At 42.4% G+C, this 56,589-nt stretch overlaps 2 protein-coding genes and 1 non-coding gene across 6 annotated transcripts in view; 2 read left to right on the top strand and 1 right to left on the bottom strand.

Annotated features, from left to right (window-relative positions):
* The first annotated feature begins 1,553 nt into the window (after positions 1 to 1,553).
* LOC127230814 (U6 spliceosomal RNA) lies at positions 1,554 to 1,655 on the top strand. The gene has a single exon (XR_007835215.1). It is a non-coding gene; the product is annotated as a U6 spliceosomal RNA (small nuclear RNA).
* A 601-nt stretch (positions 1,656 to 2,256) lies between these two features.
* Positions 2,257 to 26,895, bottom strand: Ap4s1 (adaptor related protein complex 4 subunit sigma 1). Its single transcript, XM_051195812.1, has 5 exons — positions 26,688 to 26,895; positions 24,508 to 24,594; positions 15,990 to 16,058; positions 10,076 to 10,087; positions 2,257 to 2,564 (listed from the first exon to the last, which is right to left on the bottom strand). Exons 1-5 carry the CDS (start codon positions 26,823 to 26,825, stop codon positions 2,436 to 2,438), a joined length of 435 nt encoding a protein of 144 aa, XP_051051769.1. The 5' UTR covers positions 26,826 to 26,895; the 3' UTR covers positions 2,257 to 2,435.
* A 15,396-nt stretch (positions 26,896 to 42,291) lies between these two features.
* Strn3 (striatin 3) overlaps positions 42,292 to 56,589 on the top strand; it is a 91,173-nt gene continuing 76,875 nt past the window's right edge. For 2 of the 4 annotated variants that reach the window (XM_051195809.1, XM_051195808.1), the window contains exon 1: positions 42,292 to 42,816. In XM_051195809.1, coding sequence (XP_051051766.1) covers positions 42,529 to 42,816 — 288 coding nt within the window. In that variant the 5' untranslated portion in view covers positions 42,292 to 42,528. The remainder of the gene's footprint in view (positions 42,817 to 56,589) is intronic. The other 2 variants (XM_051195810.1, XM_051195811.1) reach the window with 2 other exon arrangements.

Raw genomic sequence — 56,589 nt, 5'->3', positions numbered from 1 at the left:
TTTTATCTACATGCAGGCCAGAAGGGGGCTCCATATCTTATAACAGGGGCTGTGAACCACCATATGATTGCTAGGAATTGAACTCGGGAACTCTGGAAGAGCAGCCAGTGCTCTTAACCTCTGAGTCATCTCTCTAGCCCTCTAGGGCATCTGACATCCTCACACGGACAACTGGTTTTCTCCTACCATGTAGGTCCTGGGAATCACAGATTACCAGGCTTGGTGACAAGTACTTCTACACACTGACACCACATTTTTAGATGGTTGAAAATAAAAGGAAAAGTAGTATTTGATTAACAGGGTTTCTCTGTGGCTATGGAGGCTGTCCTGGAACTAGTTCTTGTAGACCAGGCTGGTCTCGAACTCACAGAGGTCCTCCTACCTCTGCCTCCGTAGTGCTGGGAATAAAGGCGTGCACCACCACCACCCAGTATTGGTTAACACTCGTTTTCAAGATCTCTGACTTAGGCTAGACTCAAACTCAATGTAGCCAAGACTGATGTTGAACTTCTGACTCCCCTACCTGTCTACCCAGTGTTGGGATTATGGGTATGCAACTCTGGGCCTGCTTTATGGAGTGCTAGTGCTCAAAGCCTGGGCAAACATACTCCTGACACCCCCAGCCCTGAAATGTCGGGTTTTATCAGAAGCCCTATTCTTTCACTTAGGGACCGTGTGTGGTTGCTTTCGCAGTGTGTTGCTCCAGTGGGTTATCTGATGAGTCTTAGAAGATAGGTTTTAAGAGTATTTTCTGAGTCAAAAGTCACAGCAGGCACCTAGCTGAAGTGAGGTGGGCACAGCACGCTACTGAAGCCAAATCATTGCTCACTTTGAGTTGGGTGTTCAGACTCACCAGGGTCTCCACATACAGTTAGGCTTTCCGATGTGTTTTCCTATGGTGTCTACTAAATATTTTTTAAACTTTAGTGTTCTCTAAAGGCACTAGAATCTGTGCCAAGATATAATTTATCTACTATTTTAGTGTGACCCAAAAGTTAATTTTGTTCACTCCCTAGCTACTTCTGATGTACCAGTTTCTGAGTTCCCTCCATATGCTACTGATTATGTGCCTACCAACTAGGACAGTGTTTCCCTGCTGCTTCTTCTCAGCAAGACATCGAAGGTCTTTGATCTAGGTGGGGCTTTCCCCAGGTCCTTAATATATACATTGTGTGCTGTTCCCATGGGCCAGAAGCCTTCCCAGATGAGACCAGAACAACTGTTTTGCTTTTGAAGTCTACCATGACAAGTTTTCAGGTGCTTATAAATTAAAGATTTAAACTTAGCTGTAGCCTTTTAAGGAAGGACCACCTCCTCCCTGGGTCCTGACATGAGAGTGTCACCGTGCTGCGTGATACAAGTGTGAGAGAACTCTTGGAGCATTGCAAAGGGTCCACATCGTTCTGCTTCCTCCAATGCACCTCACCCTCCACACCCGTGTGCCCAGAAATGCTCTCGATAAACCAGTCCCGCATGTTCTGTTGTGGCAAGAGCATTTAAATGGCTTGTTTTGGTGGCAGTGTTTCTCTGTAGTGACTTGGTTGGTTTCTTAGACACTGAAGGTGGAGTTAAGACACTAAAACTGGAATGATGCTGAGATTAGCATGGGCCCTGTGTGAGGATGACACAAAAGTTGTGAAGTCTTACTTTTTTTTTTTTTTTTTTGGATTGAGACGAAGTGTTCTGTCCTTTTAACAAATAGTTAAGTGTGCTAATTTTAAAAGTGAATTTTTTTAATAAGAAGAAGGAAAGTGCTTATTTTGCACCAGCCAGATGAGATTGTTTTGGTTTTATTTCTTAGAACTAAAGTAAATTTTCTTAGGTTACTATGACGCCAGGCACTTTAAAACATGCCATAACCAGATATGTAACATGTAACCCCAGATCTTGGGAGGTGGAGGCAAGAGGATTTGGAGTTCAAGGTCATCCCCAGCTACATAAAAATTTGGGGGCCACTCCTGGTTACACTGAGATTCTGTCTCAACAACCAAAAATAATAATAAAATGAGGCATCAAAATAGCTGTTAGAACTCTTGTAATGCTTAACCATAATTTCACAGTAGGTTCATAAAGTTAATTACATAATGGCATCATGATTGCTAAGTATCCTTAAAATGGATTATCAAAAACTTGCAGAAACTGGCACACTTGCATGCACCCACACAGGACTGAGGAAGGGGATGGGATGCCCAGGATTATCTATGTAGCACAGTGATGAGAAGAGGAGAGAAAACACGATTGAGGCTTTAAGGAGTCAGTCAACTTGAAATTTATTGGCTGATGGACAACTGCCACATGTCTTTTCCACTACAATCCTGCTGTTTTCTCTTTAGGAATGATGGGAAACAGCCACTGACTGTTGTGGAAGGCTGCGTGGTTCTAGATGATATCTTCCTGGACGTCTACACTGTACAGACCTTGTTTGGCAGTCTTCATCAGCTTTCTGACATCTTGTCAAGAATCAGTAAAGGGGCAAGGATTCTTGCTCTGTTAGTTTCCACGATGCAGCCGTTTAACAGCATCTCATCCAAAATGATGTGGACTTTATCCAAATTAAACATTATCTAGGTTATATTAAGGAAATTAGATTGAGAATTTAACAAATATAAATAGTAACATGGCTTAGCCTGGTATTTTCCTGGTAAATAAGCCTAAACACGAGTTTTGTTGTTTTTTAAATCTTTAGTAGAGATTACCTTCATATACATGTACACACCTAGATTCACCTTGGCTAAGCCAGTTCAGTAAGTAGACACTAACATGTAATGGCTCCTTAAATTATCTATTTGTGTATCTGTGTGTGTATGTGTGTTATGCATGAGTATATGTATGTGTGTGTGTGTGTGTGTGTGTGTGTGTGTGTGTATGCATGCATGCATGCATGTATATGTGCTCAGGAGGGAACTCAGGGCCTTGCAACTAGGTAACACTCTAGCACTGAGCAACATCCCAATTCTGAACAGCACATTTTATTAACTAAAGTGAGGGAGAATCTATTAAATGCCAGCGAACACAGCAAGTAGCATTTCATTAAGGAAACCACTTGACCTGAGTAGTGATGCAAGCCTGTAGAATGCTCTCTGTGCTCAAGGCTCTGTGATAATGCATTAGTATATTATCTTGGTCTTCTCGACAATCCTCATTTACTGAGAAGCAAACAGGCCAAAGTCTTTGGCTGTGGTCACAGCACTGGTGAAGCCAGGGCTGTACTGTGCTGACTGCTCTGTTCTCCAGGGTTCTCTTGAGGGGCCCAAGGCTCCAAGTCAACACTGTCCCTCAGCCCCAGGGCTCTCTACCACGATCACCCTTCTCGGCCTGCATCATCAGCTGTATTCTCTGCCAGGCAGAAGAAAAATAGTCTAGAGGAAAAAGGACTACAGGAGGGGAGCCATGCTAGAAACTTCCCCCAAGGATGGAAGTTGTGAGTTTCACAAATGGAGAGTTCCACAACTTTTCGATTATGAAGGCTTCCCTTGGTGGGGCACTTACTGGAAAACTAGTCTCTGAAAGGGAAGAAGAAGCCACTGGGCAGTGAGAAACCAGAAAGAGCCATACTCCCTGAGAATCCATTCATCTGGGTATTAACTAGAGCAAGATGGCTGCAGTGTGTGAATGTTTCTTAATTTTACATTTGAAATCTGAGAGTCTGCTTTTAAAGAGCTGTTTGAAAAGAAAACAGCTGTTTCAAAAAGACAAACTTCATTCATCAAATGGGTGATTCATTAGACGCACCAGCGAGTTTGTAACTATGAATCTTATAAAACCAATCATAACCTGATTTTGTTCAATTCCTGATGTCCAAAGTCTATTGTATTTGTTCAGTGAATGACTTTCCAGTTTCCATTAGTTTCTGCTAACATCTCATTAAGTGCTATGCAAATAGCCAGCCAGCGGAAGAAACTTTTTTCTGGAGCCGATGGGAATTGTCCTTAAGTGACCCAGAAAAAAAAAAAAAAAAAAAAAAAAAAAAAGCCTTGCTCTGATATACCTATTAATAATGTCTTCCAATTATATAGATGATTGCTGTGTCCCAGGTCAAAGTAGGACTGGAATGAATGCTAGGCTCAACCCTGTTCATCAGAACCAGCAGCCAGAGTTTACAAGCTGAGACAAAGTGATAATGCAGTTGGGCCAATAGAAAGAATTGAGGGGCTGGGAGTACAGCTCAGTCAGCTTGCCTAGAAGGCATGAGGTCCCCAGTTCAATCCCAGCACCATATAAACAAAGTGTAGGAATGCATACCGCATACCAGTGATCTCAGCTCTTGGGAGGTGAGGGCAGGAGGGTCAGAAGTTCGAGGTCATTTTTGGCTACATGTCGAGTTAGAGGTCTGCCTGGGATAGTAACAGCCTGTCTCAAAAATAAAAGGATGAAGCAGCACAGGTGGCCGAATGAAAAAGACCCCTGAGCTCTCTGAAGGTACTGACGGTAGAGGGGGCTTCTTTGGGATAGGAGGAAACCTAACTGTATCTCTTTCATTGCTTCACAATAAACAACTATCGTTCAGGTGTTCCTTTGAGCAGCTGCCTGACTGTCTGAAATTCAAATCAGGATTTATTGCTGAATCATATCAACCACTGACACCCCCATATTGCAAGGACAAGGTTTGGCAAGCCTGACCTTCCCAAGCTGGAAACACGAGTTAGTGAGGTCATTCTGTACTGTGCCTGTCTGTGTGTCTGGCTCGAACCCCAATGATCGCCCGGTTCTACATAAGCAAACCAGACCAGATGCTAACGAAAAGCAAAGGCCTGAAAGCTGATGCCCCCAAAACCACATGGCTCCTTTAAAATAAGAATGCAGCTGTTCACATCTGATTTAGTGTATGAGCAACTCTTACACACTGGCACAGCCAAGATTAGTGGTGTGTGGGTCACATGCCAGGGACCAAAGTCTCATAAATGCTCAGCTCGAGTGAGGCAATATAAACCCAGGCAAACACTTTAGCTCTGATGTTTGGAACAGGAGGGAGCAAGAAGGAACTGGATTGTGGGTCTATTAATTCAAGATACTGGGAAGAGGGCTTCCATCAGGCTGGGTTGAACATGACCAGCTCCGAAAACCACAACTTCCCAAGAAGCACATTTACCAAATCCCATTTTCTCATTCCGGAAACCCAAGAACCTTGTAGGATTTCTATGGAAGGCAGACTGGAATGGAACACCAGATGTGTCCTATACAAGACTTTCTGCCTCTGAAAACACGTTTCTCACTTGATGTTTTATTGTATTTTCCTTGTTATGGTAGTTGAAGATGGCCCTGGAACTGCTGACCCTCCCACATCCACCTTCCCAGTGCTGGAATATAGGTGTGAGCCACCAGACCCAGCCCTACATGGTCTTGTGGTGGGTTAATTGTCCTTTAATAAGTGAGAGGAGAGAAAACCACAGTCAAATGGGACTTTCAGAACAAGTATAGGCAGAGCCCAGCCTAGACACAAAAATGGCTAACTCCAGGGAGCTGAAGAGATGGCTCAGCAGTTATGAATACCCACATGGCAGTTGACAACCATCTGTAATTCCAGTTCCAGGAGGCCTGACACCCACTCCTGAACTCCTTGGGCACTTATCATGCAGGTGGCACACAGATAAAGCACCCATACACATAAAATAAATCTAAAAACAATTTTTTAAAGTATGAACATCTGGTTCTGTCTGCAATTTTCTGCTTGCTTTGCAGGGACTGAACTCAGGGTCTTAGGGATGCTAGTTGATGCTATCCCATATCCCAGTGAACCACACAAGGACAAATGAACCCTAACTCCTGTTGCTTCTCATAACTTGCAAGTTTGAAACCGGCCTGGGGTACATAGCAATTTCCAGGCCAGCCTAGGCTGCAGAGCCTGTTGCCCCAAATTAGCTAGTTAACTAACTAACTAACTAACTAACTAACTAACTAATAATTAACTAACCAACCATAAAACAAAGGAGATACATAAGTGTGAAGGCTATAGGAGTCTGGAAGTGGACTTCTGGATTTGTGCCATTCACATCTCTTTCTCAGAGGAATGGTCCTTGGGAATGGTCATACCTGAGAATCTCAGTATTGGCTGAGCTTCTGGGAGCACACACAGAAGGCTTTGGGCCATTGGGAAGTTGAATATTCCCTGCGATGGCAACCCTGAGCAATGCCTACTTTCCTGGCTGCTATCTCCACAGTCCTTGTTTGAGGAAATGCCTTTGCAGTTTCTCATTACATCAGGCTGAGATTAGCGCCTGTGGGGAGCAGTTCTCTGCTGGTTTTTGGACCTACAACGGGCACAAGCTTTTAGGATGTTAGTGAAGAAAGTAGACCTGGGTTCTGGGTCTCAAGTATAGCAAGTCTACGAATCCCAGTGGTGCCAGTCACTGATCAGGGTGGTCTGCAAGCTGTCATCATCTAGGGATGTGCTCTGCTAGGTGGTGGCAGAGTCAGACTGCATACAACACTAATGTCATTCCTTGCGACCCCAGCTCAGTGGTAATAAAAAAAAGTATGAAACAGGTGCCTTTGCAAACTTGCAGCAGCTCTGAAGTGCCAGAGTCAGTGGCTTTGGGGCTTTAAGGGGTTCTAAAATAAAATCATGTTCTACAGAACTGTCAGCTGGGCAGTGATAGTGCATGTCTTTAATCCCAGCCGTCAGGAGGCACAGGCAGGTAGATTTCTGAGTTTGAGGCCAGCCTCGTCTACAGAGCAAGTTCCAGGACAGCCAGGGCTACACAGAGAAAGCCTATTTCGCAAATAGGTAGGTAGGTAGGTAGGTAGGTAGTCTCAGAGATCATGGCCCATTTCATCAGTTATACAACCATCTGACAATAAAAACTGAAACATTCCTAATTATAGTGACGCAGAAGCAGGCAGATCTCTCACGTTTGAGGCCAGTCTGTAGTCTGTTCTACAGAGTGAGTTCCAGGACAACCAGGCCTATATGGACAAATCCTGTCTCAAAAAACAAAAACTGTTATGTTTTTGGTTGTGAGCCTAGCCCTTAATAGCTGAGCCATCTCTCCAGCCCATCAAAGATGGGCTAGAATATACATCTTTAAAATTTAAAAAACAAAACAAAAAAAACCAAACCAAAAACTGTCTATCTGTCCATCCACCCCTATGTAGTTCAAGCTGGCTCTGGACTTCATCTTTCCAAGACCAGGATAAGTGTGTCCTCATGTTTCGACCCCCAAAGAGGGTTCTAAATCAAACCTTTGGGGTTCTGAGCTATCTCACATTTGTGTGGGAGGGAGCATAAGAGGACACGTGTGTAAAGACACCAGGAAGGTACTGGCTTTCTTCCTGTGTATGCAGATACACAGCACAGTTACTCTCCTAATATCTGTTGGCTGCCCCTGCTTCCAGACCTGGGAGGGGATGAGTGAAGAAGGAGCCCCCAAGAGTTCAGCAGCAGACTCTGGGTCATTTGGCTACCCAGGATACTAGAAGGCAATTAAGCAGCAAATGTTGGCCATATGTGGTGATATAGGCTGCTAATCAAGCATGCTGGAGGCTAAGGCAGTAGCAGGGATAGGAGTTTGGGGCCAGCTATATATTGAGTTTGAGGACAGCCTGTACTACATGAGACTTCGCCTCAAAAACAAACAAATGAGGAACTGGGCTATCAGATGGCTAAGTGCATAAGGTGCTTGCCATGAGCCTGACATCAAGTTCCATCTCTGGAGCCCACATGAAGCTGGAAGGAGAACCAAGTCTACAAAGTGGTCCTCTGCCTTCTGTATGTCCAGCATGATGCACACACACAGCAGATGGCTATGAGTTCCAGGTGAGCATCCTCTCCTCCAGAGGGGATGCTGCTCAAAGTCAGAATGGGGTCCTCAAAAGTGAAGGGCCCTGAAGGGAGCCCTTAATCACCCAGGGCAGAGAAAGTGCTGCTGTGTCCCATTCTTGCCACAGCAACGCCAGTTGTTGGGAGCTGGGAATCAAGCCCAAGGCCCTGTGTTGCCAGGTGAGTGCTCTGCCATTACTCTATACCTGCAGCCCTGTCTAAGGACCAGGCACCATGATGACAGTTGAGGTTGTCTATACCTCTATGTGCATAGCAGGTGCATGCTAGATTGAGGAGTTGGCACCTGTTCACATGGTGCTAGTCACCAGTGTCATCGCCTGACTGCTTAGCAGGCAGGGCTGGAGACAGGTCCTTTGAATTCTGAAGAGTTCAGGGCTGGTCATGTTTTATGAAACCCATTAATTGGTGTTTTAAAACAAAACAAACAAACAAACAAAAAAAAAAACAATCTTAGCCAGGCAGTGGTGGTGCATGCGTTTAGTCCCAGCACTCGGGAGGCAGAGGCAGGCCGATCTCTGTGAGTTCGAGACCAGCCTGGTCTACAAGAGCTAGTTCCAAGACAGCCTCCAAAACCATGGAGAAACCCTGTCTTGAAAAACAAACAAACGAAAAACAAAAGCAAAAAACAAAAACAAAAAATCTTCATGAAACTTGAAGTCTTAAGTAAACCCAGCAAGCTATTTGAAGTAAAATCTCTATGGAAATAGGCCCTTGCAGCAGCAGCCTAGTTTGGGAGATTAGGAAGCTGCAAGGACCCCCATCGGGGTGCTTAGATCACTTAGGTGCTCAGTCTAGATGGACAGTTTGCACCCCAGGCACCCCTACACCAAGGGGTTCCACATATTGGAATGAAGGGTTTCAACAAGCCAGAATTCCTGAACTGCTTTCACCTGCTTGGGTCATTTCTGTTTAAATTCCATCTGTCTTGCTCTAAGTCTCAGCTGGGAGTAGAATAGTAGCCTGTACTAGAGGGAAACACCATGATCTGAGCTGGCTTTGCAAGGGGCTTCTTGAGAACTTCCCGAGGCGCTGACCCCTCTTATGTTATGTTAGCACATGCAGACCCTAACTCATGGCAACTCGGTGGGGACATACCGGAAAAGCTTGCTTGCTTGCTTCCTTCCTTTCTTTTTCTTTGCGGTTTTGTTTTGTTTGTTTTGCTTTTTGGTTTTTCAAGACAGGGTTTCTCTGTGTAGCCCTTGCTGTCCTTTATGTGTATGTACATGGGTGGGTTTATTTATTTTTTAATGTTTTTCAGTGTTTCACCATGTAGCACTGCCTGGCCTAAAGCTCACTCTGTAGACCAGGCTGGCCTGAAACTCACAGAGACCTGCCTGTCTCTGTCTCCTGAGTGCTGCAATTAAAGGCATGTGCCACCATGTCTAGCCTGTCATGACAGGTTCAAGCAAGAGCACTTTCTCCAGCCCCAAAGCAGGCAGGCTTTTGAAGAAAAAAAAAAATTGTAGAAGTCAACATATTATACTTCTAAAAGTCTGGTGAGTGCCTGCCCATATCTGAGGTCCCAGGCATGCTATTTTTGTAAGGTGCTGAGACAGAGTGCAGGGTCAAACACAAGGTAGGCAGGTGTTCTGCCACAAGGCCTGCATCCCTCATCCTAGAGACAGTTTTGATTTAAAGAGAGAAAGAAAAGAACTTTTTCTGCTGATTGTAAATGGACATAAGCCAGGCGCTGTCTTTAACCCTCCAGGTCACCCCCCTCCCAGAATGCCACCTTCCATTCATGAGGGGATTCTGGGGATTTACCCAGAAAGCTCAGTCTCTCTGAGAAAGCTCAACACATGTTTTGAACAAACTCATCTGATATGTGGAAGTTAAACCAATATATAACAGTTACTTTTAAAATACAGAATTTATTTTTATTTTATGTGCACTGATGTTTTGCCTGCATGCATGTCTGATCAACTGGAACTGGAGTTACAGACAGATACGAGCTGCCATGTGTGTGCTGGAAATTGAACCTGGGACTTCTGGGAGAGCGGCCAGTGTGCCTACCACTGAGCCATCTCTCCAGGCCCATTTAATAATTGTTTTTGAATGCTGCCACCTCATTGCTCTGTTTGGAGAAAAAGAAAAAGCGATCTTATAAAACATTGTCTTCGAAAGGAGAGGCTGGGGGAAGGGGTGGTGCCTGAAAATCATGGCAGGGTCACAGGTGATTAGCATCCTGGACTCTGTCAAATCAACCCCCCCCCCCCCCGCTGTGTAATGGCACTTACCTGATTATACCTAGAGTATGCTTTGCCACATACCATGGAAAAATGTTTTGAAAAAGGATACATCTAGTTCACTCTGAAAAAGAAAACAAAAATGCACAGTCAGAAGATGACCCCAGACAATAATGCCACCTGAGCAGACAGGGATTGCTCTGCCTCCAAGCCAGGAAGCAGCAAGTGCGGCTCCTATATATACCTGGCTGGAGTGGGAGCCTGGAACCGGAACGTGGGATAAAAGGGGCAAAGGAAAAGAAAACTGCAGGTTACAGGAATTTTCGAGGTCAGAAAGTAGAGGGAGAGCTGGGCTTGGTGGCTCATGAGTGTAATCCTGGGAAGCTGAGGCAGGAGGATTGTCAGAAACCCAAGCCTGTCTGGGCTAATCGAGTAAGATCCTGTCTCAAAACACCAAGGCAAACAGAAAACAAACAAAAAGTAAGTATTGGGAAATAATAAACTAATTCAACCTTTGTAGCTGGTGGGTAATCTAATACACTTATCAGAAGCCTCAGTCATATGCCTTCTCGTAGTACCCACTGATTGACTTCCAGAAGTTTATCTTTAGGAGCAGGGAACAGTGACAGAATAGAGTTATCAACAGCAAACTACTGACAACAATCCAAGAACCTATCAAGAGGAATTAGTTAAGTAGATGATAGCCATCAACAAATGGTGATGTAGATGTCTAACTAATGCTAGGCAAGCTTGCAGGTGTATCTCAGAGACACAGCACACACCTGCCATTTTTAATGCCCTAGGGTTGATCTCTACACCACAAAAAGTAAATAATAATGTCATAGGGTTGATCTCTACACCACAAAAAGTAAATAATAATGTCAGGTGGTGGTGGTGCACATCTTCGATCCCAGCACAGGGGAGGCAGAGGCAGATGGATGTCAGTGAGTTCGAGGCCAGTCTGTTCTACAGAGTAAGTTCCAGGACAGCCAGAGTTGTTAAACAGAGAAACCCTGTCTCAAAAAACTAATCAACAATAATAATAAATGTTAAAAAGTGGCATGTAGTTAGTTCTATGTATGCATGGATTCCGTATGCATTAATTCAACCAAGTACTCTGTGAGATACTTGGAACAAACTGCTTGTACTCAACATACACACTTTTTCCCTCTGCCATGATTTCTTAGGTGCAAGTACTCATAGAGCATTTACTGTGTGCTAGGCGCCATCAATAACTGAGATGAGTTAGCATTATGCAGGTGTGTATATAGGCTATATGCAAATACCAACCACTGCACATAAGGACTTAAACTTGTAGGGATCTGGTACCCACAAGGGTGTGGTAGGGCCTAGGAACCATCTCCCTGCACTGTCAGGGTTGTCTTATAGACAGATGTACATGGAGATGTCCAGTTCCAAAGTTACAGGTGGGTGTGTTAAGTCTAAAGGGAAGATGTCCCTAATTGATGGGGTGATAGACGATCTTCCACCCATTTTGAAAACACCCTATTTGAACAGCACTTTCAGGTTCACAGTAAAATTTCGGTGATGGTATAGAAATATCTCATATGCATAGCCTGCCTGCTTCTCAATATCCAGTCTCAGAGAGGATCTTTGTTCACAGAGAGGGGCTCTTTGTTACTTTTCTTGTTACAGGTCACTCAGAGTCCACATGAGGTTTCACTCAGGCGGTGTGCCATCTGAGGCCCATCCTCTTTTCTCTCTGCTATCTGTACTTATTGTTGTCAATGAAATAGTCCTGCAGAGGAAACAGGAAGTGGAAATGAGATCATACGTGATGTGATAGGGCTTCTGTGTGTCAAGGGCAGGACAGGAAACCTGGTTGCCTCTTTTCCCTGGGAACCTCCAGAAACTAACTCGTTTGGCTTTTGTTTTGGGAAATCCGATGCTGCTAAGCTTTTCTCGGTGCATCAGCATGAAATGCATTTCCAAGTTTAAGATGTTGAAACTCTGTAGGATAAAAATAGCTTAGAAAGACTGCTTAAAACTTACACATCTAAAAAGGAATCTTGGCTGACAGGGCACCCCTTACGAGGATTGGGCCCTCTTCTTCCCCATGGTCTTTCTTCCCTTCCACTGTCAGTCTTTTTGCTCTGGTTTAATCCTAAACAGGGTCACCGCCGGTCCAGCACAAGCCCTGCATTGTCACCTGGCTTAAGTTAAATTTAAATCTTGAATTCTGTGGTTTATGCAGTCACAGACTCTCTCCCTAAAATTACAGCTATAATTTGGCATGAGGTGTTTATTTTCAGTAACTGGATATAATCATAACTTAAGCATCTTGCAGCAACGGCATCTGGACCTTTTGTTCTTCCTGCTTTAAGACATTTTGGAAATGTCTTAGGTGAGTGTCACCTAAAAGTGGATTCCTGGGCCATCACAGACCCTGCCTTGCAACCAGGCTACTGTAACGCCAGAGTGGTCTCCTTGAGGAGCAGATGCCAAAGCTGTGCTGGTAATATGGCTACCACCAGCTAAATGTGGGATTTACATTGAGACTCCTTATAATGCAATAATGTCTCAATTTCTTAGTCACTCCAAGCACAGTGCACATGCTCAGAGCTGCCCACAGCAGTTGGCAGGCTGACAGCATTTCAAGTACTACAGAAAGGTTATGGATATTGCTTACCTATGACGCTTTATCTACACAATCAATATAGATGTAGATTTAAGGCTAGGCTCCTGTCCTCTATCCCTGAATGTCCAGGCTTTGAAATCATCTGATCTCTTCTCCATTCTCAGCCCTGGAGGACACCCATCACTTGGAGACAGACGACCTGTCATATCACGGATCAGCAGGCATCTTCTAAGCTCTGACTCTTGAAGTAGGAAATTGCTGACCACAGTATCACGCATTAAGAAAGCAGCTCCCAAACTTCAACATGTGTCACAGTCACTGGAAGGCTTGGTAAAACACACTGAGGGGACACAGGTCAAAATTTCTAACCCCTGGCATGGGGCAGGGCACAGAGCCTGAGTGTCTAGAAGGTTCCCAGTTTATACTGCTGGTCAAGGTACCAGACTCTGGGAACACTGCATTGAGGCAATGAGAACGGGCTGGTTCCCCATGAGGCACTTCTAAAATTCATCTTAGGCCACAGAAATTATATGAAAGACACAATTTTGTTTTGCTGTTTTTGAGACAAGATCATGTGTGGTTTAGGCTGCCTTTTTAACTGCCCATGAATCAAGAAAGACCTTGAACTCCTAACCCTCTTTTCTTTTTCTACCAATCACATGTTGGGTACTACAGCACTACCATATCTCAGAATATACAGAGTTTTGCCTTCTTGGTATTAGCATACCTCGTACACTGATTATGGAGCAATATCCACTCACTGTCTCAGGAAGCAGCATGGAACAGTTCCTTCCTAATATTTTTATATAAAATTAGAATGAAATAAATCAACTTGAAAAACAGTAAGTTAGGGATGTAGCCTTGCTGGTAGAGTGTTTACTCAGCATGCACAAAGCCCTGGCTCAACCCTCAGTGCTGTATGAACTGAGAGGAGCAGCACTTGTTAAGTCCCAGCACTAGGGAGGCAGAGGCAAGAAGATCAGATCCCAAGTTCAGTGAGGATACCTGGGGCACGTGAGGCACTGTAGTTGGTGCTGGTAATCATATACCGTTTTCACTGATGTCTTTTTAAAAGACTGCAGTGATTCCAATTTACTACAGAGCTACATTAATAAGGGTAGTGTGGTACTAGCAATGCTATGCTCTGTGGAATAGAAATGAGAGTCCTGAAATAAACTTTTGCATTCTATTTAGAAAGAATTTTTTTTTTTTTTTTTTTTGTTTGTTTGCTGAGATGGGGCCTCATGTAACCCTAGCTGGCCTTGAACTTGCTATGTAGCTAAAAGCCTTGACTCCTGGTCTTCCTGCCTCCATCCTACACGTGCACCACTGTGAGTTGAAGGCCAGCCTTGTTTGCATAGTAAGATCCTATCGCAGAACATGGGGGAAAAAGAAAGGAAGAACGAAAGAAAGGTAAGATTTGGTGAGGCTAGAGAGAAATTGGAACACTCATACTGATGTTAGGAATTTAAACAATGCAGATATTGGAAAACAGCTTGCCAGTTAATAAAAATATTAAATATGAAAGTATCAGTCTACCAATTAATTTTTCTTTCAGGCCTATGTATGACCAAGAGAATTTCATTTAATTAATTTATTTACTTCGAAACAAGGTCTCAGTATGTGGCTCTGGCTGGCTAGAAACTTAGGTGCAGACCAGGCTGGGTCTCAAACTCATAGGGGTCCATCTGCCCCTGCCTCTGCCTCCTGAGTACTAGGATTAAAGGTGTGTGCCACCATGCCAAGATTTTTTTTTTCTTTTAGAATTAAAAAAGAGGATCTGATCTGTTAAAAATGTGACAAAAACTATGGCACTATTCATAAAAGTCCCCAAGTGAAAATAAGCTTCACGGCTATGAGTGACAAGTAGACTGAAAAGTGTGACAGAGTATTATTTACTAATAAAGATGAAAGGAATGCTGACAATGCTGTGCCATTGATGGATCATGGAAACATCATGCTAAGGGACAAAACTGCAGAAGCATAGAAAACAGGCCAGTCCTAGAGACAGAGATTAGTGGTTACTAAGGCCTGGAGTAGGTTGAAGGAGCTCATGGGGGAAATGTCGATGAGTAAATATGCTTATCTTTCATGGGATGCATTTTCCTTACAATGACAGTGGTATGTTATATGAATTATAGCTACAACATTTCTAAAAAAAGGATGGTGGAAAGCATATTCCTAAAATGACTTTTGACCAATAAAGCAAAGGTTTGGATGGAAGTGATTCTCCTTCTTCTATTTTATGTGTTATAGATGTTTTGTCTGCATGTATGTCTACATGTGTGTCTAGTGCCCATAGAGGCCAGAAGAGGGCATCAGATCCCCTGGGACTGGAGTTATGGATGACTGTGGCCTCCATGTAGTTGTTGGGAACCAACCATGTCTTTTGCTCGAACAAGTGCTCTTAACCTCTGAGCCATCACCCCAGTGTTCCTCCCACCCTGCTTCTTTCTACTCTACTGTAGATAGGTTGGTCTTGAACTTGCTATGTAATCAAGGATAACCTTGAACTCTTGATCCTTGTGTCCCACATCCTAAGTGCTGGTTGTCCAGGTGTGTACTGTTACGCCCTGCTTGAAAATGATTTGTTTTGTTTGATTTTGTTTTATGAGATGGGGTTTTTATTTGTATAGCCCTGGCCATTCTGGAACTCACTCTGTAGACCAGGCTGTCCTGGAACTCACAGAGATCTGCCTGCCTCTGCTCCCAAGTGCTGGGATTAAAGTTGTGCACCACCACTTTCTGATTGGAAATGACTCTTAAAGTAAAAAGGGTTCTGTTCTCTTAGGAAGGAAAGCAGAGGAACTATAAAACCAGCAAGTTAGAGGGAAAATGTCCTGATGGACAGTAAAATGCACGGAGGGACTTGGTTTTCTAAGACTTGCTTTGTAATGCTTAGGTTTTTGTTAACTTGACATAAGCTAGAATTATCTGGAAAGAGGAACTTTAACAGAAAATGCTTCCATTTTCAGCAAGCCTTTGGTACGTTTTCTTGATGATGTGGGAGTGCCAAGCTCAGAGGTGTGTGTATGTGTGTGTATGTGTGTGTATGTGTGTGTGTGTAAGTACAAGTGTACACCACCCTTGTGGTTCTGCGAACTATAAGAAGGCAGGTTGGGCAAGCTAAGGGGAGCAAGCCAGTTAGCAGCATTCCTCCATGGCTTCATATTTTAGGCTTCTGCCCTGAGTTCCTGTTCTGGTTTCCCTAAGCCATGTACTATGACCTGGGCATTGTAAGCTCCCCAAGTTGTTTTGTGTTTACTACAGCAATAGAAGCAAACTAAAATACTAATGCAATATGGGTTTGTAATACCTAATGATGAGCAAGAAGAAATGGTAATCCAGTACCATTCATTTCAGCTTTTACACATTAATTATGTGAACACATAATACAGGCTCATTTTTTTTTAGCCATTAGACTTACCACTCGGCTGAAGTACTCATCTAAAACTTCCACAAAATTGTGTATAAATTCATAAACAGCCATCTCATTCTGAAATAAAAAGGGGTATAATTAATTTCATCATGCCCTCAGTTTAAAAAAAAAAGCTCCCGTGGGTTCCAAGGTCTTAGAGCCCATGGCTCAGTGCAGATGTGTGAGCAAATCAGCATGCTCATCACTGATATACAGAGGGCCTGAGACTGCTCATGTGACGGCATCACTGTGGCTCAGTAGAGTCCTTGTCTAGGATGCTGCCTTGCATGCTTGAAGCCCTGGGTTTAGCCCCCAGCACCATATGATCTGGGTGTAGTTGCATGCCTGAAATTCCAGCAGCTTGGTCTACAGGAGACACTGTCTTAAAACAGGGAAGAAAGGAAAGGAAAAGACACTAAAGTAAAGGTGCTAATCAGTGAAGGAAATACAGGAACCCTTAACCACTAAGACTTTTGTAGTGAGGATGAATCTGGCCACACTAAAACTTCAGAGCACAGATTAGAGGTGTGAGCTCCACTCATGGCCTTAAACACTGGCTGGAGCAATCTTCCAGGCCAAACTGGGAAGACTGCTTGAGCCTACAGGTAAGACACCAGCCTAGGGGAACATAACCAGAGGCTGCTGCAACAAAACAAAATAAAGCAAAACAAAAGGGAACAAAACTCGCACACAATAAAAGGACAAGCAAGAAGGCTCGGTGGGGAAAGGCAAGTCAGCAAGTCTGATGACCTGACTTTGCTCCCCTGGGACCATGTGGTGAAAGGAGAGGATCCATTTCTGCAGGTGGTCCTCTGACATCCACATGTATATTGTGGCACAAATAAATAAAATATAGTGGTGACACATGCCTTTAATTCCATCACTCTGAGTTTGAGGCAGTCTGCTCTTCATAAAGTTGTAGGTTATCCAAGGCTCACAGTGAAACTGACTTTAAATAAATGAATAAATAGCAACAAAATAAAAAACACAAACAAACAAAACAAAAAAAAACCCCAAAAAACAACAAAAAAACCCTACACATGAAAAGGAAATCCGGGCCCCTGCCAAAGAACGAGGTCTCAGCTGGAGAGCACCAGTTTCCAGTGAGATCCCACTACCCTGCAAAACCTTCTCAAGTTCCAGCCCAGCCCTCATCCTCTTCTGCCAGCTATTGGCCAGAGGTGAGTCTGGGCCCAATCGGGGCTGCCTGTCCCCTTCAACCTCTTTTCCCCCCTCCCCCCGCCTGAACTCCCTGGATTGGCCCCTGATCCTGCTGCTCCTGTCTCCGGTCCCCTTTGAGAGCACCCTTGGAGCTCTGATAAACCCCCACCCATCCCAACCTCCAGCCTACCCCCCCCCCCTGTGCCCTACCCCACCTACGGTCCTGCCCCTCTGGTTGAGCACTGGGACAGAGGGTGGAGCCAACAGTCCACCCTACTTCGGAGACCTCTTGGAGCAACTCCTAACAAAGGAGACCTGACTATCCACGCGGGACCACCTTTTTTTTCCCCCCCCCCCCCCCCCCCCCCCCCCCCCCCCCCCCCCCCCCCCCCCCCCCCCCCCCCCCCCCCCCCCCCCCCCCCCCCGCCCCCCCCCCGGCCCCCACCCCCCGCCCCCCACACCCACCCCCCCCCCCCCCCCCCCAACCAGCCCCCCCCCGCCCCGCCCCCGCCCCCCCCCCCCCCCCCCCCCCCCCCCCCCCCCCCACCCCCCCCCCCCCCCCCCCCCCCCCCCCCCCCCCCCCCCCCGGCCCGCAGCGAGCCCCCCCCAAGGCCCCACACACCACAAAAAAGACATCAAATCTTCTCCCCACACCACCCCCCCAGGAGGGGCCCACAAAAGGGGGGGGGGGGCCCCCCCCCACCCCACAAGGAGAAAACATAGGGAAGAAGGCCAAACAAGAGAACACCTAACAACAGAAAGACAAACATGACACCACCAGAATCTAGGGAATCTACACCAACTAGAATGGAACACAACAACAAAGCAGAGGAAGCAGAAGGGTACGACTTAAAAATCACCATCATAAAAATGATAGAGGCCCTCAAAGAAGATATGAGAAAATCCCTTAAAGAAATAGAGGAAAAAACAAACAAAAAAGTGGAAGAAATGAACAAATTCCTTAAGGAAAGTACAGAAAGCCAAGAAAAAACAATTAACCAGGTGAAGGAAACGGTTCAAGATTTGAAAACCGAAATTGAGAAAATAAAGGCAACACAAATGGAAGGAAAGCTGGAAATTGAAAAGCTGGGCAAAAAATCGGAAACCACGGACACAAGCATAACCAATAGAATTCAAGAGATGGAAGAGAGAATCTCAGGCGCAGAAGATAAACTAGAAGAAATAGATTCATCGACCAAAGAAAACCATAAATCCAACAAATCCTTAACACACAATATCCAGGAAATGTGGGACACCATGAAAAGGCCAAACCTAAGAATAATAGGCATAGAGGAAGGTGAGGAAGCCCAGCTCAAAGGTGCTGAAAACATATTCAACAAAATCATCGAGGAAAACTTTCCAAATCTGAAGAAGGACATGCCCATGAAAGTACAAGAAGCATACCGAATCCCAAATAGGCTGGACCAAAGAAAAAAGACCCCTCGACATATAATAATCAAAACACCTAGCATACAGAATAAAGAAAAAATATTAAGAGCAGCGAAGGAAAAAGGACAGGTAACATATAAAGGCAGACCTATCAAAATTACACCTGACTTCTCCATGGAAACCCTCAAGGCCAGAAGGTCCTGGATAGATGTTCTAAAAGTATTAAGAGAACACGGATGCCAGCCTAGGCTACTATATCCAGCAAAACTCTCAGTCAATATAGATGGAGAGAACAAGATATTCAATGACAAAACCAGATTTTCCCAATATGTATCTACAAATCCAGCCCTACAGAAAGTATTGGAAGGAAAATTCCAACCCAAGGAAGGTAACTACGCCTACAAAAATGTAGGCAACAGATAATCCAACTACACCAGAAACCTAGGGTGAAGCAGAACAAATATATTCACAATACCACTGCCAACAACAAACCTAAATCAAACAACCATCAACAATCAATGGTCCTTACTCACCCTCAACATTAATGGTCTTAACTCACCTATAAAAAGACACAGATTAACAGAATGGATACGAAGACAGAACCCATCCTTCTGCTGCATACAAGAAACACATCTTAGCTCCAAAGATAGACATTACCTCAGGGTAAAGGGTTGGGAAAAGATTTTCCAATCAAATGGAAATAAGAAGCAAGCAGGCGTAGCTATCCTAATATCTAACAAGCTAGACTTCAAACCAAAACTAGTCAAAAGAGATGAAGAAGGTCATTTCATATTCATCTCAGGAGAAATCCATCAACACAAAGTCTCAATTCTGAACATCTATGCCCCTAATACAAAGCCACCCACATTCGTAAAAGAAACACTACTAAAACTCAAAGCTCATATAAAACCTCACACACTTATAGTGGGAGACTTCAATACACCACTCTCAACACTAGACAGGACCACAAATCAGAAACTCAACAAAGAAACAAAAGAATTAACAGAAGTTATGTCTCAACTGGGGCTAACAGACATCTATAGAACATTCCATCCAAAGACAAAAGAATATACCTTCTTCTCTGCTCCACATGGAACCTTCTCTAAAATCGACCACATACTAGGAGACATAACAAACCTCAACAGATACAAGAGAATAGGAATAGTCCCCTGTATCTTATCGGACCACCATGCTTTAAAATTGGAATTCAACAACAATACAAATAGCAGAAAACCTGCAAACTCATGGAAACTTAACAATGTGCAATTGCACCACTCCTGGGTCAAAGAAGAAATAAAGAAAGAAATTAAAGACTTTCTAATATTCAACGAGAATGAGGATACAACATACCCGAACTTATGGGACACCTTGAAAGCAGTGCTACGAGGGAAGTTCATTGCACTAAGTGCCCATATGAAGAAAACAGAGGATAGTCACATAAATGAATTAACAGCGCAACTGAAAACCTTAGAACAGAGAGAAGCGAATTCACCCCGCAGGAGCAGACGCCAGGAAATAATCAACTTGAGGGCTAAAATCAACAAAATAGAAACCAGGAAAACAATACAAAAAATCAATGCAACAAAGAGTTGGTTTTTTGAGAAAATCAACAAGATTGATAAACCTTTATCCAAATTAACGAAAAAGCAGAGACAGAACATGCAAATTAACAAAATCAGAAACGAAATGGGGAACATAACAACAGACACAGAGGAAATCCAGACAATTTTCAGGTCATACTTCGAAAATCTGTATTCCACAAAAATTGAAAATTCAAAGGAAATGGACAAGTTTCTGGATAACTATCACTTACCAAAATTAAATCAAGAACAGACAAACAACTTAAATAGACCTATAACCCGAAATGAAATAGAAGCAGTCATCGAAAGCCTTCCAACGAAAAAAAGTCCAGGGCCAGATGGATTCAGTGCAGAATTCTACCAGACATTCAAGGAAGAACTAATACCACTACTCCTCAAACTGTTCCACAAGATAGAAACAGAAGGTTTATTGCCAATCTCTTTTTATGAGGCCACAATAACTTTGGTACCCAAACCTCACAAAGACACAACTAAGAAAGAAAACTACAGACCAATATCCCTGATGAACATCGATGCAAAAATACTCAATAAAATAATGGCAAACCGAATTCAAAAATACATCAGAGAAATCATCCACCATGATCAAGTAGGCTTCATACCTGGATTGCAGGGATGGTTTAACATACGAAAATCTATCAACGTGATCCACCATATAAACAAACTGAAAAAGAAAAACCATATGATTATCTCCCTAGATGCAGAAAAAGCCTTCGATAAAATTCAACACCCTTTCATGATAAAGGTATTAGAGAGGTCAGGGATAACAGGAACATACCTAAACATAATAAGAGCAATATACAGCAAACCAACTGCCAACATCAAACTGAATGGAGAGAAACTTAAGCCAATTCCTCTAAAATCAGGAACAAGACAAGGCTGTCCTCTCTCTCCATATCTCTTCAATATCGTACTAGAAGTTCTAGCTAATGCTATAAGACAACAAAAGGAGATCAAGGGCATCCAAATTGGAAAGGAAGAAGTCAAACTGTCTCTATTTGCAGATGATATGATAGTTTACATAAGCGACCCAATAAACTCTACCAGGGAACTCCTACAGCTGATAAACACCTTCAGCAAACTAGCAGGATACAAGATAAACTCAAAAAAATCAGTAGCCCTATTTTTTTCAGACGACAAAGAGGCAGAGAAAGAAATCAGAGAAACATCACCCTTTACAATAGCCACAAGCAACATAAAGTATCTTGGTGTAACGCTTACCAAACAAGTAAAAGATCTATATAATAAGAACTTTGTGACTCTAAAGAAAGAAATTAAAGAAGATACCAGAAAATGGAAAGACCTCCCATGCTCTTGGATAGGTAGGATAAACATAGTAAAAATGGCAATCTTACCAAAAGCAATCTACAGATTCAATGCAATCCCCATTAAAATCCCACCACAATTCTTCACCGACCTTGAAAGGATAATAATCAACTTTATATGGAAAAACAAAAGACCCAGGATAGCCAAAACAACCCTATACAATAAAAGAACATCAGGAGGCATCACCATTCCTGACTTTAAGCTCTACTATAGAGCTATAGTTCTGAAAACAGCCTGGTATTGGCATAAAAATAGACAGGTAGACCAATGGAATCGAATTGAAAATCCTGATATTAATCCACGCACCTATGAACACCTGATTTTCGACAAAACAGCTAAAATTATACAATGGGGCAAAGACAGCATCTTCAACAAATGGTGCTGGCACAATTGGATGAGGGTGTGTAGAAGACTGCAGATAGACCCATGTCTGTTGCCATGCACAAAACTCAAGTCCAAATGGATCAAAGACCTCAACATCAATCCAGCCACATTGAACCTCTTAGAAGAGAAAGTAGGAGGTACCCTTGAACAAATTGGTATAGGAGACCGCTTCTTGAACATAACTCCAGGGGCACAGACACTGAAAGAAACAATTAATAAATGGGACCTCTTCAAACTTAGAAGCTTCTGTAAGGCAAAGGACACAGTTGACAAGACCAAATGGCAGCCCACTGACTGGGAAAAGATTTTCACTAATCCTATATCCGACAAAGGGCTGATCTCCAAAATATACAAAGAACTCAAGAAACTAGTCAACAAAACACCAAATAACCCTATTAAAAAATGGGGTACAGAACTGAAGAAAGAATTCTCAATGGAGGAAATCAAAAAGGCTGAAAGACACTTAAGAAAATGCTCCACATCCTTAGCTATCAGGGAAATGCAAATCAAAACAACTTTGAGATACCATCTTACCCCTGCCAGAATGGCTAAAATTAGAAACACCAGTGATGACTTATGTTGGAGAGGATGTGGAGAAAGTGGAACACTCCTCCACTGCTGGTGGGAGTGCAAACTCATACAGCCACTTTGGAGATCAGTATGGCGGTTCCTCAGGAAAATGGGAATTAGTTTACCACAGGACCCGGCAATCCCCCTCTTAGGCATATACCCAAAGGATTCACATCAATGCAACAAAGACATCTGTTCAACTATGTTCATAGCAGCACTATTTGTAATAGCAAGAACCTGGAAGCAACCTAGATGCCCTTCAATTGAAGAATGGTTAATGAAGATGTGGCACATCTACACAATGGAATACTACTCTGCAGAAAAAAATAATGGTATCTTGAAATTCGCAGGCAAGTGGATGGCACTTGAAGAAACCATCCTGAATGAGGTAACCCAGTCACAAAAAGAGGAACACAGTATGTACTCACTCATATATGGATTTTAGACCTAGATCAAATGATCACCAGCCTATAATTCACATCACCAGAGGAGGAATAAGAAAAGAAATATTTTCTAAAAGATTAAAAAAAAAGCCCCCACAAAACCGGGGAGGGGCCAAGCCCCCAGACCTCAGGTATAGTGGGGGAGGACAGCTAATGGAGAGAGAAGTAGGAGAAAATGAGAGGGAGGAGAGGAAGGCATGTGCGACCAGGAGGATTGAGCCTGGTTAGGAATGGAAAATAGGAAAGAGAGAGAGAGACAGAGACAGAGAGAGAGAACATAAAAGAGGGAGCCAATATTGGTTTGAAGATAAAGTTGAACACAAAGAAAGGTCGAGGGAACTACAAGACTGCTCCCAACTAACAATCTCAGCTTCCGTGGAAAGGCTATCATAAATGCCCTTCCCAGAGAGTGAGATCAACAACTAACTTCTCCATGGAGTCCTCAACTAATGCCTGTTGAAAACAGGAGCAAACACCCATACATAAACACTGAGTCAAACTAGAACCCAGAAGCAGATGGAGAGGACAAGACCATGCGGTAGAAGTACATAGAGACAGCTTACCTGAACAAGGAGGAGCTAAGGGCCACTAGACTGATAGCTGGGAAGCCAACAGGGGTCTGACTCGGACCCCCCTGAATATGGGTCTCAGCCAGAAGGTCTGAGCAGTCTAAGAGACCTCAGACAGTGGAGCCAGGATGTATCCCTGGTGCACAAAAGGACTTTGCAAACATATCCCCCAAGGAGGGATAACTGCCTTATTCTAGAGATAGGAGAGAAGCCCTAGTCCCTACTTCACAGGACCTGTCAGATCTACATGACCCCAACTGGATGGCATTCCCCTACATATGGAATTGTGGTGGGGGGATGGGAGGGGAGGGTGTTTAGAGTGCATGTGAGAGGGCAGAGAGGGCAAAAGGGAGGGAAGGAGGGAGGGAGGGCTTGGGGGGAGGGAGGGAGGGAGAGGGAACTGGGATCGACATGTAAAATAAAAAAAAAAAAAAAAAAAAAAAAAACAAAAACGCTTTGACTCCAAAATTTAAGTTGAAGAACAAGTTACTGGGGAAAAGTATTTCTATTTTTGTTTCCACAGAAAATGAAAAGATGTGGATTCCTTCCAGACTAATGTGGTTTGATCACACCAGACCGCCTGAAACAGAGTACAAGCTGATCCTACATTCCAAACAGCTGGACAAAACAGCCCTACAGACTACAGCTAGGATATCTGAATCTTCTTCGAATCCCCCAAGACAGCGCCCCCTTACCAGCAGGAAGTAGTTTGGAAAGAACGACGCCCAAATTCCCAAATATTGTGTATAAATGTTTGTTTTCATTTAATTGGACTTTGTTATATAAAATTAAATAAAAAATACTCTATATGCATAAAAAAAAAAAAGAAAAACAAAGCCAAAAAAAGAAAAAAAAAAAAAAAAAAAAAAAAGAAAAGGAAAGTGTTTTGTGGTCATATTCTCTCTAATTATAAGCTGTTCATCTAGTCCACGAAGCATCTACAGTATTTCTCTTCCATCCAGCTTTCCAGCCTCAGTTGAAGCCCAGATACCCTGAAAGAGGCTACTATAGCTCTCAGGGAGCAAGTAGAAAAGAAACTTGAACTTAAGGAGAATGCAGGTCTTGAATTGTCCATGGACAATCTTACCTCCGTGTCATTAACTCCGACCACAATGAAGAGAGCTGCATACTGCCGGTAAATCAGTTTAAAATCCTTATATTCGATGAACGAGCACTAGATGAAACATAGTTAGACATTAAGGTCTGGTTGACTGAGGTTTCTTTGAACAGCACACATAATTCCTAGGTATCTGCCAACACACGTCTGGAAATTTAGACATTAAAATGTTAAACAGCCTTTGCTGGCTTCTGACAACACTCAGTGGATTGGCTACTCAGGAGTATCTCCAGGAAGAGAAGCAGTCTCGGGAAATGTTGAGTCAGTGATCGAATGGGTTCCCCTGTTCCTTTTTATTTTCATTTCTTGGCTCCCTGAGGTGCTCGGCAAGCAAAGCTAATGAGTAATTAGCATTTTAAAGCGCTTTACTGTGAAGATGCACTAGGATGGTCTTTCCACCTTTCCATGAATTCCTGGGAAGTGGTTAAATCTGCTTGGTTCTGTTCCATTGAATAGTCAGTCACAGGGCAGCCGGCTCAGGCAGTCTTATCTCCTGTCATCTGTCCCTCATCTACCTCCATGTAACTTCTTTTTCCTATTCATGAAAAGAGCCGATGTAGATTATTTTATAAATTATGTAATGGTGGCCTTTGTACAGCAGATGCTAGACAAGATTTTCCACTGTAAATACGGCTTCTTATGAATTAATAACCAGCTTACTGCTACTGAACTGTAGATAAAACAAATGTTTTCTAATTCATCTGTCTCCTTCAGCCTCTGTAGCTGGGTAGACTGAAGGCTGAAGGGGAAGTGTTAAGTTTTTGGTGTCAAGATGTGCTTGTCCAAATGTGACTGAACATGAACTTAGTGGCTGTTTGCTGCAGGACACATTGTTTTTGGGCACCCAATGTACCTGGAAAGGAAGCTGCATGCTTTGTCTATGGAAATTCCTCCATGGTAGATGGTTCTTGGCAGTCTATATAACATGGAGGGATTTCAGGGTTTAATATAAAATTAGGATAGAGCAAAGCATGGTGGCTCATGCCTTTAATCCAAGGCTGACACAGGGGTATCTCAAATTTATGGACAACCCAGGCTCCAGAATGTGGACTTTGTAACAGCTGTCCAATGCTTTCTAATGGAGCTGACAATTAGGGTTGGTAGTAAATAAATTCTCAAAGTAGTTTCTTTTTTTTTCTTTTTTTTTTTTTTTTTTGGCTTTTCAAGACAATGTTTCTCTGTAGCTTTGGAGCCTGTCCTAGAACTCGATCTGTAGCCCAGGCTGGACTTGAACTCACAGAGATCTGCCTGTCTCTGCCACCTAAGAGCTGGGATTAATGGCGTGTGCCACCAGCATATAAATTCTCTAAGTTCTTTGCAAAAATGGACTCAGTCTTTTTTGTTTTGTTTTTCTTTGTGTAGCTTTGGCTGTCCTAGAAATAGCTCTATGTACTTAGTTCTTTAAAATGGGGTGCAGTATAGCAGAGTGGTAGAGCATGTGTCTACAGCACGAGGCTCTGTGTTGAAACCTCAGTACCACAAAACCATTCTTTATTATGCTAATTAATATAGTTAGCCTCCAGGTTCTGGCAGGAGGAACAGATTTTTTATTTTGTATGAATTGAATTGTTAACTTCCATTTCCCGTATCTACATAATAAAAAAAAAAAACATAAATTCAAACTAAGCTTATTTTAAATCACTAGCCCTGCTATGACTTTGGTTGTATATTTACAAAAGACGGTAAGCAGAAAAGAATTATTCTTCACATGGAAATCATATTTCATTCTCTGGCACCATATGGGTCTTGAGTTTTCACTGTCATGCCAGTCATCTGACCTTCCTGTTTTGGCTCACAGAAAGCCACCAGCCAGCCTCAAACACTGTGGCGAGTTCCAAGGGCTGAATTCATAAGAACAAAAAAAGATTATGTCTACAAGCAGGAGTAAATTTAGCAGCTACTTCTAAGCTACACTAAGACAGCTATCCTAAATAAAAGCCCAGGACTTCCCTAGTTTGTTATTCTTTTGTGTTATTCTTACAGGGGTGGTAAGAGCCACACTTCCTTTCATCTACCTTTCTCTTTATTCCTTTTTGTCCTTGATAGTCCTTGAAGGAATACAGCTCAGAGAAGATGGTGGCCCTTGAGACCTGGCTAACCTGTGAAGGCAGAGCTGCCTAAGGAGAGGACAAAGAGCCGCAGACACTTACCTGTTCGCTGGATCGAGACAGACAACACTTGATGACCTCCGTTTCTAGAAGTGTGCGTTTATTAATCTCCACGTGCTCATAGTACCTCGACAGTCGGGTCTGCCCTTGTTTGTTCACCATGAGGAAAAACTTTATCATTTTTGCCCCCTTTGGCCAGTTTCTTTCCAAGTATAATTTAAAAGTTATAGCAAGGGATGCCTGCAGCTACAACCTGGAGAATAAGCAAACAACAGAAAGGCAAGATTACATTTCTCAAGACTTACCCAAAGTCTGTTCTACAGATGAACCAGAATAAAAAAATATTTGACACAAGCAGTACTCATTCTTAAGAACAGAATGAGTTTAAATAAATAAGAACCATGCACAACTTCCATCAGTTACCATAAAACAACTTTGAGCATACACAGCCCTTCTACTCATACTCAGTCAATTTGTCCATCAAGTTTAGCGGGCACCAAGTATGCGCCAAGCGCCAGAGTCATAAGGAAATGAAGATACGATCATTTTTGATTTTCTAGTTTTTATACCATAAAGCAAAGGTGCTAGACTGAGAAGCAAATGGCAGCAGTACAAAAAGTGACTGAGACAGGTCAGTTCCAAGTGTCCAAAGAGGATCCATCACAGGAGAATTAGGAAGGGCATCCCACAGAAGGGATATAGGAGCAGTATCTTGGAGGATGACCTAGAAGAGACTCTGTGGCAGGGAAAACAAATGATGAAAGCTCTGGACAGTTCACTGTGGTTGCAGTTAGGGCACAAGAGGGACTGGAGGGATGGGAAAATGGCTTAGCAGCTTGGAGCACTGGCTGCTCTTCAGAGGTCAGAGGTCAGTCCTCTACAACCACATTAGACAGTTCATAACCATCTGTAACTCCAGCTCCAAGGGATCTGTTCTCATGTGTACATACCCCCAAACAGATACACACATACATATAACTAAAATAATAAAATAATAATTAAAAAAATAATGGCTAGGGGCTGGAGAGATGGCTCAGGGGTTAAGAGCACTGGCTCTCTTCCAGAGGTCCTGAGTTCAATTCCCAACAATCTTTTGGTGGCTCACAACCATCTATAGAAGATCTGATGTCCTCTTTTGGCATAAAGTCAATAGAGCATTCACATACATAAAGTCAATAAATCTTTAAAAAAGAATGGCTCACATGGAATAAAAAGAGCTTTAGCATTCACTTTAAGGAGCTGGGTGTAGTTTGTCCACTGTGTCCTGCACTTAGGAGGCCTACACAATCTGGGCTAAAGAGTGAGAAACTCTGTCTCAAAAACAAAACCGAAGTATGCTTTATTATTGGCTGGAGGATGGCCTAAAGCAAAGCATTTCCTCTTTAGTGGGCGGATAAGTGATAAAGCCAAACTTCTCCAATAGGCCCAACAACAAACTCTGTGCCTGGAAGTAATCGCCTCTCCCAAGTCTTCGGGCAGTGGCCTGCTTCTGCTGTCCTTATTTTAAAGCTCAGCAAACTTAAAGTTCAGGACCGTGAAGATGACCAAAGTCTGCATTCTAGTGATTCAGAGACCAAAGTCACTGCACTATAGGGAGGTCACAGGCTAAAATCACTGCAGTGCAGTGAGTCAGAGACCAAAATCACTGCATTATAGTGGGTCAGAGGCAGACGCTAAGGAACAGTGTCACAGAGAGAGTGTGCTGAGGAACAGTGTCACAGAGAGAGAGTGTGTGCTGAGAGGAACACCATCAAGTACAGACTGCTTTGCTGTAGGTTGGGCAAAGTAGTTAAGTCAAGTTAGACACTAGTAAGAACTTCTTTGTTTGTTTTGTTTTGTTTTGCAAGACAGGGTTTCTGTGTAACATTCCTGGCTGTCCTGGATCTCACTCTGTAGACCAGGCTGGCCTCTAACTCACAGAAATCTGCCTGCCTCTGCCTCTCAAGTGCAGGGATTAAAGGCACGTGCCACCACACCTGGCTAGGAAGAATTTTTGGCCAATTTATTCACTTGAGATTAAAAGAATGTGTTACCTATAATCCTGAATTTTTGGATGGCAAAGCTGGCGAGTTATGGCTTTCCCACATGCCTGCAATATTCCTCCAGTTTGCTTGACCTTCTGAACCCCAGCTGGACAGCTGCTTCTGGCTCATGAAAGTGAGATGAGGTGACTCACAAAGGCAAAGGGTCTGGTCTCCTACAACTGTTTACTCTATGATTGGCTATTATTACCATTTCCTTGTTGGAGCTATAAATAACATTATGGGATGGTATTTGCTTCAATTTTAGTTCCTGTTTCCCCCCCAGTGCCAGGGACTGAACCTAGGGCCCTGCACATGCTAAGCAAGCACTCTGCTCCTGAGCTACAGCCTCAGCCCAGGCACTAAGCATCACTGTATCTTCCCCCACAGTGCACCTCTTACTTCCTAAACCCGAACAGACAGGTGCTTACCTCATAGTAATCTCAAATGTTGGGCTATAAAAGGCTAGGCTAGGTGTAGCAAAGCCTGGGTCGGAGTATTCATTCACTGAACAGAACAGCATGCCATCTAGACCAGCTCACCAAGGGACATGACAGCTGGGCCATGTGGGAGGCCTGTGGCCATTCACTCCCTTTTGCAGGGAGATAAACTTACTGCTGTGTGTGGGACTGTACACATTCTGTGGTGGCTAGTCATATGTTACGTTTATTCTCACCACAAATAATTGCCAGTAGCTAGGGTGTGGCAGGGCATGCCTGTAATCCCAACATTTGGGAGGTAGAGGCAGGAGGATCAGGAGCTCAAAATCATTCTCAGTGAAGTGAGTTCAAGGCCAGCCTAGGACACATGATACCTTTGGTCAAAATGGTGACAATAACAAGAAATTACCATCCTTTCAGCAAAGTTATTTTATTCATATAATAATACATCTTTACTTCTATTTTTAATGCATAATCATGACACATGCTTGTAATCCCATCGCTTCAGAAATTGAGGCAGGAGAATCAGGAGTTCAAGGCCAGTCTGGGCTAAATGAAACCCCACCAAACAACAATAATGACTAGCTTAGCAACAAATAGGATTGATTGTGATTTAATTTTAAGGTAATACAAATAGTTGATTAAGACAGGAAAAGTACTTCCTTGGACATAGCTCAAATGTCTATTGTGACATTTCAAACATATATATCGATGTGCTTGGCTCTTGTTTGCTACTGGCTCTCCTCTCACCATGCTAATCGAGTTCCTTCCTCCACCCAGCCTTCCCTCTGCTTTCGGGACATGCACATTGGAGTGCCCTCTATTGCTCCCTCCTCTTCACTCTCTTTAGACCGATTCTTCCCTTCTCTATCCTCTTTCTACCTTTGTGTGTGTGTGCTCGTGTGCACACACACATCCCTAGATTCTGCACATGAGGAAAAATTTCAAGATTTGTCTATGACTTGTTATTTCTCAGCACTTTTTTTTTTTTAATAATTGTTTAAAGATTACTTTATTTGGCCAGGAATGGTGCTGCACACATTTAATCCCGGGACTTGGGTGGCAGACCTTGGAGTTCTGAGGCCAGCTTGGGTTATAGAACAAGTTTCAAGACAGCCACGGCTACACAGAAAAACCCTGTTTCGGGAAAAAAAAAAAAAAAAAAGACATGGCATATGTATGTGAATGCAATGTGAATGCATATGCACACACACCCACAAAAAAACTAAAAATTTAAATAAATTATAAACATATATTTGTATTTCGATGGCTAGGCAAAAGGACAAACTATTTCAATAGGATACCCATGGCCCATAGTTAAAATCTTGCCTTTAAATGTCCTGGTTGTATTAAGTGGTAAAATGAGAAGGAAAATGATCCCACTGAGATGTTATATCCAGGGATCAAATTGCTTTCCACCTTACAAGATGAGCATTTTCTCTTACTGGCTTTGAGAGTGAGGACGGGAGACAAGGACATTTGAACTGATACTCATCAGGGCACACATGTTCAAAAGAACAGTCTATAGCACCTGCACACTCACAGACAGGCATAGGACTCTGTAGGAGTGCTCAACTGTTACTGCTTTCAATGTACAGTGCCAGGGTAAACTGGAGATGCCAGTGCCTACTCAGGAGACAAGGACATGTTTGAGAAGTGTCCCTGCATGCAGTAGGCACCTATCCCTGGTTAGTCATCGGGGAGGAAGGAGGTCAAATACTTATGAGACTGAGGTAAGATGATAAAGAATACATGTTTAGACAAATGACGGGTGTGGTCAGGGATGAGCTTCCTGTGTTTATCAGTTCTGTGTTCAACAATGCACAAGACTTCAGAGGATGTTCTGACATGGCAATGAAGGTAGGCAATTCCACAAACAAAAGCTTGTGTAAAACAAGGAAGAACAGAGGATGGAAACTCCTCTAGGGAAAACAACACACAAAGGGTGCTAGGATGCCCTAACAGGAAAGGCCTCAAGAGGAAGAGAAACTGAAGAATTTGGTAGTGTGTGCTCAGCTGAAGGCCAGAAGATGACAATGGGTATCCTCCTAAGTGGCTGTCTACCTTAGTATTTATTTATTTATTATTGTTAGTGTGTGGACAAAGGTGTGTATGCCATAGTGCATGTGGAAGTGAACACAACATTCAGAACACCCAATATTCAGTTATTCTTATTAATATTTTACAATTATTTTCTTTTTCTTTTTCTTTTTTGAGACAGGGTTTCTCTGTGTTGCCTGGCTGTCCTGGGACTCACTTTGTAGACCAGGCTGGTTTTGAACTCAGAGATATCCTCCTGCCTCTGCCTCCTGAGTTCTGGGATTAAAGGCATTTGTGTGTCACCATGGCCTGGCCTACTATTCTTATTTGTAGTACTAGGGATCAAACCCAGGGTCTTGTGTATTGCAGGCAAGTTCTCTACCTTCAATTTGCAGCCTCATCCCAGTGTTCTCTTTTCTAGTGCCATGGAACAATCTGGAGAAACCAAACAAGTCATTGATGATAAAGAAGAGGTGGTGGTTTCTAGGAACACAAGTGACTTCTGATGATGGCCACATCCTTTCTGGCTTTCCCTGTGCCTCAAGCAATCCCTCTTTTAACACAAACAAAACCCTTGATCAAAGTATTTCTTTCTATGATACCGAAAAGTTATTTAAGGACTATCACCATGACTTAAAATGCAAATTCCAGGTTATCTATATCAATGGTTCCATGGGTAAAGCGGCCCGCAGCCAAGCGTGACAACCAGAGTTTGATCCATGGGTCACACACAGTGGAAGGATAGAACAAGCCCCATGTTTGTCCTCTGATCTTTCACACACACAAGCCTCATGCCCCCACACATAACACACATGCAGGCATACAAAATAAGTAAGTGAATAAATAAGTATGTAACATTTGAAAGAGGGAAATTCTTGGTTTGGGATATAGCTCATTTGGTAAAGAGCTTGTATAACATGCCTGAAGCCTGGGTTTGAACCACAGCACCACATAACACAGGCAAGGAGGCACAAGCCTATGGTCCTAGCTCTGGGGAGGTGGAGACAGCAGGATCAGCTACATAACAGATTCTTAAGACTCTGCCAGATTTTTTTTCTCCACTTAGAAAATGAATACTAATTTAGTACACAAGTAAGTGCAGAGTGAAAGCGGAGAGGATGAGCTGTTTGGTTTCATGACTAATGCTGACCCTGGCAAGATACTTCATCTTTTTTGGTTAAGTCTCCTGTGCACTAGGACTAACAGTTGTGCTTCCAGCCCAGGTTGCTGCAAGGATTAAAAGAGCTGGCACATATGACATATTTATTAGTGTGTTGGGCAGATGGCATGTAGCAAGACCTGAAGTGCTGGCTAATGTCTGCAGGACATCATATCACCTTTCCCCAATCATCCCAGTTACCCAGAGGCGTGGGATACACTGCAACCTAGGCAATCACCATGTGATCATGAGTTCTGTCAGCAGAGCAGGGTTTAGACATTTTATTTGCAACATGGTAGCTCATACAGGCCTGGAACTCTTTATGTACTTGAGGATGACATGATCCTCTAGCCTTTACCTGTCAAATGGCTGATTGATAGGCATGAGATCTAGTTGGCCATTAGGTTTTGGAAAGAAATGCAGTTGAAACCAGGTGTGACAGCTAAAGCCAAGAATCCTAGGACTCAGGAAACTGAGGCAGGAGGACTGCCATGACTTCCAGACTAGCCTGATCTGCAAGAGACCCTGTCTCAAAAAAGATAAGGAAAAGAAAACAAAAGCCCAAAACAACAACAACAAAAAGCGTCAAGCGTAGTGGTGGTACATGCCTATAATCGGGGGTGAATCTTTGAGTTCAAGGCCAGTCTGGTCTACTGTGCGGTCTATAGCCTAGCCAAAGCTATACAGCCAGACCCTGTATCATAAGAAAAATAATAGAGAAACAAGGAAGAAAGGGGGGGAGGGGATGGGGAACAGGAAGAAGGGGGGAAGGATGGGGAAGAAGGAGAAGAAGAATCAGGAACAGTAGGGGTAGTACCAGTGGACAGTGCTGCCAGGCATGTTGGTACAGCCTATAAGCAGACACTTGGACAGCTGAAGCCCAAGGCGAGGATCATGAATTCAGGCCAGCCTGGGCTACATGGTGAATTTCAGGCCCATTTATGAGACCTTGTTTCAACAAAACGAATAACAAAGGGAAGGAGGAGAGTAAGTGCATGCGTGTTGGGATTCACCTTACAGACCTCTCCTTTAACCAGTGTCGCTCAGGAATTCCTGTGGTTTTGTCCTCTCTGTTTGATCCAGTATCTGGGCTCTTATTCCTTCTCCTAACTCTAGCCAGAGCAATTTTGACCTTTGACTATAACCTATGGAGCATCTGGTACTAGTCTTTGCATTTTCAAATGGAAAAGCAGGATGTTACAGAGTGGAGGCAAGGATTAAATGAAACAAATGGTGTAATTCTTGTAACATAGTTAGCATGCTCACTTATTTTAAGGCCCCACTATTTAGCTGATGATGGCCCTGAACTCAAAATCCTCCTGCCTCAGTCCTGTGCCTACTGCTGCACCATGGCATCCAGCTGTGCTCACTGTAAATTCCTCTCTTTATGCAGATTAAATTAGAAATGACTGATCAGATAGAAAGAAACAGGTCCATGTTTGTACTTTCAAAATTCATTGGTCCTTCAAATTGTTATACTTTTCTACAGGATGACCTGGCAGAATGTAAAAACAACAAAAACATGACAGTGATTCTCTGCCTTTGAACTCAGACATTCCAGTCTTATGAATTTATCTAAACCATAATTAACAGTGTGTCTGAACTATCTATAACATTGCATGAATGAAATGAGGGAGAAGTCTTTCCTGTTAATCAAGTGAACAAAACCTGAATGCCTTTTACCATTTAAATCCAATAGTCAACACAGGAATGGCAGGTCATTCCTGTAATCCTAGCACTGGGCAGGCAGAAGTGGGAGGATTATCGCCAATCCCAAATCAGTCTGGGTGACATAATGAATTATAGGCAAGCTGGTCAAAAGAGGGCATCAGATTCCTTGAAGATGGGAGTCACAGGGAGTGATGTGCTGTTCACAATTGGTGCTGGGATCTAAACATATGAAAAAGCAGCAAGCCTTTGTAACACTAAACCATCTCTTCAGCCCCCACAAGATAAAACAAAGAGAGGTGAGGTAATGGGGAGTGGAGTGGATCCCCTTCTAAAAACCAAGGGGAGCAAACAGAACTAGGCAAGAAAACATTCACAAGCAAGAAAAGCCAGAAGCAAAGTATTTAAGTGTGTGTGTGTGTGGGGGGGGTGCTAGTAGGGAAAGGATACAGCCAGGACATGTTAAATGAGCAGGGCTAGCAAACAGTGGAGAGTCTTTTTTTTTTTTTTTTTTTTAACTTTGAGACAGGATTTCTCCGTGTAACAGCCCTTACTGTCCTGGAACTCACTTTGTAGATGAGGCTGGCCTTGAACTCACCAAGATTCACCTGCCTCTGCCTCCTGAGTGCTGGATTAAAGGCATGTGCCACCAGTGCCCAGCAAATGCGAGATTCTTATGTACCAGTGAAACAGTATGAGATTTAAAATATTCCTAATGAAGAAAGGAGAATATAGTAGATGCAATAAAATATCAAAATCTTGGTAATTATTAACAATAATAGTTCATTTGACATTTTTACTCTGGTTTTGTTCAAGTGAAAAATTTCAAAATAAAAAGTATAGGGAAGTGTGTAATCAGTGATAGAGTGTATTAGAGTTCTCTAGAGTCAGAGAGCTTTTGGAATGGCTCTCTCTCTCTCTCTCTCTCTCTCTCTCTCTCTCTCTCTCTGTGTGTGTGTGTGTGTGTGTGTGTGTGTGTATGTGTGTGTATTTGAATGACTTATAGTCTGTAGTCCAACAATGGCTAGTTATGAATTGAAAGTCCAAGAATTTGGGGGCTGCTCAATCCCATGAAGCTGGATGTCTCAGCTGGTCTTCTGGGTTCTTGAAGAAGGAATAGGTGGGCCATTGTCCTTATATAGTGTTCCAATAGAAGGTGTGGCCCAGATTAAAGGTGCGCCCTCCAGTATCAAAGTCTGGATTAAAGGTCTGTGTCATCCAGAGTCAAGATCCAGATAAAAGATATGTTGTCTTCCTGCTTCAAGATTTGGATCACAAGTGTGTTCTCATTTTTGGGTTATAGTTCATTCCAGATATAGTCAAGTTGACAGTGAGGAACAGCCATCACATAGAGTATATGCTTTGTTTGCAGGTCGGTTCAATCCCAATACAAACTCCCATTCCCCAAACCATCCACAACCAGTCTATGCCAGACACAAGCTAAAATATCCAATCACGGGCTGAGGGTCTAGTTCAATGGCAGACTGTTGGTCTACCTTGCTCAGAAACATGGATTCAACCTTCAGTATTGCAAGAACAAAATATTTTTATTGCTACTCTTAACTAAAATAAACAGTTCAATAAGTACTCTAAAGAAATTTCCAATCCCAACTGCTGGGGAGGGTGAAGCAAAAGAATCACAAATTCAAGGCCTGTCCTGGCCACAGAGAGAGTCTGAAAGCCAGCCTGGGCAGCTTAGCCAGACACTGTGTCAAAATAAAAAGTAGGGCCAGCAGATGACCCTGTGGGGGAAGATTGTACAGCCTGATGACCTGTGCTTGACCTGGATACCCATAGGGTAGAAGAACTGACTCCTGTAAGTTATCCTCTGACCTCCACGTGTGTGCTGTGGTGTGTGTGTGTGTGTGTGTGTGTGTGTGTGTGTGTGTGTGTGTGTGTGTACTCCCCCAATGTAAAAAGGAAGGGACAGGGAAGAGTAACAGTGCTAGCCTAGCATGTACAAAGGTCTGGGTTCAATTTCTAGAATTGGAAAAGAAAAAAATCAGTTTCATCATTTTCTGTGGGGATAATTGTCATGTACTGTAGGTTGGGATATTAACGAAAGACACAAAGTTTGTTAAACTATGCTATTATAAACAATATATTTTTGTGAAATTTGGGCAATTTAAAATATTTTTAAGGGGCTGAAGGTATGGCTTAGTGATGTGCATTGTATATGTGAGATTCTGGATTTAGCCCAAAAAAGAGAAAAGGAAAAAGAAAGAACAAGACCAAATAGGGGCAGTCAGTCTTCAAAGCAGAACAAATGTCCTGCACAGGGTGCTCAGCACAGGTCTCCTTTGCCTGGCACCATCTTTCTGAACATACCCTGATACTCCATTGGGAGTCAAGCCACATTCTTTTTTTTTTTTTTAATTTTATTAACTTATATTTTACATTCCAATTCCAGTCCCCCCTCCCTCTTCTCCTCCCTATATGCCCAATTCCCCCCTCCCCTTCCATTTGCTCCTTGGAGAGGGTAAGGCCTCCCTTAGGAAGTTTACTAAGTCTGTTCCATCATCTTGTTGAGGCAGGACCAAGGTACCGCTTCACCCCCACACCCCTGTGTCTAGGCTGGGCAAGGTGTCTCTCCATGTAGAATGCAAACCACATTCTTAACCTTGACAAATTATCCCCTTGGAAAGTCTGGCCAGTTTCTCATTTGGTTATATTTTCCAATCATTCTGCTTTCATGTTTAGAGACCTGGTTGCATATTCTTAGCCAATGTACAGGCTTCAGGTAATCTCTCTCTCACTGTCTCTAATTTTGACATCTCTGTAGTTAGCTATTATACAATATAACCACAGCCTACTTTTTTTCTGACTCATATTACCCAGGAGACAACTGAAGAATGAATTTGGACTAGTATCTTATATAGTATCTGTCCTGGGTTTCATAAAGGTTTGGTGTCCATTTTCTATAACCTGTAAAGGTCCTTTTCCTTTTAAATACAATATTTTATTTGCCTGATTCAAGTAACCTGAAAAAAAATATGTATTTGTAATTCTCATAGATTCAAGAAACTTTGTCTGATCTCATTTGGCAGGCTAGGCCTCAGTGCTGGCTAGAGCTGCCTGCCTCCTCTGTTGTGTCTGCATTATACTTGGCTTGCTCCTTTGGTTTGAACTCATCAGGGTTTTTTTTGTTTTTGTTTTTTTGTGGATGTTTTTGCTTTTTTGCTTTTTGTTCTTGTTGTTTTCCCCAGACAGTTTTCTCTGTGAAGCCTTTGCTGTCCTGGAACCTCCTTTGTAGACCAGGTTAGCCTCAAACTCAGAGATCCAGAGATCCACCTGCCTCTGTCTCCTGAGTGCTGGGATTAAAGGTGTGAGCCACCACTGCCTGGCTCACGTCAGTTCCTATCAAAGCTTTGGTAGGCTATGATATGTGTTTGTCCTCTTTGTAAATGTAATCACCCTGCTATTTCCCAGAGTAACTGAGTCACCCAAAACTACCTAACTATAATTTTAACATCCTAGGAACCAGAAACTAATACTGAGCTCAGTCACAGACAACAACACAGGCAAATAGTGAAGGGAGACTTTATTTCTGTTTCCAAATGCACACACATTCAGTGATACAAAAGGGTGGGGACCACTTCCTATTATACAATGGGGCTTGCTAAAGTCACTAAGAATGTGTTGTGGCTTGTTCTCCCAGCCATGAAAATAATAATGCTTGTCATATCCTTTATGAGGAAAACAATGACTAAAATAGTAATTATGAACCTGTTTGAATTCTTCAGTGGAAGGGTGACAGGTTCATGGTCATCAAGACATAAAAGTGCTTAGATAATCACAAGACACTACTTAGTGTTCAAAGGCAGAGTAAAAACTCTGTATACATCTCATATGGAATAACTGATAAGAAGGCATTTGAATATTATCTATTCCCAACTGGTTTTAAAGCCTGGAATTCCTGACATAATTTGCCTTGCGTAATACATGTAAATTCAATATGACAAGTCCAGCTGAGCAAAACCAGAATATATGGCTTCAAATATTAGATGTAGGAAAGAGACTAAAAGTATCCTGTTGTAGAGTATTACTTTAATTATGTAAAGATATGTTACATTTGTTTATGTTGCACTTGTTTAATTATGTAAAGACGTGTTACTGTTTCACCTTGCCTGCCTAAAGGCACTTTGATTGGTCTAATAATACCTAGGCTGTGGAGACATAGGTGGGGCTGACAGACACAGAGGATAAGTAGGAGAAACCTAGGCTTGAGAAGTAGGAAGCTACAACAAGGGAGAAAGACAGGGAGATGTCTGGGGTCAGCAGGCCAGGCAGATACAGAGTAGGACATACAGAATGAAAGAAAGGTAAAGCCCCAAGGTAAAACATAGATAAAGAGAAATAAGTTAATTTAAGTTATAAGAGCTAGCGGGACAAGCATAAGATACGTCAAAACATTCATAACTAATAAGTTCAAGAAAGCCTCCTACAGTACCCCCAAAACTAAGCTGATTAAACATAGTTTTTTTTTTTTATTTTTAAAAATTTTTTTTTTTGGGCAAGGTCTCACTGTGTACTTTAGGCTAGCCTGGAACTCATCATGTAGCTAGGGGTTCAGATACCCCAGTGCAGAAAGTATAAGGGTGTGTGTGTGTGTGTATGTATGTATGTATGTATGTATGTATGTATCTTGAATAGGCTTTCTTGAAGATCATCATGAACTGAGCAAGCTAGTATACCCTGGCAATCTCAGCACTGGGTGGCAGAATCAGAATTACAAGGTTCAAGCCTGGGCTACAGAGTGAAACACTATGTTACCTTCAACCTACCCCCAAATCATCCTGAAACTAGGAGACTCTGGGCAGGGAGCTGGGATGAATAGAATTGGTGAAAGGACAGAACAAGTAGGAAGTTTCAAAGTGGGACTGAAGAGAGGAAATGACTCAGCCATACATCAGAGAAGGAATTCCAGTTAGGTAAGTTGAATTGTGATACTGTAACTTGGGAGAACTCATTATCTAAAGTTCTAGAAATTCTTTTCAGTGTTTTCAGGAGTAGCAGGCAGGAAGCCCAATGTTAACAATGTAAAACATCATTCCAACAGAGAAGAAAGTTTTGCCATTGTATTTTTAATACTAGGGCAGTTTGAGTCATTTACCCAACCTGACTGTGAAGTAAGACTGTAATCTTAGTATTTGACTAGGACTATACAGCAAGACACTGCCAACAAAGAAACAAACAGAGGGAGAAGGGTAGTTGAGGAGATTGTTCAGTGGATAAGCATGAGGCCTCGAGTTTGGTTTTCCAGGGCTTACATAAAGCTGGAAGTAGTAGCAAATGTCTGTAATCCCAGTGTTCCTAGTGCAAGAAGGAAGACGAGACAGGGGAGTGTCTGGAAGCTCCATGTCCAGCTAGTCTGCTGAACAATGCAGGAAAGAAGAGATGCTCAGTGGTAAGCATACCTGCTCCTGCAGAGAACTAGAGTTTGGTTATCAGCATCCAAGCTCACAACCACATCTAATTCTAGCTCCAGGGGATCCAATAGCACCTGTCCTCCCATGCACACACCCCTCCCCATAATGTATACAATTAAAATTAACATAATATATCTCCAAGGAAGAAAGCAAGGACAAACACCAGAAGTTGTCCTCTGTCCTCCATACATGCACCAAGGCTTGTCCTCATATACTTCACCTCTCTACTCTCTTCAAATTTAAAAGAAGGAGGAGGAGGAGAAGGAGGAGGAAGAAAGGAAAACACTGGTTGTGGTATGCACATATAATATTAAACCCACCACTTGAAACAAAGGAGAACCAGGAGTTTGCAATTACCCTCAGCAACACATCTCAAGTTCAAGGCCAGCCTGGGCTATATGAGAGCTGGTTTAAAAAAAAAAAAAAAAGCTCAAAACAAACAAACAAAAAATTAAAGACTAAATTAAAGTGAATATGAAAACATTCATATTAGTTAGGTCTAAATTTATAACTTACTCACCAAACATTTAGTGAAGACCAATCTCTGTCCCAGCAGTGTGCATAGGTAGAGGTGAAAACAATTGGGACGTGGGCTCTGTCCTTGAGCAGCCTACAGTCCTCCAAAGCCATGAACTGTGTTATTAATACTTCGAAAACTGTGGTTAATGTATGCATAACCAACTGGAATTTGAAAACTTGGACACACAAAGTTTTAAAAGATCTTTTGGAGAGATACTTATGCAAAGATATTAGTTAGGATGGTTGGTATTAAGTAATTTACTTAAATCAGGACTGGAAACTACAAGGGCAAAGAGAGGGGTCATGTACAACTTGAAGTGTGGGTCCATGTGTCCCAGGCTGGCCTCTAACTCACTATGATGATCTTAAATTTCTGACCCTTCTTTCTCCACCTTCCAAAAGCTGGGAATACAGACTGGTGCCACCACGAAGCCTACTTTGGGCTCTGTTCTAAATTTGGAGATGACTGAATAGTTAAGCAGAGGGTGACCATCAAATTTGCCTTAGAAGACAACTAGTCAGGCAGCAAGGAGAGATGTGGAATAGCAGAAATGGGAGGAGACAGGAAAGAAGATTCTCAGAAAGAACTGGGTGTCTGGCTAATGAAGGGTCCTAGAGTATACAGAGCTAGGCTTTAGGTTTGGAGACCCAGTAAGACAGACAGTAAGAGAGCAATACAGTTTTCTTTTGAAGGGTGGGTGGTGGGAGGCAGCCTTACCTTCAGCTGAAGTGAGAACTATAAATGTGCATCTTGGGTTTTTTTTTTTTTTTTGATATAATCATCAGGCAAGTGGACTCCAGGCTCTTGAAAGAGTTTCATAATGTGTGCAAAGGGTCCTGAGGATGTGTGTAGCGAGTAAGGTATTTCTGAGATTTTTTTTCATATGTCCCTAAGTACTAGGACTGAATGAACTAGCTGATTGTTAGTAAGTGCTCTAATCCTGTAAAGAAACTGATTGTTATCTAAGACCTCATTTCACACATTAATAGAGCAGTAAGAATAAGTGTAAGAGATCCAATCAGTTCTTCATTAGTCATAACTATACAGCAGACACGAGGAAGTGTATCACTTTATCTCTGGAATTCCACTCTGAGTTGGCTCCATAAGGAAATATTTTATAGGCTTTCATAGTGAAAACAAAAGTTTAAAACGCAACCAATTTTATATGCAATTTCCTGTCTAGCTGTAAATATGGCACCTTTTTCATGATACTGTTAAGTATTACTTTTGCCTTTTTGTGCAAACAAATGGTTATTAGCTTTTTTTTTTCCTTCTACTGGCTGTTCTGGAACTCGATCTGTACACAAGGCTGGCCTTACTCAGGGATCAGGCCGTCTTCTGGGATTGAAAACATGGGCTGCCACGACTGGAGCCAGGTTATTAGTTGTATCAACTTTAAAAACTTGTAAATTCATGAGGATAATTCTGTGAAAATCGCACACACTACTTAAAATTGACCTTTTATGTGTGTATCATTTCACACAAACCATTTAACGATGAAGATATCGTTGTTGATTTACTTCAAGTTGTATTCACAATACTCTCATTCTCTGTTTTAATCAATATTTCTGCCACTAATGACAGTATATGAGTTCATTCACTTCTAAACATCAGAGTCCAACTACGGGTGTCTTTGAAAGTTATCTTTTCCCGTCCATCCCACCATTCTCAGTAATCAAGGTATCACTACCTCTTCTTCCAGTAAAAGAACGCAACAATCTCTTAGACGCCCCAAAACACAACCTCTCTCATAAAGACTGAAGACAAGTTACAACAGTGGGACCTAAGAAGCAGGTCGCGGCGAAGCCGAGGAACCAGTGAGAAGGTCGCAAGAAACTGGGCCATTTGCCAAAGGTGAACGTCCCCCGAATCCAGGAGACTGACTGGTGCTACGAAGCTTTAGGTGAAGTGAGTGACAGGCTGAGAAAGAGGCTTGGCCCTTTGGGGCTGAGCAAAACACGCAAAGAATTCCAGAGAAACGTCAGGCACTCCAGGGCAGTGCGAGGCCGGACTTGAACCCAGCTCCAAAGGCGAAGCCCTCGGAGGAGGCCCACGCTGCCCCTGAGGATTTCAGCGTGAAGTAAACAACCGGGAAGCCCGGGACCCACGCGCTCCTCAAAGTCATGGCTACGAATCGGGACTGCACGGGTGTCAGTGGGAAAGCAGGGGGCGGGCCCCAGGCTTCTCCCCGCCCAAAGAGCGGCGCACCCTCAGTGCGCCTGCGTGGGGTGAGGCCGGACTCTATTTGGTTATCCGGCGCGCGGCCGCCGAGGCGTCCGCTACCCAGCGTGCTGCGCGCGCGCGGCGGCCCTACGTCTCTCCTCACCCATCCCTCCCTCTCCCCTCTCCTCCCGTCCCCTCCCCTCCCGCCGCGGCCCCCCTTTCCCCAAAGTGAGTGAGTGAGACGGGCAGATGGAGGAGGGACTGTAATGGCGGCGGCCGGCAGCTCCCTGCTCTGATCCGCGGCAAGCACACGGCAGCGACCCCCTCCCCGGCCCTCTCCCGGCCGGCCCCCGCCCTGCCGTCGGCGCGGGGCCACCGTCCCGGCCCTCCCCGCAGCTGTCGGCGGCGTCTCGCTCTGCGCCCCGGCCGGGGCCCCACACACAATGGACGAGCTGGCCGGAGGCGGCGGCGGCGGCGGCCAGGGGATGCCGGCCCCTCCCCGGCCGCAGCAGGGACCCGGGGGGAACCTGAGCCTTCCGCCGCCGGGAGCGAACGGAGCGCCGGGCGGTGGGGGTCCGGCGGCCGCCGAGGCGGCGGGGCCCCCGGCAGGCCCCGAGCTGTCCCGGCCGCAACAGTACACTATCCCGGGGATCCTGCACTACATCCAGCACGAGTGGGCTCGGTTCGAGATGGAGCGGGCGCACTGGGAAGTGGAGCGAGCTGAACTGCAGGTACCCGGCCGGGGACGAGTGCGGGCCGGGGCCGGGGCCGGGGCGCGGGCCTGGGGGTGGGGCCCTGGCTGGAGCCCGCGCCCTGAGGGGCGGAGGGGACCTACCTGAGAGGCTCGGGTCGGCGAGCGGCGACGGCGTCCCCGGCGCCCCCTCCCCCGCTCCCGCAGCGGCCCGCTCCCTCCTCACAGGCAGCGCGCTGCGGGCATCCTCGGGGCAGCCATTTTGGCTTTTAGCATGGCGTCTGCGGGGCTCCTCCGGAGGCGCCTACTGGGCCTCTAGGCGAGAGTTTGGCGTGGGTCCGCTGGGCACTGACTTGGCGCCTGTTTGTCCTCGTGAGGTTGAGAAGACGCGGAGAGGGCTTGGGATGAGTGTCTTTGCCTCCTGGCCCCGCCATCCCCTTCCGATGTGGCGTCCTGCCCCCTCCCCCGCGCCGCGGGACGCAGTTGCCCCTTGACAGCCACGCCGCTTCGGGCTACTACCTCGCACAATGGCTTGTGGCCCGCCGGCGAAGTTTGCATTCCCACCCCCCAACTTTTAAATACCCGGGGTGCCGCGCTACTCAACTTGCGTTTAGTAATTCATCATCACTTTTAACTGAATTTTTCTCTTTTGAGTTGGCTTCTCTAGACTTTCCTTCTAACCCTTGTTTTTACTCACACAAAGCAGAACTAGACTGTACTGTATTTATGGAATGTCTGCGGAAAGAATTGTACAAGCTAAAACGAAGCTGGATGTCCACTTAATGTGAACCTCTGGTAGACTTGAGTTATCCTAACTTTTGGAAGGTAGTAGTTTCTCGGACTTTATGTCTTGAGGTTTTAGAATTGCTGCATCTTTTTGAAAGGGTTATTTGAGTTGTAGGATAGATGTATTTAGTTTTAAGTTCCTTTCCAGGGTATAATTTAAGCTTAGGAGAAAAAAGCATGCATCTAAACATTTGCACCTGTTTTTTAGACTTAGGAATTTCGGATGTAGGCAACATTGTTCATTATTATACACACACAACACTCCTTTGGTGAATTTAGGAAGAAGAAATGTTGAAACGGGAGAGTGATTAATGTAGAAAAGGTGTTCTCAAATAAACATGAATCTTCAGTTTGATTTTGAACCAGTAAACTTTTTATTACATTGATTATAAAGAATTTCCTTCAAAAATTAAAAATACCCTGGTGTGTCGTGGCATATGTCTCTAGTCCCAGCACTCAGGAGGGGAAGACAGGTGAGTTCAAGCCACCCTGGTTTACAGAGAGTTACAGGACAATTAGAGCTAGAGTCTATATCAAACAAACAGAAAAGTAAAAGAAACATTAAAATAATGTTGTTTTGCTGACAGAAGGATTGCAAGGCAAGTGATTAAACAGTAAATTAATGTTGTAGGCTTTTTTGTTTTGAGATAGGGCTTCTAGGGGTAGCGTGCCCCTGGCTGTCCTGCAACTCAGCTCTGTAAACCAGGCCTGACTGTCTCCCAAGTGATGGGAGTAAAGGGGAGTGCTATCATACCCAGCTATGTGTTTATTTTTTTTTAATAGTTATTTACTTCTGTTTGTGTGTGCCTGAATGTATTTATGTGTACCACATGTTTTTAAGAGCCGTAAAAAGTCAGAAGAAAGCATTGGATTCCTGTAGTTATGATGATTATGAGCCATCATTTGTGTGGTGGGAATTGAACCCTGTTCTTCTTGCCTGAGCAGCAGTTGCTCTTAACCATGAGCCATCTCTCCAGACCCTAATTGTTTTTGTGCTTTGTTTTGGCTGTTTTTGACATAGGGTCTATGTCCCATGCTAGCCTGGTAGTAGGCTAGTCTTGAATTCAGATACTAGCCTGCTTCTGCCTCCTGAGTGCTGTGATCAAAGGCATGTTGGTTGTTTTGAGTTCCATGGGCAGCATGGAACTCAACTGTGTTGAACAGGACGGTTTCCCTCTTAGAAATCGATTTGCCATTTGTGAGCTGGGGTTAAACGTTTACACCACCACCTCACTCAGTAAGCCAGTAAACTTTTATTTTACTTCACAAAGTAGGTTAAGCTTAAAATTTGTTTTTTACATATTTTATTTGACACCTTTAGTTGATTCGTTAGTTTTAAAATTGTGCTTAAGGATACTTTTGTGTTTTAGAGATTATAACTTTCAAAAAGCTTGTCAAAATTGCCTGTGGTTTCTTTTAAATTTGTAGAGTCTACTTTAATATACTTGGATTTAGAGTTTTGAGTGCATACAGCTTTCTGGTACATTGTGATGCTTGCTTAATGTTCTCTGTGGGTAGACTGAGGTTAAAGTATTCATTAAAAAAATGCATTGAGGCTTTTGCTTACTTGATAAACCACCAGTTCCTTATGTGGTGTTTGATCCTTGCACTGTTTATTTTCATCAGTTTTCAAATTAGCAATTGAATTTGTCACTCAGGCATAGTTAGTAGCTGAGAAAGCATCTTGTGTCCAAATTAACAAGTTTTACATTATTGAGATCTGTGTTGTCAGCCGCTTTCTCCCTTTTCCTTTTCAGCAGAAAAGGACTTTAAGGATTCTGTTGCTTGGCTTCTTTCAGATAATCTGTTATACGATAGCTCTGATAGTCTTTGTTTACTTGCTATTTTTCTCTTTAAAATATTTTATTGTGTGTTTGTGTTTATGTGTATGTGAATGTGGGCAAGATCATGAGTTTGCACACAAGGGCAGGCACCCCCTAAGGCCAGAGATAATGGATTCTCCTGGAGTTGGAGTCTTCCCTGTTGTACTGGGACTCCAACTCAGGTACCTTCGAAGAACTGCTATTTCTCCAGCCTGTTTACTTGTTTTAAAGAATGTTATATGGTATTCCCTGCTTCTGTTTTTACTAGACATTTATTTATTTATTTGTTTTCTAGACAGGGTTTCTCTGTGTAATAGCATTGGCTGTCCTGGAACTCCCTTTGTAGATCAGGCTAGCAAACTAACAGAGATCCACCTGCTTCTGCCTCTGGGAGCACTGGGATTAAAGACACAGGCCATCATACTCCATCCTTTTCATAATTTTATATTGAAACTTGGAATAAAATGTTCATGACTGAATTGCTTTTGTGTGTTCTGTATATATCTTTATATTGTTTTATTGGGTTAATTAGTTAAAAGCATTTCAGATTTGTTTCTGGAATATGAATATACTTAAGTGGTATCAGTCATTTGGGGGTGGAGTAGGGCAGTGCAGGAAAGCTATCTGAAACTTGGTAGGTAGCTCACTGGCCTTGAATGCTATTAGTCTTTAATTAAGACTGCTTGTAAAGTATGTACTTAATTTTGTGTTGAGTGTATCTCTAAAAATGTATGTGTTATATTTAAGCTATAAATTTAATATTCAAGTCTTATCATTTTTATATGTAGTTCTAATAGTATGTAGTTCTATGGAGACCACTAATCATCTGTACATTATTTTTTGAAACAGTATCTTGTAGTGTTGCTCAGGCTGGACTTTAACTCCTTGGTTTAAGTGAGTCTCAGCCTCCTGGGTAGCTAGGACTAACATGTGAACATACATTTTTGGCTGTGCTGGATAATCCTGAGCCTTGTGCATGCTATTTATTGTGTCTGTGGTTTGTGATCTCCCACAAAACACATGTGGTGGTCAGAAGACTACTCATGGGAGTCAATATTCACTTTCCTCTGTCTGGTTGTCAGGCTTGTCAGCAAGCTCCTTTACCTGCTTAGCCATCTCACTAGCCCTACAGATTTTCTTTATTCTCTTCCATTTACGTTTTCCTCAGTCTGTAGTCTTGCCTCTTATGAACATTGTAGAACACAGTTTTTTTTGTTGTTTTTTTGTTTGTTTTGTCATGATTGACCTTCAGATTTCCAAATTCTGTGGTTTTATACATTGTATTAGACTGAAGCCACAGTTTCTGCTGTTAATTATTTCTTCCCTGAAATCTTTTCCTTTAGGGCTGGTGATGTTTGGGCACCTCTTTGATCCTAGAACTGGGAAGGCAAAGTCAGGTAGACTTCCCTTGAGTTCTAGGCCAACCAGAGCTCTATATTGAGGCACTCTGAGATTTTTCTTTGGCTTACATTCTATTATCCCTTATTTCTCTTTTACCTGCTTCATCACTTCTGTTCAGTTTTGAGACATGGTCTTGCTATGTATTCCTGGTTGGTATGGTGTTCAATTCTATAGCCCAGGGCAGCCTCAACTAGTGGCAGTTTTCTTGCCTTGCCTTCTCCACTAAAAGGAATTATTATAGGGCACTACCAAGTTCTGCCCACTTTTTATAATATTTCCTTTTACTTGTCTGTAGTTGTAATTCGAGGTTCTCAATGAACTTGTATTTTCACTGTATTATTTTACCAATTTTTTAAAATTACATTTTGATTATTTTGTGTGCCTGTGTGTATTCGGGCATGCACATGGATACAGCATGTGTTTGGAGATCAGAGGACCATGTGAGTCCAGGGATTGAACTTGGGTCAGAAGGCATGGGAGCAGATAGATGCCTTTGTCCTCTGAGCCATCTCTAGGGCTGTCATCCAGTTTTTTAAAGTACTGTATTTATTTACCCATTTAATTCAGAAAACTTCATAGTGAGGTTCATAGAACTGTCTTCTTTTTAAATTTCTGACACTGATATGTTGGGGCCCATACAGATTCTAAGTGATATGCTCAGCTATGTAACTGGAGACAGCAGAAAGCAGAGCTGAGATTTAAACCTGAGGACATTCTTTTAGCTTCAGATGTTCCAGACTTACTTGTAAATTTCCTGTTTAACTTTTCCATCTCAAATTCAACTATTCATCTATTCACCTGATTTTTATATCCCTATTCTCCCTGCACACCAATAAACCTGCTCCATTAATGTTATTACTAGTATTTAGTCAATGATTCCTTTCTGGAGTGTCAGACTTTTAAGTTTCATTCATTTTTTTCTTCATAGTTATTTATTGAATAAATATATGCTGCTTTGGGCTACTTTCTGGGCATGTAGTTATGTATGAAACAAAGGCTTGTTTTAGAGAGAATAAAATGCTTAAAGTGGCAAATTAAAGGAGACTGAGAAAGTAAATGAGATTGAAATATTTAGTATTTATTGAGCACTTTCTGTGTACTGGATTAATGCATGCTTAAAAATAGTCTTGTGATCTCCCACAAACTCTGTTACTCACCTTGAAGAATAACCCCTTCTGATTAGTCACTTTCTCCCCTGAGACAGGGTCTCTTATATCCCTGGCTGGCCAGTCTCACTGTGTAAAGAAGGATAATCTTCAGCTCCAGAGAGTATTGGGGTTTACCTGGTTAATATGTGGTTCTGGGACCCAGGGTAAACATTCTGCCAACTGAACTTGGTCAATCTTATTTTAACTGTTTTCTATCCATTTGCCTTCATCTGTCTGTCTGTCTGTCTGTCTGTCTGTCTGTCTGTGTCTGTCTGTCTGTCTGTCTGTCTGTCTGTCTGTCTGTCTGTCTGTCTATCAATCATCTATCTGTTCAGAAAAAGGTTTCTTTGTATAGCCCTGGCTGTCCTGGAACTTGTTCTATAGACCAGGCTGGCCTCAAATTTACAGAGATCTGCCTGCCTCTGCCTCCTGAGTGCTGGGATTAAAGTCATATGCCAACACCACCTAGCTATTTCTTATTATTTTGATGCAGATTTTAGGACTATGTAATTTCACCAATGATTTTTTAGTATAAAGCCTGTGTGTTGGCTTGTACTTGTAATCCTAACACTTGGGAAGCTGAGACTGGAGGATCATTGTTAATTTGAGACCAGCCTAGTTAGCCATTGAGTTCTAGACTAATCTAAGCAATAGAGGAATTTTAAAAGAATAAGAGCTATTAAACACAGCTGCAGTGCGACTGTCACATTGTTTATCGATAGATTATTAGTTCCTTGATTTTTATCAAATACATTGTGTAGATTTCCAACTTAGTTATCTTTGGTGTTCTTTTGAATCAGGATCCACATTGTGACCACATCTCCATCTTTTGGTACCCTCACCACCAAGTCTGTATAGCTTTGAAGCATGTTCTGGAGCTTGGTCTGTAGATCAGGCTGGCCTGGAACTCACAGAGCTCTGCCTGCCTCTGCCTCACAAGTGTTGGGATTAAAGATTTGTGTTACCACTGCCCATTTTTTGTTCAGGAAATTAGACAATGAGATGGTTCAGTTGGTAAAAGCACTTGCTGCCAAGCCTGATGATCTCAGTGTACTCTCTGGGACTCAAATAGTGATGAGAGCAGGCTGCTGTAAGTTCTCAAACCTTTGTGTGTGTGTGTGTGTGTGTGTGTGTGTGTGTATGTTTGAATATATACACACATATATACTCAGATTCCATGCATGCATGCACACATATGGAGTGGCAAGGATGCAGATCATTGTTTAGTTAAAGGTTCCTAGGGTCTGGATTTTGTTGGGCACTATCCTGTGTAGTAATTTTAGCTTTTTGTACTGCTCTGATTGCTTTTCTTAAAACTTTGTTTGTTGGCTCCAGGATCTTGATCAGAGTTTTTTATTTTCTTCTGTCCTTACACGGCAAGAGGGATTTGTTGAAGACAAACCAGTTTTCCGGGGGGGGGGGGGGTGAGGTTTTTGACCAGAAGGCATGTGGTGGTCAGTCATTAGCTTTGTGTTTTTTTTTTTTTTTTTTTTTTTTTTTGCATTAGCAGCTGTTTGATGTTAGGGCTGAGGAATGGTCATTCATAAGACTTATCATTATTTATTGTGAGTTATTTGTACACTGTGTGAATACTATGATTGGTTTAATAAAGAGTTGAACAGCCATTAGCCAGGTAGGAGGTATAGGTAGGACTTGTGGGCAGAGAGAGGAAATAGGAGGAGATAATCTAGGTGCAGGAAGATATCAACGAGACATGGAGGAAGTCAGACATATAGTATGAAAGAAAGGTACAAAGCCACATGGTAAAATAGATGAATAGAAAGAAATGGGTTAGTTTAAGGTATAAGAGTTAGTTAAGAACAAGCCTAAGTTGTAGGCTGAATTTTCATAATTAATAATAAGTTTATGTTAGCGATTTGCAGGCTGATGGTCCAAAGATAATCTGACAACATAGGTCCTGAGAAAGTGGTCCTTCAGGTAAGCTCGTGTACAGAGTCACAGTTCTTTTAAGAGGCCTTGCTTCTGAGCACTTTAGGAGTTTATGAGCAGAGGCCACTCTACTACTCAGTGGTGGGAGATTGGATAGAAGCAGAGACTGATAGACTGGCTCTAGATCAGAAGGGCTCTCCAGGCATAAGGCTCTACTTTCACTGACCTGAAGTGGGCAGAGCCAGCCATCATTAGGACACATGCTAAGCAGAGCCATGCTGTGGAGGACCTAGCCCATTAAGTATTTTAAGGTTTGGCTCATGAATCAGGGAACATTGCAAGTGCATGGGAGCAGAAAGTCAAAACCAAATGGGAAAAACCTCTGATCAGATATGCTTAAAAGTATACTTAGATGTTGAAGGAAAGAAAATGGATATAGACAGCCATAGAAAAGAAGTTAAAAGTAATAAAGTATTTAAAGAAAGAGTAAAGTAATAAAAGCTACAAAAGGATGGGAAATACATCAGGCATTTGGATCCTATATGATGTTTTGTTGATTTTAAATTTTTTTGGATGCTGATGAGCAAACAGCAGCTGTTGAGAGACATTAGATTACGGAAGGGACTGCTGAATTAAACCATTAGAGATGTCTTGGTTTAAAAATGGAAGTCAGGAAATGGGTTGCAATGTGGGGAGGGTTATGCAAAAAGTTACGGTTCTCTTCAAAATTAATGATGATCAACTTTGATTAGGGAAGAACTGAAAATCTTGGCTACAGACATGAAGAAAGAAACTAAGAAAGACTATTGGACAGGCGACATATATGCTGTTCCCTCTGCTATTGGAACAGCTCTAAGATTGGATGAGCCATGATATAAATCTTGTTGGCTACAGAATCCTCATGACTTATTATTACATGCCATTCTTTCATGTGGCATGGATAGAAGTTTGGTTATATAGTCCAAATAAACTTAGAAAGTTAACGGATGCCTTTATCCACTCAAACATAAAACAAAAAGTCAACTTTAACTGACTTGTGCACACTGCACCTTTCCATTAATGTATGTATATGTGTGTGTGTATAATGTATATATCTCCTTTAAAAGTTTATGTGTTTTTAGAAAAATAGGACCAGACACCAATAAAGACAAGTAGCTCAGGTGTTCCAGCCTCTCAGAATGCACTTTCCTCAAAATTCTTCATTCAAAGCAATTTTCAAAGCTGCTAGCTGAGATGGTCCAGGCTCATGCACTACTCCAGCGAGGACTTTGGATAAGCCCTGCATTTTCCCATCCATCACACAGAGACTAAACAAAAAATAACACAGCTAGCTCTCCCAGGACTTGACCATTATCCCAATTTTCTCAGAGTTCCCCAAAGATGCCATTGCCCCCAGACAACAGGAAGCAGTCTAGAGAACACAACATTCATATTCCCCAGAAGTGAGGTGGGTGTTTTTTTGGTCATTTAGTAAGTTATGGATGTTTGCTGTCATTTAGGAGGGTTGGTTACAAGTTGTTGCTGGTCATGGTCAGGAAAAAAGTTGAACAAAGGAAATTAGATTCAGGAATCTTTGTTCTGAAAAAGAGGGGGGTATAGAAATGATAGAATAAAAGGATAGATTATTGAATTTACCTTGAAACTAAAAAAAAAAACAAAATAACTACTAGTCTCATATTTTACATTGGTATGGATTTGTATATATTGAACAAATTTATGGTTATTTTTGTTACACTGTATATGTTTCTATTCTTGTTTAAAGTATTATACCTATGCAGCTCATTTAACAATGTAAAGTTTTGGTCCTTAAAAGATATTTTAAACCATTTAGAATAATTTTTAAAATGCAGGTTAAGCCTGAAACAGAATACAAGGTGATCCTACATTCAAAACAGCTGGACAAAGCAGCCTTACAGACTACAGCCAGGATTCCTGAATCTTCTTTGAATCCCCCATGACAGCGCCCCTTAGCAGCAGGAAGTAGTTTGGAAAGAACAAATATGGTCTATAAATGTTTGTTTTCATTTAAATGGACTTTGTTATATAAAATAAATTAAATAAAAAAAAACCCAAAAAACAAAAATAAAATAAAATGCAGGTTAATAGTCATCTAAAACAATTAAACTTGTCATACTAGATATATTTTCAAGGTTAAATAGTCTTCAAACACTTTAAAGACCTACAAAATGCGGCATTTAAAATGTTTTAATAACGGGGCTTTTCATGATAGTGAGATACATCTGCTTCTGGCAGCACCAATTTACTTCAATAAAGGATGATGGGCATTGAAGAACCTCCATACGGAGTTTGTTGACAGTATGCTGTCTAAACTGGATAAGCAGGACACAAAAGAAGGCAACTGCTAACTTTGCCAAGACAAAGTAGGACCTTCCTTCAAAATTCCTGCTTCACAGAAAAGGTCAGATATTTTAGGCCTGTAGGCTAAAGATGGGTACCCCAATGTCAGAGAGGTAGCTCTCTCTGTCATTTCTTTAGTTTTAAAAGTTTTGCACTTTATATCCTTCTTGGGTCTCTGAGTCAAAGATAGTTACAGTTACAGTTTTTCTTTAGTCAGGAAAGAATTCAGAAAATCAGAAAAGAAACTCACAAGAGGTATAAAGTGTGTAAGATTACAAGACCCAAAAACTTAAATTGTCTAAGAAAATGTTTTGAGGTCTAAAGTTTTGTGATAGTAATGCAAGTTATGATAGAAAATGGTTTAGGTAAATTCATCAAGATAAGATATATAATGATATATAATAGGGTATTTTCTCTGACATTGTGAATGTAATTCTTACCTGATAATTCTTCTCTCTCTCTCTCTCTCTCTCTCTCTCTCTCTCTCTCTCTCTCCTCTCCTCCCCTCCCCTCCCCTCCCCTCCTCTCTCTCCCCTCCCCCTCTTTCTTTCTTATGAGACAGGGTTTCTCTGTAGCTTTGGAAGCTGTTCTGTGTCTGTAGAACAGGCTGGCCTTGAACTCAGAGATCCGCCTGCCTCTGCCTTCCAAGTGCTGGGATTAAAGGCTTTTGCCACCACTGCCCAGCCTGATAATTATTGTTATTGTATGTAGTTTTACTATTATTTAGACAAAAGGGGGAAAAGTTTGAGTATTTGTGCACTTTGTAAAGGTACATTGCTGTGATTGGTTTAATAAAGAGCAGAATGGCTGTTGCAGGCAGAGAGAAGTAGGAGATAATCGAGGGGCAGGGGAGATACCAACAAGACATGAAGAGTCAGACATGCAGAGTGAAAGAAAGGTAAAAAGCCACGTGGTAAAACGTAGATTAATAGAAATGGGTTAAAGTTGAAAGAGCTAGCTAAGATATAGGCTGAGGACTCATAATTAAATAATAATTTCCATGTAGTTATTTGGGAGCTGGCTTGTGGGACAGAGAAAGACTTGTTACAATTATAATTACCTTTTATTGTCATCCCCCTCCCCCCACGTGCGCATGCTCAAACCAGGTTTCTCCAAGTAAAAGTACAAGCTGTCCTGCAACGCATTTTGTAAACCAGATTGGTCTTGAACTCTCAGAGATCAGCCTGCCTCTGCCACCCACCCCCCAACCTGAGGGCTGAGATTAAAAGTGTAGGCCACCACCACCTAGTTGACCTTCCTTATTTTTTTTTTTTTAAAGTATTTTAGGAAATTGAAATAAAACCCAAGTGTAGGTGAAGTTTTCCTGTCCTGGCAGCAGTCCTAATAATCAACACGGAGGTTTAATATTGATTACAAATGCTTGGCCAATAGCTCAGGCTTGTTATTAACTAGCTCTTACATTTTAAGTTAAACCATATTCCTTATTTATGCTCTGCCACATGGTGGTACCTTTGTTAGCATAGCACATTCATCTCCTTACCCCTGTGTGACTGACTGGCTGGCATCTCTTCTGACTCCACCCTTCTTCATCCCATCATTCTCAGTTTGGCTTTCCTAACTTTATTCTGTTCAGCTATTGGCCAGTCAACTTGTTTATTAAACTAATCATAGAGACATATATTTACAAAATGTACAGAAAGATTATTCCACAGCACACATGCAACATAAAATTCATTCTTTTAAATTCTATGTTCTGTGAGTTGTGTGTTCATGGTGTGTAGTAGTCAGTATTGTTTCTGAAAATTTTCATTATTCTATAAGGATCCCAGCAGTTAGTTCCAATTTCATCCTCCCTTTGGTAACTACTGATAAGCTTTCTGTGTGATTTGTCTGTTTTGACTTGAACATTTATTTTCTTTGAAACAGGATCTCTATACATAGTCCTGGCTGTCCCAGAACTGCGTGTGTAGCTCAGCCTGGCTTCGGACTCAGAGATCTGTATGCTTCTGCCTCATGAGTGCTGGGTTAAAGGCGAACACCCTGGTTTATTTTGGGTATTTCTTATACATGGAATGAAATAATATATGGCTTTATTTATTTAGGACAAGGTGTTCAAGGTTCATTCATGTATCATACAATATTAATCTCTTTTTGGTAACCATTGCTACCAAAGACAATGATTATGTGATTTGCAGATGCTTGTATGTAAAATTTCTAATTGTAAGAATGAGATTTTTTTTGTGGCTCCCAGATTTAATCTCGTCTTTAGATGTCACTTATGAGATACAGTCTCAGGTTCCATTCCTGACTGCTATTAGTTAATAGTGTCAGAATCTATATTTTTATGTTTTATTGTGTGCTCGTGTGTTTGTGTGTGTGCTGTGTGCTCTGTGGCTCATGTGTCTAGGCCTAGGCCAGAGAACTTCTGACTGTTGGTTCTCTACTTTCATCATGTGGGACCTAGAGTTCCAACTCAGGTTGATAGGTTTGGTGGAAAGCTCAGTTATGTGCCAATTACCATCAATCTGAAAGTGGTGTTTTGAAAAATTTTTGTTTGATAATTGTGCTTTACAAATTTGTAAGCCTTTTTTTTTTTTTTTTTGGAGGGAGGTTCCATGTCTTCAGTCTCTGGCATTTTATGATTTAACCAGCATATTCCTTCTCTGGAATTCCAGTGACTTGCCCTGCACCAATTTAGTATACCTTTTTTTCACCCTTTGTTTTTTTTTCAGGCAGGTTTTTCTGTGTTGCCCTGGCTGTCCTGAAACTCGATCTACAGACCAGGCTAGGCTCAAACTCACAAGAGAGAGATCCTCCTGCCTTTGCCTCTTGAGTGCTGGTGTTAAAGGTATGCATCACCACTGCTCAGCTTGTTTAACTCCTCTTGTTAATCCTTTCTGGAACTTCATAAAATTTGTATTTTTGAGCTTGTTGTCTTTTCCTAATTTTAGTAGTTTGGTTATATGTTCTTTGAAAGATCAGGTGTTTCACTTGTATATCCACTGTGAAAGAAGGCACCTAGCAAATTATAGGGTTTGCTAAATAATTGTTAAATGAGTAGTGTTGTTAAGAACCTCTCATTAAACAGTAATTTTGGTGTTGTTTACTAGGGGAACTCCACAGGATATAGATAACTCACCAGTTGCAGTAATATGACACCAATCTTCCTTACTTAAAATAATGTATGTCTCTTTTTCTTTCTGAGAAATAGTGTCAGAAAAATCTCAATTACAATTAAAGGAATCTGTTTAGGTTTAACACAAGATCCTTCCCTCCCCCCTTCTACATGATTAACTCTTTTGGATGCTTAATGAGTAGTAGGTGGTGCTCATTTAGCTCAACTGAAAATATTCCATGTTATATGCTTTAAATCAAGCGGTGCACACCTTTAATCCCAGAACTCAGAGCAAAGGCAGGTAGATTTCTGAGTCCGAGGACAGACTGGTCTACAGTGCAAGGTACAGGATAGACAGGGCTGTTACACGAAAAAACAAAACAGAAAAATGAATTACCTGCAAAAAGCTGGGGCTCTAGCTTAGTAGTAGAGCCCTAGCCTAGCATTTGGGAGGGCTTAGATTCAATAGCTAGCACTGCCTCACCCTTTGTAAGAAAAGGTACATTCAGGAAAATACAAATTAAAATACTTTGTAATTTTGAGGATGGGATATAGCTGAGTTAGTAAAGTACTTGTCTATCATTTGCAAAGCCCTGGACTCAGTCTTCACTACTTCATAAACTGAGTGTGATGCCATACAGACCTATAATTTTAGCATCAGATAGATTGAGGTAGGAGACTTAGCTATATAATACATGAAACCTTATCTCAAAGAAAAGTGAAAAGCAACTCTTTTGGGCAATGTTGTTGGCAAACTCCCTTTTCCTTACTCATTAAAAATGGTCCAACAAACATAATGAAATAGATGATTGCTATTATCACCATTAATCTCTCATTTCTTTTTTCTATCTTTATTTTCTGGAACTCTTCTCTGTAGACTAAGCTGGCCTCCAGAGATTCAGTTGCCTCTGCCTCCTGAGGGTTGGGATTAAAGGTGAGCACCACCACCACCCAGCCCATCTTCTCTTCTTTATTGAACCTAGAGGTTTTCTGTGTAGCCCTGATTAGCCTGGAAGTCCCTATGTAGCCCAAGCTGCCTTTGAATTTACTATGTAGCCTAGGATAGCCTCGAGCTCATGGCAGTCCTCTTGCTTCAGGCTTCCTGAGTGCTAGGATTACAGGTGTGAGTCACCATGTTGGCATGCACAAATAATTTCCTTGATGGTTGTCCTGGATTGCATTAATGCTTTAATTTACAGCAATCTAGCTTCAATTAGTACTGGCTTGATTAAAATTGAATATAAAATGTTCCATCTTTATTTCCTTCTTTCTTTGTGCTGTTCACCAGTAATTTACATATGTTCAGTGTGTGCCCAACCAACACAGATTTC

Source organism: Phodopus roborovskii, unplaced genomic scaffold (genome assembly GCF_943737965.1).
Source record: "Phodopus roborovskii unplaced genomic scaffold, PHOROB, whole genome shotgun sequence".
Taxonomy (NCBI): domain Eukaryota; kingdom Metazoa; phylum Chordata; class Mammalia; order Rodentia; family Cricetidae; genus Phodopus; species Phodopus roborovskii.
This window is presented reverse-complemented; position numbering and strand designations above follow the sequence as displayed.

Bases quoted from the DNA above. Each gene is read 5' to 3' on its own strand.
- Ap4s1 (XM_051195812.1), bottom strand. From the start codon at position 26,825: ATGATAAAGTTTTTCCTCATGGTGAACAAACAAGGGCAGACCCGACTG. The intron at 24,595-26,687 runs GTAAGTGTCTGC...TGTTTCATCTAG, and splicing joins TGTCTCGATCCAGCGAACAG to TGCTCGTTCATCGAATATAA. The intron at 16,059-24,507 runs GTAAGATTGTCC...TTTTTATTTCAG, and splicing joins TCGGAGTTAATGACACGGAG to AATGAGATGGCTGTTTATGA.